We start from the raw sequence: 72,089 nt of genomic DNA, 5'->3' as shown, positions 1-72,089 counted from the left end.
TTAGGTTTGACTGGTTTGATCTCCTTGCAGTCCAAGGGACTCTCAAGAGTCTTCTCCAATACCACAATTTAAAAACATCAGTTCTTCAGCCCTCAGCTTTCTTTATGGCCCAACCCTCACATCCATACATGACTACTGGAAAAACCATAGCTTTGACCAAATAGACCTTTGTCAGCAAAGTAATGTCCCTGCTTTTTAATCTGCTGTCTCAGTTCGGTTCAGTTCAGTCACTCAGTCGTGTCCAACTCTTTGTGACCCCATGAATCACAGCATGCCAGGCCTCCCTGTCCATCACCAACTCCCGGAGTTCACTCAAACTCATGTCCATCAAGTCGGTGATGCCATCCAGCCATCTCATTCTCTGCCATCCCCGTCTCCTCCTACCCCCAATCCCTCCCAGCATCAGACTCTTTTCCAGTGGGTCAACTTGTCGCATGAGGTGGCCAAAGTATTGGAGTTTCAGCTTTAGCATCAGTCCTTCCAATGAACACCCAGAATTGATCTCCCTTAGAATGGACTGGTTGGATCGCCTTGCAGTCCAAGGGACTCTCAAGAGTCTTCTCCAGCACCACAGTTCAAAAGCATCAATATGCTGTCTAGGTTTGTCATTATTATTCAGTAATGAAAATATGAATATGACAGTGCTTTGCTCCTGTCGAACTGTACTTGAACCCATGCCAGAAACTTTAGTGTTCAACTTTGGCATACAGAAACAAAAAAGACATCATAGATAATGTGGGTGATGTTTTCCCACCTTGAAGGCAGATGCTTTCCTATTGTCTCTTCTTGTAATAACACTGAATCTAGCAAATAGCAAGCCCATCCCTTTCTTGAAGGCCAAAATTAGCTCTTTAAGTCAGAGATATTTGAATTCACTTTGGGTATTTTTATGTATTCTATAATTCTCTTTATTTAAAAATAAAAATCTAATCTTAATGTCTCTGTCTATAATCAGCTCCATTCAGATTTTTAAAAAATCTGTTTAGCCTGTAAGCTTAGTTTCCTCCATTGGAGGATTTCTAATTTCTTTTGGCAGCCTGCATTTGTATTTTGGACCTTAAGGAGAGCCTAAGGGCCATTATTTTCAAATGATATTTTTGAACTATATAATTATGTATGTATTCTTGGTGCTTCTGTACACAAAAGAGAGTATTCTGCTAAATTATTGGAATTGCTCTTTTTTATGCTAATTTGATCACAGAATTATTGGAATGGATTTATCAGCCCCTGAACACCCACTGTGGGTTATAACCGGCTGCTCCTGTAAATGATATGTTGCATCCCAATGAGGAAATAAATTTCAAAATGAAAAGGAAATCTATTTCAAGAATTTCCCTTACTTTATTAAAATATTCTGTAGTTTGTAACTAAATTTACTAATGTCTTAAGATGAAAAGTACCGTATGAAATTATATAAAAAATCATTTTTGTTTATTACATAGGTTGAATATTAAAACCACTAAAAATGTAATTGGTGTAACATTAGTCTGAATAGGATGAGGTAAAACAAGAGGTTAAGGTAACAGTCGTTTAGTGAAAAAAAATCTGCTTAAACAATTTAATGCAACAACTATAGTTCATATCATAGCAACTGATGTTTAAAAGATTTAAAGCCATTTTTAAAAGCAAGATGTTTACTCATTTACCCAGCAACAGCCTGGGAAATTTAATTGGAACAACTGATGCAATAACAGCAGACCTCAGTATAAATGTCAACAAGAGAAAAGAGGGTTGTTTGTTGGTATGCTGCTTTGTTTTTTTGAGAGATAAATTTGAACTTTTTGCCTGAACAGAAGAACCAGAAGGAATGATATTTCTCCAAAGACTATAAGGGGGCTAGACTGACAACTCTGATAAACAAGAAAGAAGGTTACTTTGAAATGCTGTGGCTCTTAATATAATAAACAGCAAAATTATGTGATAATATCATAATAAACAGCAAGATTATGTGATAATATCATAATAAACAGCAAGATTATGTAATAGTATCATTGAGACATTGGAACATTAATTTTTAAGTACCCAGTCTAAAATAAAGAAGATCAAAAGCAGAATTGCAATCAACTGTAACTGTACATCAAATATTTGGATACTTTTTCATAATGGTGCCTGAATTAAATTCCATAGACACAATTAGAAAAAAATACTCAAACTTTAAGAATATTCTATGAAGAAAGAGGAAATAAGACATATTAAATTTCTTATTAAAAGCACTGAATACTCAAAAAGTTACTTCTAGGTTCCAAAAAAATTATTTTAATCCAAAGATGGCCCATAAATGAGCTCAATCTTCTGGTACTTGAATCAGGCAAAAGTGATGTTGCATAACATTTGAGGCTACATTGAATTTCTGCCTTGAAACGTTTCTTGAAACATTCTTTCTAGGTGAAGCCAGCAGCTACATAGTAAGTGTGACTACACCAAGATGCTCATAATGTAAGGGAACCCAAGATAGCTATGTGAAGGGCACATGAAAAGAGAGCAATGATGATATCTTCAAGCAATTACAGTTAGCCCAGCCTCTAGACATGAAAATGAAGTGGCCACCTAGGACATTCCAACCCAGACATCAAGTGGAGAAAAACTGAGGCCCCAGTCAAGATATTTTAGAAGTCTATGGCCACTTAAGCAAGTTAGCTGAGTTGGCAAGCATTCTTTTTTTTCATGGTTAATATCTGAGAATATAAGTAGTAATATTGTTTCATTATTGAGGACATTTGCTATGAAACTTTTTGGTGACATCTGTATTAATAATACATACTTCTGTTCCTAGTCTATTAAGAATGTAGCAGTATGTTGAATTCATAGAATGTTCTTTCTTCATCCATCACGATACAAAATATTAGTTGTAAGATTATCTAAAGGAAATGGGGAATAGAAAAGATTGACTAACTTCTCTAGTTATTTTGAATTTACTCAAAGTTCTAATATAATATTCCGCACAGACTTAAAAAAAAACACAACTTATATCAAACAAGAGTTAAAGAAACAGTATCAAGAAACGTGTTAGAGCTGGAGGATTATTCTATGCATATTTTGCATATACAAAAGAGTAATGATTTAATTGACTAACTGCCTTAATATTTTAAAAGTAAGCTTTAATCCTCAGATATTTGAAGGCGTATTTTCTTCAGAGAGGCCTGGTTTATATTATAAGGGTTGTGTATTTAGCTCTTTGAGATGTTACATTAAACTTACAGGTTTCTTGTAACTTCTGAATACTTGAAAGACAAACTCATACTTAAAGCCAGTGACTCCCTCACTCCCTCTTCTTTCCTTTCATTCTCCCTATTTGGCAACTCATTACTATCCTGCATAGTTGCTGGTATGAGATTTGAATTAAAGAGTAATTCCATTTTGATTTCTCTTTGTCAAAAAGATAAGGAATGTATGAAATTTCATCCAGTATTTATTAGAAAATAGTATACCATCTTTAACTTTATTTTTATTGAGATTTACTTGACACATAACATCCTTCCCTGGTGGCTCAGTGGTAAAGAATCTGCCTGCCAATGCAGGACACACAGGTTCCATCCCTGGGTTGGGAAGATTCCCGAGAAGGAAATGGCAACCAACTCCAGTGTTCTTACCTGGGAAATCCCGTGGACAGAGGAGCCTGGCGGGCTACAGTCCATGGGGTCTCAAAGAGTCAGACACAACTTAGTGACTAAACAACAACAACAATAAATCGATACATAACATTGTATATGTTTAAGGTGTACAATATATTGAGAATGCATTTACATATTGCAGAAGGATTATCTCTATAGCACTAGCTAAGAGCTCTATCATGTCATATAGTTATAATTTTTGTGGTGAAAACAATATATACTTCATTAATGGCTTTGATGTTTATAAAATAGTATTGATTTTTGTCAACCAAAAATCACTATGCTAAACATCAGAGTTCTAAAACCTTTTATTGCCTAGTTACAAGCTTGTGCTCTTGAATAACAACTCCCCAACTCCCCCACCCCCAGTCACTAATGACTGCCATTCTACTCTGTTGTCTGAAACTTTTTAAATTCTGCCTACAAATTATAATTACACAGTATTTGATATTCTCAATCTGACTTATGTCTGACTTAGCATAATGCCCTCAAAATTCATCCTTATTTTCACAAATGGCATGGTTTCCTTTAACATGGCTGAATAATATTCCATTTTGTATGTATGTGATGTGTATGTATAAAAGATAAAATCATCTTTATCCACTCATCCATTGACAGACACTTATGTTTCCATATCTTGTCTATTGTGAATAGTGATGCATAAAACATGCTACAATAAACATACAGTAAGCATTGGCCTCCTTGGTGGCTCAGATGATTTAAAAAAAAAGCTGCCTGCAGTGTGGGAGACCTGGGTTTGATCCCTGGGTTGGGAAGATCCCCTGGAGGAGGGCATGGCAACCCACTCCAGTATTCTTGCCTGAAGAATCCCCATGGACAGAGGAGTCTGGTGGGCTACAGTCCACAGGGTCCAAAAAGAGTCGGACACAACTGAGTGGCTAAGCACAGCACAGCAAGCAAGGTAAAGCAGGTGTATTTTCAGTTTGCTATTTCCCTTTGGATATATATCCAGTAGAATTGCTGGATCATGTGAGAGTTTCTATTACTGTTTTTCTGAGGAAACGCTATACTATTTTCCACAGTGACTGCGCTGATTTTCATTCCCACTAACAGTGTACCAGGTTTCCCTTTTCTCTACATTCTTGCCAGTACTTGCTATCTCTTGTCTTCTGGAAGATAGCTGCTTTAACAGATTAGGCAGATATCTCACTGTGGCTTTAATTTGCATTTCCCTGATGATTAGCATTATTGACGTATCTTTTCTTATATACCTGTTGTTCATTTGGGATGTCCAACCAGTTCATCCTAAAGGAGACAGTCCTGAGTGTTCATTGGAAGGACTGATGTTGAAGCTGAAACTTCAATACTTTGGCCACCTGATGCAAAGAGCTGACTCATTTGATAAGACCATGATGCTGGGAAAGATTGAAGGCAGGAGGAGAAGGGGACCACAGAGGAGGAGATGGTTGGATGGCATCACCAACTCGATGGACATGGGTTTGGGTGGACTCCGGGAGTTGGTGATGGACAGGGAGACCTGGTGTGCTGTGATTCATGGGGTTGCAAAGAGTTGGTCACGACTGAGTGACTGAACTGAACTGAACTGATGACCTTTGAAACTTAATACTTATTTTAATTAGTGTTTGAGTATAGTCCTATCCCCACTCATCCTTTTACTTTGAATCTGTCTTTGTCCCTGTATTTAAAATATAATAAATAGCTGTAATTTTATTTAACCAGATTCTATATTTGCCTTTAATTGCAATATCTAATCTGTTTATATATAATATAATCACTGTCTAAATCTGCTATTTTGTTATCTGTTCTATAATTCGTTGCTCTCCTTTACTGACTTCTTTTGAATTAAATTAAGTGCTTTTTATTACATTATTTTCTATTAGACTATTAATCGTTTTAGTTTTTTGGCACAATAGAGATTACAACATGAATCATAATTTATTATGTTTAATTACCATTTCAATGCCAAAGTAAGGACCTTAGAAATATTAATTCCAACTACTTCCCTTTAAACTTTTGTGTCAAGATATTATTGGCTTTTATGAACATTTATTCAAATTCATCCATATACTTACATATATATATTTTCTTGATCTTTCCCATATGCTCGTAATAAGCACACAAATGTAGAGTCTTGTACGTATAGGTATTGGTTTTCTCTTTTCCTCTCTGTCTCTCTTACTCTCCCTCCCTCCCTCCTTGCTTATGTTTCTTCTTCATTTCCTTTTTCTGTTTTCTTAGAACTTCTTTTAGTATTTCCTTTTGTGTAGTTCTGCTGCTAAATAGCTTTTTTCTTTTAAAATAATTTTATATCTCACTCTTAAATAACTGGAATTTTCTTCACATAAAACTCTGAGTTCCCAGTTACTTTTTTAGCACTTTAAAATATCATTCAGCTCTCAACTGACTTTCATTATTTCTTTTTGGAAGATAGCTGCAACTATTAAGATCACTTTGGGAAAGCTATATCATTTGCCTCTGGCTACCTTTAGGCTTTTCTCTTTGGTTTTAGTTTTAAATAACTTTATTTTGATGTGTTTAAATGTTACCTTGTTTATTTGCTTTTGTATTGAGCTTCATTCATGTTTCTTCATGAATCTGTGACTTAGTATATTAGAAATCTATCTTACAGTATCTTACCTATTATTTCTTCCTTTCTCCTCATTATCTCCTTCAGGGATGTCAATTAAACCCTATAGATGTCTTTTTACTATTTCCCTCTTCTCTCTTAAGATCTTTGCTGAAGCATTTTTTCTTTATTAATATTTCGTATTTTGTTTTGACTTCCATGTCACTAGCCTTCTGCTTAGCTGCTATTAAGCTAACATATTGGACTCTTTATTTTAGTTAAATAATTTAGTCATAAAATTTCCTTTGTAGGTTCAAGATTCTTCTTTGTAGGTTCAAGTTTTCTATTGAATTCTCTAACTCATAAGATCTCTCAAATTTATATTTCTGCTTCATTGAAAATCTGAGTCTGATACCTCCAATACCCACTCAAATCTCCTAAGTTTTTCTATCTCCTGTTTTATTCTCTTGAAGAATGTTCCCTTCTCTTTGCTTTTCTGATTTTTTATTAAATGAAAGCCAGGGTTTTTATATAAAAGTTTTTTGAGAAAATTTGAGACTTTCTTTAATGTTATATTGTCTAAAGAGAATTTCTATTTTTGTATGAGGGTATTTAGGGAAGTAGAAAATCACTTTAATCCAAGTATTTCAAATCCAGATTTAATTTTTATGGGAGCTAATGTGTATCAATATGCTCTTGTTTCTATCACATAGCTCTTTGGACATCCCAGCTGAATGATTGTAGTTTAGAAAACTTTTCCTTCTTGGCATATCTAGATCTCCAGTTTTTATTTTTACAGTCTTGTGTGATTGTTAAATGATCTGTTCAATGTCTAAACATCTCAGGAGCAATTTTAGAACCAGTCTTTTGTTAAAGTTGATTCAAATGTTAATTTCAACTCCATGTTTTCCTTTCTTCTAGCTGTTCAGTTTCTCTAAACAGGTGTTTTACATCTTTTAGTCATATTTTTAGTTGTTTCGGTGGAAGGGTTGGGCTGATATAAACTTATCTATTGCAGTTATAAATAGGCATCTCATACTCAGTTTTCAATAAGAAGAAACCAGATTGCAATGTATCTCACTTTTTTATCAGCATGAAACTATATAACATCTTTGCTTTCCCTACATACAATTCCAAAAATTCTTAGAGCTTATTTTTGGGTTGATGCTCTTATCTTTCCTAATCAATTATGAACCATTTTTTGAAACATTATAAGATTACAGTGGTTTTCAAGACTTAACAAGGATATAAGTAGGCTTCATATATCCTAAATAGAATGTGTGAGCTATCTATTATTTCCTAAGCAGAGTGTAAAGCAAATTTACCATAATATTTTTATGCAGAAATGTGGTATGTATTCTTTAGGATTTTATCAAACTTTTTGCAAAAAAAAATTATATTTACTTTGAAAAAGATCTAAATAGTTTTTAACTGGAAAGACTACTCATGTATCAGATTCCTCCTATAGACTTAGCCTGCATTTCTTTTCTTTCCTAAATAAATTACTCAGTCTCAACAGAGTGATAAAGGTTTACCACTTTTGAAATGTTCTTTGTAAATTGAAACTGTGTCCATGTCTTGGCTAATACCATTACGACTACTTGAAGTCTATTCCATTTCTAATATCTCTCATCAAAATCACATATATTGAAAGAATCAGCTTAAATGCCATCAAACCTATTATGGCTGTTTCATCATTAAAGCCCACTTTGAAAGAAAGAAAATGGTCTATGATTCTACGTAATGTGTATAATTTTTACCTAATATATGTAATATGCATAATTTTTTGTAAAGAATGTTTAGTTTCATATTTATTGTCTCTCTGTTATTTCATATATTATAATAATCTTTTAAAAAACAGGAACTTTATCCTAAATAGTTTACATTCCCCATTACTTGCATGCTTTGCATATAGTAACTATTCATTTATAATGAAGTAAAAATGTGAGAGAGAAATTTAAAGTTAGATGCTGCAAGTAGTGTGATTACATTAATTTTTAAAAAATTTTGAATCTGACCCCCCCAATAGCTCAGCTGGTAAAGAATCCGCCTGCAATGCAGGACACCCTGGTTCAATTCCTGGGTCTGGAAGATCCCCTGGAGAAGGGAAAGGCTACCTACTCCAGTATTCTGGCTTGGAGAATTCCATGGACTCTATAGTCTATGGAGTTGCAAAGAGTCAGACAAGACAGTGATTTTCACTTTCAACACAGAATTATGCAAGTTTTTAGACATTCTTTTAAAGATTATGGAAATAACTCTACATCATAAAGCAAGTACAACTATTTTAAGTACAGGAAAACAAAAATCATGAACTGTTACTCATAAACTCTTGGATTACCAGCATTTTTATGAAAATATTATGATATTACCTCTCACCAGAATTTTGTTCAAAATTAAAAGCCATTTTCCTTATTTGGAATTTGTTTTTGTATTATTTCTCCTCTGTCCTCACTCACATCAATCATTTGAAAGGTAGAAATTAAAAACTTGACTAGAAATATCTAAATATTAGTAAAATTTTACTGGAGGAACTTCTCTGAAATTAACAATTTATTTGATATTTTATAAGAATAGTATTTTAAAGGTTCATACTGTTAACCTTGAAAATTTAACATATACACCAGGGCTAGAAGTAAACAAGTCTCTACAATATTATGAATTGACAATCATTTATTTTTTAATGACAGCCATTTTTAGTTTTAATAGTACTTCTTTTTGTAAACAGAACAATCATTCCTATCAAGGACATACGACCAAATGCAGAAGACCTGTTCTTATAAAACTAGAATACAGCATCTATGTCATGCAAGTCATTTTTGTTGATAGGATAACAGGTGACAGAGTCTTGCTAAATATCACAGATCTCTTACTTTTTACAAGTCCCCCCCCGCCCCCGTGAATACTCAGTCAACATGGTATTTGCTTAAACATTCTCTATTCTCTATTCTCTATCCAGAGATACTCAGGGGGAAGAAAATGTTGACCATGCAAGAAAGACTATTTTTATTGCATTTTTAACTATATACATTCTTAACTAAGGGTAAGGTAAACAGTTTGGGAAATCATTGGAACCACAAAATGCAGATGTATTCAAAACTGAGACCCCATACTAAAAGTAGCTTTAGGTACCCTAAAGGATAAATTTGCTCCTCTAGGTAATCTGGAAATCTTTTGAAAATTATTTTGTAAGGTAATTAATCTGATTTGTGTGTATCATTATGGTTAACATGTTTGATCTCAGTTTACATATACACTTTTGTTGTCATCTTTCTCTCGATATTATACAATTGTATTCCCGCATTAAATTTATAGTAATGTCTTTTAATTTCAGTTAATTCTTATAAGTCATTTATTTAAAGTGTACAGTTCAATGAGTTTTAAGGGCTGTAAACAGCTATTGAAGTCATGATCACAGTTAAGACAGAAAACATTTCAGCCATCCCAGACTGAATCTTTGTGCCCTTTTTCAGTCCATCATTTCTTCTGTCCTGGGCAACCCCACATCTGCTTGTGTCTTTTTAGACTAGTTTGTATCATCTAGGATTTTATATAAAAGTGATAATACAGTGTTTACTATTAATTTGACATTTTACTAGCATGAATACTTTGAAAGTCATCTGTATGCTTGTGTACATAAGTCATTCATTGGCTTTTATTGCTAATTATCATTCCATTGTATTGTTTTGTTTATTTAATCTCTTGCTAATGGATATTTTAGTTGTCTCTAATTTTTTATTAACATAAATGAGTCTCTTTGTGTATATGCACCTTTTTATGTCTGTTGCATAATATATAGATATAGAATGACTGAGTCATATACTAAGTGTATGTTTCAATTTTTACAGAACTGCCAAATAGTTTTCCAAATGGACTGCACCGTTTTCTGATTCCTCGAGCAGTGTATGCTGCTGCTACTGCTAAGTCGCTTCAGTCGTGTCCGACTCTGTGCGACCCCATAGACTGCAGCCCACCGGGCTTCCCCATCCCTGTGATTCTCCAGGCAAGAACACTGGAGTCGATTGTCATTTCCTTCTCCAATGCATGAAAGTGAAAAGTGAAAGTGAAGTCACTCAGTCGTGTCCGACTCTCAGCGACCCCATGGATTGCAGCCCACCAGGCTCCTCCATCCATGGGATTTTCCAGGCAAGAGTACTGGAGCGGGGTGCCATTGCCTTCTCTGGAGCAGTGATGAGAGTTCCAGTTTCTCCACACCTTGAATTTAGTATTGTGGATTTTTTTCAAAAATTAGTATTCTAGTGAATGTGTAGTATTTTCTCCTGCTTGCATGCTAAGTCACTTCAGTAGGATTCGACCCATTGTGAACCTACAGACTGTAGCCACCAGGTTCCTCTGTCCTTGGGATTCTCCAGGCAAGAATACTGGAGTGGGTTGCCATGCCCTCCTCTAGGGGATCTTCCCGACCCAGGGATCCAACATGTGTCTCTCTTTTGTCTCCTGCATTGGTAGGTGGGTTCCTTAACCACTAGTACCACCTGGGAAACACATGATAGTTTTAATGTGTGTTTTCCTGATCCTATAACACATGTCTTTTCATGTACTATTTTCTATCTGTAGATTTCACTTCTGTGAAATCTCAAATTTTTGCCCATCTTTATTGAGTTGTTTGTCTTATTGTTCAGTTCAGTCCAGTTGCTCAGTCATGTCTGACTCTTTGCAACCCCATGGACTGCAGCACGTCAGGCTTCCCTGTCCATCACAAACTCCCGGAGCTTACTCAGACTCATATCCATTGAGTCAGTGATGCCATCCAACCATCTCATCCTCCGTTGTCCCCTTATCCTCCTACCTTCAGTCTTTCCTAGCATCAGGGTCTCTTCCATTGATTCAGTTCTTTGCATCAGGTGGCCAAAGTATTGGAGTTTCAGCTTTAGCATCAGTCCTTCCAAAGAATATTCAGGACTGATTTCCTTTAGGATGGACTGGTTGGATCTCCTTGCAGTCCAAGGGACTCTCAAGAGTCTTCTCTAACACCACAGTACAAAAGCATAAATTCTTTGGCTCTCAGTTTTCTTTATTGTTAACTGGTGTTATTATTAACTGGTAAATTTTCTTTATATACTAGAGGCAAGCTTAATATCAGACTTAGATACTGTGAATGTTTCCTTCCAGTCTGACTTACATTTGAGTTTTCTAAGCATTTCAAAGACTAAATGTTTTTAGATTTGATTAAATCTTTTTTTTCCCTAAAATCATAGGCTTTTTCTGTTTGTACATTTATTGTCCTAATAATTTTTTTGCACCAAGGTCTCTAATTGGCCTGCTTTTGTTTACTTCTCAGTGTTCCTTTGTTGCTACTTTTTGCATTTTTTCTGGAACTTTTAGTGATAATTATTGGTAGACATAGGCTAAGTGGACTCACTCCATCCTGGGTGCTTATCATCTAATAGTATTTTTGAGACATCATAAACAAATGAAAGCTCTATCCACATAATTGAGATCATCCTGCTAGAGAAAATAACATTTAAAGATGTTTCGGATGTGTCTGAGATGATTTGATTATATGGGAAGCAGTACATAATGAAGGTACAGCTTTGGACTTTTTAAATAATGCCTCCCTTTTTCTTGTTGCTTGAATTATTTCCTGATAATATGTGATATTTAAATGGAGCTTATTTATTTCTGGTCACAATACTAGTATAAAATTCTATAGTCTACTTTGCATGTCATATTTCTTAAATATGACACATTTCTTGAACATGACATATTCTTTCTTTTATATTTCCTGCAAGAGATGAAACCATGGCCTCTTACATGAAACCATGGCTCTGAGATTTTTGGGAAAAGATGGATAATGCTTCTTTCATTTAGAGTAGAATTTCAGCACCAGGGATTGCCACACATTATAAACCAGAAGGAAGACAAGACCAGTACTTATCTCTTGCAATGGGAAATTGTTGCCATTTGGAATGAAGTTCAGGCATCAGTTCAAGAATCTATCTTGTTCCAGGGCACCTCAGACATTCCTACTTTTTCTAAGAATTTTCAGGAGAATTTTCTACTTTTTCAGGAGAATTTCATGTAGGTGAATGACAGTCTTTCAGTTCAGTTGCTCAGTCGTATCTGACTCTTTGCAACCCCGTGGACTTCAGCACACCAGATTTCCCTGTCCATCACTAACTCCCGGAGCTTGCTCAAACTCACGTTCATCAAGTCGGTGATGCCATCCAACCATCTCATTCTCTGTTGTCCCCGTCTCCTCCTGCCTTCAATCTTTCCCAGCATCAGGGTCTTTTCCAATGAGTCAGTTCTTCGCATCAGGTGGCCAAAGTCAGCTTCAGCATCAGTCCTTCCAGTGAATATTCAGGACAGCCTTTAGATACTCTATTACATGTTTCAGGGACTTCAGTCCATAAATAATCAGTGTCTTGATCATTACTTTTGGTGCTAGATGGATTTTTTTTTTTTTTGCAGTAAAAGTTAAAACAAATCTTCTCATTTTATTTATTTATTTATTTTTTATATCTAAAAAAGAATTTTATTAAAAATTCTAGATGCTAGATGGATTTTTATAAGAATGTCTTTGCAAGAAAACAACCTTTGGAGTCTTACTCAGTATTTACTCTGTGTGTGAGTATGTGAGTTTGTTACTGTGACACACAGTGAAGGTCTGGAAATGATAACAATGCCATTCTGATCAATTTACCAAGTACACAAAATGTTCACACATTTCTGGAAAACAAATTGTTGATCTCAGCCTATACCAGTTTGTACTGAAAGGGATTAGGTGCAAGTGTATTAAGCCCCTCCAGATGTTTAAAGTGTTAAAATTAAAAATGACTGCTTTTAAACTGTATTATTTAGAGTTTTAAATATATATACTGCAAGCATTACTCTTGTTTTAAGTCATTTTTAAACTAACGAGAATTCTATATGTGATAGTTACATAATTTCCAAATGAAGACATTTGAGTAAGTTTTTCTTGAAGGGTTTAGAGACTGAGAAAATAGATAAAAATATAAATCTCTTGATCATGAAAAATATGAGACTATTCTCTCCTGTCCATGCCTTTTATGAGTAATACTTTTCTTTCTTGGTGAAAGTCAGTGTAATAACCCAGACTGGCAGTCATGTATTTTATAATTGCTGATTTTTATCTTCACAAGTGAGAGAGACAGGTTATTTCACAGATGGCAGAGTTCCACAAATGAAGCAATATAGTATGTCTATATCATATATTATAGTATATTATATATTTGTAATTATTTTGCAGGAATGCCAATATTATTCCAAATAAGGCAGATATTTCATATACCTACATGGCAAGAAATTCTAGAAGAGTGATATTAAAAATGATTGCAAGCCACAAAAACACTTTTCTGCTAAGTTTTCATTTTTAAAGTGGCCAAGTTTCTCAGTGCCTCATATTATCTGTTTTTCAGTGCTATAGAAAATGTACCTTTCTGAACACTTGCTTTTTATATACTTCATTGTAATCTGTCATACCTGGCCCAGGTGGTAAGGGAAAGAAAGACTTCTGGAATGATATTGGCATGATCTCTGCTCTTCCTCTTCTAAAACTGCACAGGGAAATGCCCCATACAGAGGGCTTTACTGGTGAGTTAAACATCATTAAATAAAGAAATAATTCCAATATGTAAAACTTGTCTGGACAATAGGAAAAGAAAGTAGCTTGATAACAAAGGTAAAAAGAACAGTATGAGAAAGAAATATTACCAGTCTCAAGGGAGGAAGAGAGTCAAATTCCTCAACAAAATAACAAACATAGTCCAGCAGTATATTGATTATACCAATATAAAAATCCTGGCTTTATTCCAGGAAAACAAAGTTTGAATGTTTGTTTCACATTGAAAAATCAATTGTTATGATTCTTCACATTCATAGATTAAAGGAGAGTATCATGACATATTAATAGAGAGGGAAACACATCTAGTTTCATCACCATTCATTAAAGGAAAACTTCTTACACACTGATATTAAAAGGTATCCTTAGTCATGATGATGAAATCCTATCTTTGTGTTTGAAAACATCACTGGTAGCTTCTAGGAGGAAGTAGTATCTGATGAAAAGAGCTGGCTTCTCATAATTACTGGTGGGTGGGAAGCAGATTGCAGAAGAGCAACATTCATGTAATGGGATTTTTGTCTGTTCCCACCACTCTAACTTGCATTGAGAAGTGATTGACTCCAAGTGTAAAGCAGTGTTTCTCAAACCTTAGGAAGCCTTGGGATCACTGAGGTAGTTGTGAAAAAGAATGCTTTCCCATTCTGTGAGTGTTTGATCTAGTGCTTCTAGATTGAGGCCAATATTCATTTCTAACAAGTTCCCAGGTAATATTGACATTACCTTTGGGTATCCAATGTTGAAAGTCTCTGGGCTTCAGCAACAATGACAGTTGTTTGGATTAGAGAGGCAATACAATGACCATGGTAATTATTTTTATGTGCTTCCTCAAAAAAACTACTCAGAGCTTTAAAATTCTAGTCATTGTGATATTTCTGTGCCATTACCACACTGTTTTGATTACTGTACTTCATAGTATAGTCTGAAATGGGAAAGCCTGATTGCTCCAGTTTCATTTTCTCACCCAAGATTGTTTGACTATTGGGTCTTTTGTTTTTCCATACAAATTAAATTTTTTTCTAGTCCTATGAAAAAATGCTATTGGTAATTTGATAGGAATTACATTGAATCTGTACATTGTCTTGGGTAGTATGGTCATTTTAACAATACTGCTTCTTCCAATCCAAGAACACAGTATATTTTTCCATCTATTTGTATTCTTTAATTTCTTTCATTAGTGTCATAGTTTTTTAAGTACAGATCTTTTGCTTCCTTAGGTGGGTATTCTCCTAGGTATTTTATTCTTTTTGATGTGATGGTAAGTGGGATTGTTTCCTTAATTTTTCTTTCTGATCTTTCATTGTTAGTGGGTAGAAATTCAACAGGTTTTTGTATATTAATTATATATCCTGCAACTTTGCCAAATTCATTGATGAGCTCTGCTATTCATTGGTAGCATCTTTAGCATTTTCATTATTATCATTTCATCTGCAAACAGTGACACTTTCACTACTGTTTTCCAGCTTAGATTTCTTTTCTTTCTTTTTCTTCTCTGACTGCTGTGGCTAGGACTTTCAAAGCTATGTTGAATAAAAGTGGTGAGATTGAACATCCTCTTTGGTTCCTAATCTTAGAGGAAATTCTTTCAGCTTTCCACCACTGAGTATGAGGTTAGCTGTGTATTTGTCACACATGGACTTTTTTATTTTGAGGCCATGTCCCCTCTCTACTCACTTTCTGGAGAGGCTTTATCATAAATGGATGTTGAATTTTATTAAAAGCTTTCTCTGTATCTACTGAGACAATCATATGGCTTTTATTCTTCAGTTTGTTAAAGTGGTATATCACATTGATTTGCAGTCTATTGTTGATTCCATCTAGTTTATTTTTCATTTCAGTTGTTGTATTCTTCAGCTCTGTTTGGTTGTTCATTATATATTCTAACGCTTTGCTAAAAACTTATAACCTCAAGCTAGGTGTATCCAGTCTTCTCCCAGATTCTTTGATCATCCTTACAATCACTACCGTGAACTCCTTTTCTGGGATTTTATCTCCACTTCACTCAGTTCTTCTGCTGGTGTTTTCTTTTGTTCCTTTGTCTAGAACATGCTTCTCTGTCACCTCATTTTTCATAAGTTGCTATATTTATTTTTATGTTTCTAATAGGTTGGTTACATTCCCCGACTTTCAGGAGAAAGTCTTTTCTAGGAGACTTCCATATGTCCTGGCAGTGCACTCCCTTCTCACCACCCAAGCTGTGTGTTCTAGAGGTTTCCTAAGGGAGTTGTATAGGTCCTTCTGCTGGGGCTTGATGAATATGTGTGTAGTCTGGTAGGCTTGGTTGGCCCCAGTTCTAGTGTCTGCCTGTGTGGTGGCTGGAGTCAGGATCCAGAAGACTACCAGCAGACAGTCAGGTCCTGGAATCTGGTTACAGGGTCTAAGGTACCTTGTCATTGGTGGAGAAGGAGATTATTGAAACATACAGATACAGAGTCTGAGGTGTCTTAAAGTTTGTGTTGGCTTGCTAGTGGGTAGGGCCAGGGCCAGCTGGTCTCAGGGCATAGTCTGGTCTACTGCAGGCTGGTTGGGTATTCAGGTTGTGGCACTGTGGTTTTCTTGTTTCTTGTGTTTGCCCCCTACTGGATAAGGCTGGTTCAGAGGCTAGAGCAGGCTTTCCAGGGGGCAAGGTGGAGACCAGGGGATTCTAGAGCTGATGCCTGCCCACTGGGATGCAAAGTTGTGTCCCAGACCTCCTTGTGGGCAATCTAGAGGCAGCAGTAGGCTCAGGATGGCTGTAGGCAGCCTGTTTGCTGATGGGTGGGGCTACATCTCCACTCAGTTGCTTCACCTTAGGTATTCCAGCACTCATGCCTACAGGCTATTGGGTGGGGCAGGTCTCCCTACTTGAGAACTAAAGGATGGAGCCCACAATGGCACCTGTCAGCACCAGCATCCATGCGGTAGAAAGCTCCCATGAGTGGCTGTTGTCAGTGTATGTGATGTCCCCAGGGCAAACTGGAGCTGCCCCCCTCCTCCAACTCTGTGGGTCATTCTCCAAGGCCAGCAGCAGGTCTGCCCAGGATCCTATCCAATTACTGCTTCTGCCCTGGGTCCTAGTAAATGTGAGATTTTGTGTGTGCCCTTCAGGAGTGAAGTATCTATTTTCTCCAGTCCTGTGAGCCTCCCCAAATTAAGTTACACTAGCCTTCTAAGCCAAATATTCCGGGGGCTCATCTTCCCTGTGCAAGACCCTCAGGCAGGGGAGCCTAATGCGAGGGTCAGAGGTCTCAATCCTGTGGGAAAATGTCTTTAACATAATTATTTTCCTGTTTGTGGGCTGCCCACCAGGGGAATGTGACTTGACTACATCACAAGTCTTTTGTTCTTTCTTTATATCTTTAGTTGTACAATATCTTTTTTGGTAGGTTTAACTCTTTTTTCATTGATGGTTATTTTGCAGATAGTTGTAATGTTGGTGTGTTCGTGAGAGGGGGTGAGCTTTCTTTTCTGCCTTCTTGACTCCCACCCACCCTGTGTCTTATGATTGGAGCACTTAGTCCATTGACACTTAAATTGATTATTGATAGGTGTATGCTTATTTCCATTTTGTTACTTGTTGTCCAGCTATTTTTGTATTTCTGCTTTGTTCTTGTCTTCTCTTAGTTTCTTCCCATTTGAATTGATAACTTCCTCTAGTGGTTTGCTTGTTTTCAGGGTAGACAGGTGTGTATATGCTCTTCATAAACGTAGTCTAAATTTCTTTTATCCCTTCTAGTTACCTACTCATTTTCCAACCAGTGAAGGGGACTCATTTTCCCAGTGTCCGACCTCAGGGTCGGGGTGCCCAATATGTGGCTTGAAACTTCCCTCCTCAGGGAGGATTTCAGCTCCCTTGTGATGCTGCTTCTCTTCTTTGTCCTCTCCCTGGATCACAGGTCCCAGCCTGATTGCTTCTTTTCATTCCGTATCCAATTCCTCATGGATCTTTCATATACCTTTAGCTGTATGAGTGTCTTTCTGCCAGTTTCCAGTTAGTTTTCAGCGAGAATTGTTCCACATGCAAATGTGTCTTAGATGTGTTTATGAGGGGAAGTGAGTTCTGTATCTTCCTACTTCCCCATTTTTTATCTGAATCATATCTCTTCTCTTTTATTTCATTTTTAAATTATAGGATAATTACTTTACAATATTCTGATGGTTTTTGCCATATATCAACATTGAATCCACATTAGGTATTTACATAATATCTCTTATCTCTTATTTTTTGATGCTATATTTCTCCCTGATTATAAAATCTGGGAGAAATATTTTTGCTGTAATCAATAAAGTGTAAGCAGGTAAATCATCTCTATTTTTTAAAAAATAATATTTTGCATTATGTTTATTATGACATCAATGGCTTGGAGTATCACGTTAAAACTAATTTCTCAAATTTATAAAATTTTACTATCAATGAGAAAAAGATGAGAGAATTTTACAGTGAATAGCCAAATACCTAGTATAAAACCACCTGATTCTAAAACAATTACTAAACTTTCTTTATGATATATCTATCCAGCTATCCATATTTCTGTATAGATATAAGCAAGGTGTCTTACTTACATGATACCTTGTCATTTAATTTTTCTTTATTTGTTGCTCATATACTGAACTACAAGTTTGAGGATAATGACTATGCTTAGTTGATAGTTTTTAGCCATAAAACAGTCTTAGTAGTGTCCTAGTGTGAATTTACTGTATTTGAGCTCTTTAAAATGATGAATTTAGTACTCTTTTTGAAGAAATGTTAATGAACTCTTTAAATGCTACTTGGTAACATGACCTAGTAAAAACTTAGGCTTTAGCAGCAGAAAAATATGGTTTTAATCCTTTGTTACTCTGGCCAATGTACTTCATTTTCTGTGCCTTGGTTTTCTCATCTGTATTAGCCTATAAGAATCCTGTGAAGAGTAAGATTCACTAACAAAAGAAAAGTTGCAGGATACCAAGTTATTATACAAAGGTCTATCACTTTCCTATATACTAGCAACGAATGAATGGCATTTGAAATTAAGAACACAATACCGTTTACATTAGCACCAAACATGAAATTCTTAGGTATAAATCTAGGAAAATATGGATAATATCTATGTGGGTAAAACTACAAAATTCTGAAACATGAAATCAAAGCAGAAGTAAATAAATAGATATTCCAGATTCATGGATGGGAAAGCTCAGCATTGTCAAGATGTCAGTTTTTTCCAGCATGATGTATAAATTCAATCCTAGTCAAAATCCTATCAGGTTCTTTTGTGGCTATCAACAAACTGATTCTAAAGTTTATATGGGGTGGGAAAGGATCCAGAATAGCCAATACAATATTGAAAGAGGAAAATGTTGGTTATTGACATCACCCAAGTTTAAGACTTATTATTCAATGCTATAGTAATCAAGATGTTATGATATTGGTAGAACAGTAAAAAACTAGATCAATACAACAGAAAGAGAGCCAAGCAATCAGTTCAGTTCAGTTGCTCAGTCATGTCCGACTCTTTGCAACCCCATGGAATGCAGCACGCCAGGCCTCTCTGTCTATAACTAACTCCCAGAGTCCACCCAAACTCATATCCATTGAGCTGGTGATGCCATCCAACCATTTTATCTTCTGTCATCCCCTTCTCCTCCCACCTTCAATATTTCCCAGCATCAGGTTTTTTTCAAAAATCAGCCCTTTGCATCAGGTGGCCAAACTATTGGAGTTTCAGCTTCAACAGCAGTCCCTCCAATGAACACCCAGGACTAATCTCCTTTAGGATGGACTGGTTGGATCTCCTTGAATTCCAAGGGACTCTCAAGAGTCTTCTCCAACACCACAGTTCAAAAGCATCAATTCTTTGGTGCTCAGCTTTCTTCACAGTCCAACTCTCACATCCATACATGACCACTGGAAAAACCATAGCCTTGACTAGATGGACCTTTGTTGGCAAAATAATGTCTCTGCTTTTTAATATGCTGTAGGAATCAGTGAACTAAAATGGACTGGAATGGGTGAATTTAACTCATATGACCATTACATCTACTGCTGTGGGCAAGAATCCCTTAGAAGACATGGAGTAGCCATCATAGTCAAGCCAAGCAATAGATCTACATAAATATTGTCAGCTGATCTTTAAAAAGGAGCAAATTTATTCTTTGAAAGAAATAAACTATGCAAGAAAAGTTAACTCAGTTTTTCTTATTGTTGGAACGTAAGTCAACACAAAATCAGTAATAAAATTTAGAAGCCTGCAACAGATAGCAAGACTTATGCAACTCAATTCTGAAGCTGCTATCTCTCTCACTTAAATTAACTGGACTATTTGATGTGAATGAGGATATTGGTAACAATGTAACTTTACAGCCCAGGAGAGGAACAACATTCAGAATGACAGCTCTCCAAAGGACTTTAAAACTAATGGACTGCTTCTTAACACCTTTATAAATGTTTGCAAACTTTTCCCAGAGTGGATATTAAAGGTATAATGAGTAGATGAATAGGGAACTAAAGTAAGATAAATAGTGTAACAGTGAATCAATACGTGATTTCAAGGAGAAACATTGCAAATGCTGTATTCAGCCATGTTGGTAAATAGAGCAGCACATGTGATATTCTCATGTTGTAGGAGAAACTATTCAAGGAACAGTTTGAATTGGATTTAAAAATACATTTATTTCTTTTCTTTTGAAATTTTATTATTTTTTTTTAAATTTTATAGAAGCATAGTTGATTTACAATGTCGTATTAGGTTTATTTTCTATTCTTGGAAAATTACAATATATTTCTGTCACCTTCAGAGAATTGAACCGAAATTATCAAAGATGATTTAAATAACTATATTTGGTATGATAAAGAGCCATAACTGCCTCATTTGAGATCCTACCAACATAGTCTACATCTATTAGAGCACTCACCATCTTCTATGCCTGATAATTTTTGTATCTGTCTATTTTGTTACCCTTTAAATCCCTGAGATCAGGTTTTCTTTCTGATTATTCTTTTATTCTCTACTTCTACCACAGTGAGCAGCTCATTTTAAATGAACACACAAATTAATGGATACATCAGTTAATAAGTGTATGTATACATATCTAGCTCTCTTCAATTTCTTTCTCTGTGTGTCAAGTCTAGTTTCTCCCTGCTTTTCTCATTTCACATTTGCATTTCAAATCAATATTAATCCAGTACCTGTGTATTTGCACTCATTCTGTTTGTTTTAAAACTTTTAATGCTATTTCAGTCTCCATTAGGTAATTATTTCTTTGGATAGAGGAAGGAAAGCAAAACTTAAGTTATTTTTACACACATTTTTCTCATCTAACAAAACGTATGTCTGAAAAAATGCTTAAAGTTAGAATTTACTTTTACTTGAGCAATTTGCAATACCAGCATTACTATACTACAAATGAGAGGTGAAAAATGCCCACCAATAGGAATGTCTGTAAGTAATTAACATAGAAACAGGGTATAAATTACATCTCTTCAAGAAAATATAAAAGTAAGTCTATTCTGCCACTTGGGGAAATAAATTCTAAGTAGTACATGAAATGGGACAGTTTAATTTTGTGCATTATAGTTCTTGGCCATTGAACAAGCAGTGAATGAATGGGAACCTGTTAGTTCCTGCCAAATACTACTTACCTGAATCCAGGATTTGTTGGATGAGAAAGGCCATGGGGGTCAATCTAATTTGATCTTTTAATTCTTGTATGAAGTAAAGTCTCTCTGGGACAGGTAAGATGGAGCTCCCTGTTACTTGTGCTTTTGAGCACCACTCCAAGAATAATTTTCTTCTCAGTTCAGATCAAGACTCTGATTCAGGGGAGGATATGTCTTTATACCAGTTTTTCTCCAAGGATTGAAAGTTGTTTCAGCCTTTTTAGCCTTATACTTAGTGATTTCTGCCCCCATCCTATGGATCTGAGAACATGTTGTTGACGATCTTAAATTTCAACATGATAACGGAGTTGTAACTTTTCCATGAGCGTGTTCTTAGGTTTGGAAAGTTGGGTATCAGTGACATTGCTGCTGCTGCTGCTGCTGCTAAGTCACTTCAGTCGTGTCCAGCTCTGCGTGACCCCATAGACGGAAGCCCACCAGGCTCTCCCGTCCCTGGGATTCTCCAGGCAAGAACACTGGAGTGGGTTGCCATTTCCTTCTCCAATGTGTGAAAGTGAAAAGTGAAAGTGAAGTCGCTCAGCCACGTCAGACTCGTAGCGACCCCATGGACTGCAACCCACCAGGCTCCCCCGTCCATGGGATTTTCTAGGCAAGAGTACTGGAGTGGCTTGCCATTGCCTTCTCCGATCAGTGATATTACTGATGCTATTTTAAGCCTATATATACGTTTTGAAATAACTTTCAGAAATAACTGAAAGTACAAAAGTATGGTAGAAATAAATTCAAGCCATAGATCTATGAGGGGAGAAACAGTGAAGAGTCTTTTTGAAATATGTCAGGAGAAAGATGATAAGGGTCTGATCTAAAGCAGTATTAACAGGACAGTAAGGTATGGGTATAATGGTCTTTTCAAATAATTGGATCATGAAGATAGAGTTGAAGATTGTCTCTGAATTTTTGGTCATTAGTGATACCATTAATTGAACAGAGGAAGGTAGGTAAAGAAAGAATTGCAGAATTTTTTGTAGCATCTAAGGGAAAAGGATTTTGGTTTGGGGAAAGATTGACTTTGAATTCCTTTGAAAGAAGATACCATTGGGAGCTTAGAAATAGGAAAGTAGAGCTCAGAAAACAATTGTTGGCTAGATACAGATCCAGAAATCATTATAACAAGTTGTATCTAGGCTGAGAAAAATAAATCCTCTGTTCTACATGTATTGCTCCATATCATCTTCACAGCTGTCTTCTCTGGAAGATGGTGATATTATTCTTTGCTTTAAAGTGAGAAAAACTCTAGCAGAGAGATGTTAATTATTTTTTCTAAGAATACCATTAACATGGTGGATGTATTAATCTGATTGGGCTGACATGAAAAAATACCGTAAACAGGGTGGGTAGACATTTCTCACAGTTGTAGAAGCTTAAAGTCCAAGGTCAGGGTGTCAGTATGTTGGATTCTGGTGAGGGCTCCCTTCTTGGCTTACAGAAGGCCACCTTCTCACTGTGGGTTCATGTGGCCTTTCTCCAGTGGGTGCACATGGAGAGGGAAAGAGAGAGACTTCTTTTTCTCTCATGAAGTCACCAATGCTGTTGGATTAGGACTCTACCCTTTAGACCTCACTTTACCTTGACTGCCTCTTAAAAGCCCTATTTCCAAATACAGGTATTTTGGGGTGTTTGGGCTTCAACATATGACTTTTGTGGGGACACAATTCATTCTCTAGCTGATTTGAACCTGGATAGGTCACAGACACTGCACCCTTTACTGCTAGATGTGTGATGCAAGCCAGTAACTGGCTTTGGTTGCCAGAAGCCAATAATCAAAATCCCTTGTGAATGTGGAGAAAGCAGATAGATGTCATGGACTAGCATACACAAGGTGTGGTGGTACTAAATAGAATAAACCTTAAATTAATTAGGAATCCAAAAATTTGTGAGACATAATTTTGTCCTCAACAATTTTTCTATAATATATATATGCACATACACTTTATTTATATAATGTGTATAATTTGTTATATTATATACATGTACTTTATAAATAAAATATATATGCTTTATATTATATACATATAATATAGGTAGGCTTCCTAGGTGGCACTAGTGGTAAAGAACCCGCCTGCCAATTCAGGAGACATAAGAGACATGGCTTCAATCTCTGGGTTGGGAAAATCTCCTGAGGAGGGAGTGGCAACCCACTCCAATTTTGACTGGAGAATCCCATGGACAGGGGAACCTGGTGGGCTATAGTCCATGAGTTCGCAGAGTTGGACACAACTGTGATATATACTGATATAATCAGTATAAAAAGAAAGCTAAGTTTCTTTGAAGTATTTCTCCTTAAAGCCACAGAATGTTTCCAGGTACAAATTGTCATCAGTTCAGTTCAGTCGCTCAGTCGTGTCCGACTCCCCGAGACCCCATGAATCACAGCACACCAGGCCTCCCTGTCCATCACCAACTCCCGGAGTTCACTCAAACTCATGTCCATCGAGTCGGTGATGCCATCCAGCCATCTCATTCTCTGTCGTCCCCGTCTCCTCCCATCCCCAATCCTTCCTAGCATCAGACTCTTTTCCAGTGAGTCAACTCGACGCATGAGGTGGCCAAAGTATTGGAGTTTCAGCTTTAGCATCAGTCCTTCCAATGAACACCCAGGATTGATCTCCTTTAGAATGGACTGGTTGGATCTCCTTGCAGTCCAAGGGACTCTCAAGAGTCTTCTCCAGCACCACAGTTCAAAAGCATCAATTCTTCGGCGATCAGCTTCCTTCACAGTCCAACTCTCACATCCATACATGACCACGGGAAAAACCATAGCCTTGACTAGCCATCAGTGATACCTAAATACTTGTGTTTTGACTGTACAGTCATGTTTTTATTGTTTCTGGAGGTGGAGTGTATCATAGTATTTGGAATCAGTTCTCAATTCTTGCACAAAAGAAAAAGTACATCTTTGGAAATGCATCTATACTATATAGACAGAGATGAAGCTCTTCTTAAAGCCGTGTGACTTATACAAAGAGAATTACAGATACAATTACATACTGAGTGTTTATACTTTTACATGAGTTTTTCAAAGTTACCTTTTAAGTGCCTCAAACTACTTCAACTATTTCATTAGCCTCTAACATTTAAATGCAGTTTAAGAACCAGAAATATATATCCTAGAAATAGACAACATTCAAATTGATTTTTCTCTTGGAGATCAAAGAGGAAATTTTCTATGAAATGAAGATGATTGAATCGTAAGAGGAAAAAAATCATTTCACAATGTCTAGTCCCAGTTCTTTTGTTTCTGATCAAATAGCAATGTGCAATTAGAATGTCATGTTTGTGGATTTTTTATATATTCATTTATATTTGACCCTGAATCACTCTAATACATGACCTTGTATTTAGATTTCAGAAAAACAGTCATTAGACTAGTTCTAGGTTTCAGGTTGGCATTGAAGATAGGTTTCAAAAATCATTAGCCTGTCAAATATTTTGACAGGCCTGTAAAACATTTTGGCCCAGCTGACTGTTATCCATGTTATTGTATCAGCTGCTTCCTTGGCCCAGTGTTCTTCTACTGACCCCTATGTCATTAATATAAAAGGATGTATACTTTTCACCTTCACCTAGTAATTGGGACTCAAAATATATTACCCCAACATGTAACACAAGGAACATGAAGGAGAATGAATAGTAACCAATGGCTCTGTTGAACAAATAATATTTTCCAGTCACCTTCATGTGCTTTACCTTTGTGTCCCATAATCCAGTGAATTTGTTATGCTTAATACTTATACTTTAGAGCTGAGAAAACTGACATTAGTATAATAGTTAAGGATCTTGACTTACCCAACAGGATAAGCAGTTCTGAATCCCAGTTCTGTCCCTTAATAGCTCTATAGTCAGGTTTGTTTTTTTTTTTAAACATTTCAACACCTTATTTTCTTCTTGTATAAAATCTAAAAGTTAAAATTTTGGGCTGGCCAAAAAGTTCACTTGGATTTTTCTGTATCATCTTACTAATGAACTCCTTGGCCAACCCAATCTTATCTACCTCAATAGTTTAGAGACTAGAATAAGATTAGCATGTGGTAGAATAAAATGAGAATACCACTGACTAGCACTTTTCTAATGAAAAATTAGACTGTGGTAGTGTTTGTTAGAAAACAACAAATTGGAAAAGAAGTAAAGCTTTCACTGTTCGCTGATGACATGATCCTCTACACAGAAAACCCTAAAGACTCTACCAGAAAACTGCTAGAGCTAATCAATGATTACAGCAAAGTTGCAGGATATAAAATCAACACACAGAAATCCCTTGCATTCCTATACACTAATAATGAGAAAATAGAGAAATTAAGGAAACTATTCCATTCACTGTTGCAATGAAAACAATTAAATACTTAGGAATATATCTACCTAAGGAAACAAAAGACTTGTACATAGAAAACTATAAAACACTAGTGAAAGTAATCAAAGAGGACACGAATAGATGGAGAAATATACCGTGTTCGTGGATTGGAAGAATAAATATTGTAAAAATGAGTATACTACCCAAAGTAATTTATACATTCAATGCAATCCCTATCAAGCTACCAACAATATTTTTCACAGAACTAGAACAAATAATCTCACAATTTGTATGGAAATACAAAAAACCTCGAATAGCCAAAGCAATCTTGAGGAAGAAGAATGGAAGTGGGGGAATTAACCTGCCGGACTTCAGGCTCTATTACAAAGCCACAGTCATCAAGACAGTATGGTACTGGCATAAAGACAGAAATATAGATCAATGGAACAAAATAGAAAGCCCAGAGATAAACCCACGCTCCTATGGACACCTTATCTTCGACAAAGGAGGCAAGAATATAAAATGGAGAAAAGACAGTCTCTTTAACAAGTGGTGCTGGGAAAACTGGTCAGCCACTTGTAAAAGAATGAAACTAGAACACTTCCTAACACCATACACCAAAATAAACTCAAAATGGATTAAAGATCTAAATGTAAGACCAGAAAATATAAAACTCCTAGAGGAGAACGTAGGCAAAACACTCTCCGACATAAATCACAGCAGGATCCTCCAAGACCCACCTCCCAGAATATTGGAAATAAAAGCAAAAATAAACAAATGGGACCTAATTAAAATCAAAAGCTTCTGCACAGCAAAGGAAACTCTAAGCAAGGTGAGAAGACAACCTTCAGAATGGGAGACAATAATAGCAAATGAAGCAACTGATAAAGGATTAATCTCCAAATTATACAAGCAGCTCCTGCAGCTTAATTCCAGAAAACTAAGTGACCCAATCAAAAAATGGGCCAAAGAACTAAACAGACATTTCTCCAAAGAAGACATAAAGATGGCTAACAAACACATGAAAAAATGCTCAACATCCCTCATCATCAGAGAAATGCAAATCAAAACCACAATGAGATACCATTTCACACCAGTCAGAATGGCTGCTATCCAAAAGTCTACATGCAATAAGTGCTGGAGAGGGTGTGGAGAGAAGGGAACCTTCTTACACTGTTGGTGGGAATGCAAACTAGTACAGCCACTATGGAGAACAGTGTGGAGATTCCTCAGAAAACTGGAAATAGAACTGCCATATGATCCAGCGATCGCACTCCTGGGCATACACACCGAGGAAACCAGAATTGAAAGAGACACATGTACTTCAATGTTCATTGCAGCACTGTTTATAATAGCCAGGACATGGAAGCAACCTAGATGTCCATCTGCAGATGAATGGATAAGAAAGCTTTGGTACATATACACAATGGAGTATTTCTCAGCCATCAAAAAGAATGCATTTGAATCAGTTTTAATGAGGTGGATGAAATTGGAGCCAATTATACAGAGTGAAGTAAGCCAGAAAGAAGAACATCAATACCGTATATTAACGCATATATATGGAATTTAGAAAAATGGTAACCTGAACCCTGTATAAGAGACTGCAAAAGAGACATAGGCATTTAGAACAGTCTTTGGGACTCTGGGGGAGAGGGTGAAGGTGGAATGATTGGAGAGAATGGAATTGTAGCATGTATATTATCATAAGTGACCAGTCCAGGTTCGACGCATAAATTTTCCTCTGTTCATTTCTTTGCATTTGTGCTTTTTTAATAAAATTCTTTTTTAGAAATAAAAAAAAATAAAATAAAGTGAAAAAAAAAAAAGAATTATGAACATTAAGTATAATACTTTTATTTTACCAGTACTTTTATTTTACCTAGGTTTACTAAAAGTCAAACAAGTTTATATTATCTCTTATAAAATTTGTCTACAAGAAAAATAACTCGGTATGATGAATTATATAGGCAAATTAAATGTAAATGGATAAGAACTTTCAAATAAACTCTTTAACAACAACAACAAAAAAAAGAAAACTGTGACTTTTCCAAGGTAAAACAGCAGGTCAAAATTGGGGTCAGGACTCAGAGTGAGGTTTACTAAGATTTCAATGCTTTTCTTCATGAGATACTTTTGTGCTGAGAAATGTTTAAGCTATGCTGTCCTCTGTTTGTTAAGCCCAAACTGATTTTGTTGATGTGAACACATAGGTCAGTTTGTATTTTCATGATAATTTGGGATGTATACCTAAGTTAAAGGCACAGTTCCACTGGTGGCTCAGAGGTTAAAGCGTCTGCCTCCAATGCGGGAGACCTGGGTTCAATCCCTGGGTCGGGAAGATTCCCTGGAGAAGGAAATGGCAACCCACTCCAGTATTCTTGCCTGGAGAATCCCATGGTCAGAGGAGCCTGGTAGGCTACAGTCCACGGGGTCACAAAGAGTCAAACATGACAGTGCGACTTCACTTCACTTCACTTAAGTTAAAGGCAGACAGTTGGTATGAAATAGAGTGGGAGTGACTGAAACAGCTGTAGATTTGGTTACAAATAAAGACACTTGCTGTCCTGTAACAAGAGTCCAGAGGCATAGACGCAGGGAATCACAGCCACCTACAAAACTTCACCAGGCCTGCTTGTCTCTACCAAAGGAAATTTTCCTGCACCTGCACACATCCTATTACTATTTCCTACCTGAGCAGGAAGTGAATAGGTTTCTACCCTTTTAATTTTTGTATTGTTTACCCAGTTATATGAATGTCATTGTAATATAGTAATGTTTTACATTATAATCTAGGGAATACATTTTAATTGTTCACTTTCATTAAAGGTAAAACATGCCTTAATAAAAAACAGCAGCTTCTATATCCTTGCAATGTATTCCTCTTAACTGTTCAGAGAGTCTGGGCTAGTCGCATCAACATGTACCGGTTCTTTCATTGAGGAGCACCCAATCAAAGCATCTATACATGCGCAAGGTCTAGTTTTATATTCATCAAAAAACTATGGTCTACTTCCACAGAGCACTGAAATTCTCCATAGTGTCAGAGAGTGACTCTGTGCACTCTACCTGTTGACTAGGCTGTGTGTGTGTGTGTGCACGCGTGCGTGCATGTACTATAAACATACATTCTGTATGAGGTAGCCATGATTTCCAGGTATAATTCTAAATGGCAGAGACTGAGGTAATATGTACGGGTAAATATTAAGGAGCTACCCAAAAGTGGTGCTGTATTTACTAACATATTTTGGGAAGATAAGAACTCAGGGAGAAGTCAGTAAAGAGGGAATGTCATGTCAATCAAAATAAGAGGAAATCATCATTTTTTTAAAATCATTTTGTGAAGGCTTTATAGAGAAGAAAGGGTTATGGGAGCATCTTACATTTTCTGCACTAGATAAATTTCAGTAATGATTTGGCCTTTAGAAAGTGATATTTTCAAATTCCTTTACTGGGGCAATGTATTTGCTTTTGTGCCTTCTTTGTCTATGCAGGCAGGTGTTATCAGAAATGGTTAAAACTTCTTATTACATAGCACCTCATGCTTCCCTGGGCAATGAAACAGAAAAGTTAAAAATGAAGCTTAATATCACCCAACACTTTTATCTCTCTTGAAAATTACTTGATCAAACTCTTTGTCAGCACTCTTCTTGCTCTTTTTTGCTTACCTTCGGTTGTCTGCTTTAGAACTGTAAAAAAATAAAAGATCATGACACCATGAATCTTTGCTTTAACTCAGAGATGAGGGAGAATGAATTAGACTGTGAGATGAAACAACTTGTCAGTATTTGCATCCACATTTATTCCTGAATTAGCTGTTGGTTTTCACTGTATTCAACACTCTACCAGATTTTGTGCTAACATTCAGAAGACCATCTAGAGGGTCTATGAAATAATTGAGGCAAATAAGATAATTGAGGATAAAGAGTTATGAGTAAGACCAGTCACTTCCCACTAGTAGGGAGTGTGGGAAGGGTCAGGCGAGACTATGGAGCAAATGACAATTGATTGGAGCCTTTAATAACTGACAGAATATTGAGTCAGAATCAGATTTAAAGAATAGGTAAATTGATGACACTCCTGAAAGAGAACTGAGTCATGTAATAGTAGATGTAGTCCAGTTGGGCAGGAACAGTAGGAGAAAAGGATGCCCTAATATTAGCCATCACCAGAAGGTGATGAGTTATGATCCTATAGAGAGCTGTGAAGCATGCAGTGCTCTGAAGCTTCAGAACACTCACCATGATGGCACAGACATTTTATTGACATAATACTTGAAATGTTTTGAACTGCAAATGAAAATCAATGTTCCCCAATCCCCTTGTGGATTATAATAAGCAAGATGTGGTTTAGCATCTGTTCAACTCTATGTTGATTTTTCAGAAAGTTGAGACATGCTATGCATCTTTCTCCTGGCACAGGTTTTCTTTAGAGAAATATTTTCTTGATAATATATCAGAGTCTTTCAGGATTTGTGTCTTCAGTTGAAAAAAAAAGTGCCATTTTTTTTAACCCTGTATGTTTTTTGTTGAGTAAAAATTCAAACCTAACTTCCAGGGTTTTTTGTTTCTTTAAGAGGAACAATTAGAAAATAAATAGTTTTGATTATATGCCAAGTCAATTTGTTCTCTATCATTCTCTGGAAACAGGGAAACAAAGAATTATATTCCATTTATCAGAGAAAAAAGAGAAGGATATGCTTGTGATCCGTGCTGGAAGAGTGTAAGTCCCTGATCTGTATTTAGAGATTTGTTCTACTTTTAAGTAGAAAGGCTAGGGCTCATTGGAGATTTATCCATTTGTATATCATTTGCCCAGAGAGAGAAAGCAAGTTCTTGGATTTGTAAGACACTGATCTGGTTATCTTTAGGTGGAACATTTATACTGGCAAAAATAAATTTTCTTATTACTGACCCATATTATGTTGGCATTGAACACTATAGTAAGGCACCAAGGCAATAGTCACAAGTAAAATTTGTTGAAATCTGATCTCATTTCCCAGTGCAGATCTGGGAAGAAAATACTGTTAGCCAAATTCAGGCAGAGTTGATTGTAAAAAGAATAGTATTCATGATTTCAAAGCTGGTTATGAGTTTTACCTGAGGAACTTTTAAAATGTTAATAACTTCCAATTTTCCCCACCGACTTAACTCCCTCCCTATGAGTCTTCCTTCTTTGCTCCAGACTATAAGCAATTAGGAAGGGTTGAATGAGGACAGCAGCAGCCTCAGAGGATCTAGACAGGTTTCAGGAGACTGAGACAAAGTAAACATACTGAGGACAGCAGAGCTAAATTTCTCACTGTCAGAAAAGGAAATTACAAATATGGAATGAGAGAAAGTTGAAATGAGCACTGTGATCTTGGATTGGAATTAGTAAAATGTATGGGAACGCATCGGAGAAGGCAATGGCAAGCCACTCCAGTACTCTTGCCTAGAAAGTCCCATGGATGGAGGAGCCTCGTAGGCTGCAGTCCGTGGGGTCGCTAAGAGTCAGACGCGACTGAGCAACTTCACTTTCACTTTTCACTTTCACACATTGGAGAAGGAAATGGCAACCCACTCCAGTGTTCTTGCCTGGAGAATCCCAGGGACGGGGGAGCCTGGTGGGCTGCCGTCTATGGGGTTACACAGATTCGGACACGACTGAAGTGACTTAGCAGCAGCTTAAAAGCAGCAGCAGCATGTGAACGCACCGCTTGTTATATCTCAGTGTAGACGGACAGAGGCTTCCCTGGTGGCTCAGAGGGTAAAGAATCCACCTGCAATGCAGGAGACCTGGTTCAATCCCTGGGTTGGGAAGATCCCTTGAGAAGGGCATGGCAACCCACTCCAGTATTCTTGCCTGGAGAATCCCTATGTACAGAGGAGTCTGGTGAGTTACAGTCCATGGGGTCATAAAGAGTCAGACATGACTGAGCAACTAAGCACAGATAAAAAATTGAATACAAAAATAAAAGATGTATATATTCCATATCTCTAGTCATTTGCTGTGATTGAAATGAGGAAGTGTTCAAAAAATAATGGAGTCATGTCAAAAAATATAGATGTCAGTTTGAAGGGGTTCCACTACAAAATCTAGAACAATTTGGGCATCTAAATAAATACTGATAATGATGGATAGTGTTGAATCAATCTATGGTGAAATAACTGAGCATATCACCTTGGAGAAGAGAAAGCTTTTACTTAGAGAATGCCAAACAATAAATGTAAAACCCTGCTTATTTAACTTATATGCAGAGTACATCATGAGGAACGCTGGGCTGGAAGAAGCACAAGCTTGCTGGGAGAAATATCAATAACCTCAGATATGCAGATGACACCACCCTTATGGCAGAAAGTGAAGAGGAACTCAAAAGCCTCTTTAGGAAAGTGAAAGAGGAGAGTGAAAAAGTTGGCTTGAAGCTCAGTATTCAGTAAACGAAGATCATGGCATCTGGTCCCATCACTTCATGGGAAATAGATGGGGAAACAGTGCAAACAGTGTCAGACTTTATTTTTTGGGGCTCCAAAATCACTGCAGATGCTGATTGCAGCCATGAAATTAAAAGATGCTTACTCCTTGGAAGTAAAGTTATGACCACCCTAGATAGCATATTAAAAAGCAGAGACATTACTTTGCCAACCAAGGTCTGTCTAGTCAAGGCTATGGTTTTTCCCGTGGTCATGTATGGATGTGCGAGTTGGACTGTGAAGAAAGCTGATAGCCAAAGAATTGATGCTTTTGAACTGTGGTACTGGAGAAGACTCTTGAGAGTCCCTTGGACTGCAAGGAGATCCAACCAGACCATTCTAAAGGAGATCAATCCTGGGTGTTCATTGGAAGGACTGATGCTAAAGCTGAAACTCCAATACTGTGGCCACCTTATGTGAAGAGTTGACTCACTGGAAAAGACTCTGATGCTGGGAGGGATTGGGGGCAGGAGGACAAGGGGACGACAGAGAATGAGATGGCTGGATGGCATCACCAACTCGATAGACATGAGTTTGAGTGAACTCCGGGCCTGGCATGCTGTGATTCATGGGGTCGCAAAGAGTCATACACGACTGAGTGAGTGAACGGAACTGAATGGTAGAACTGGAAAAAAATCACAATTTAGAAACTAATGTAATAATAATTTGGCCAACAAAGAACATCCATGGATGTAGAACAGATGGGTGAAAGTTTAATGACAAAGAGGATATTTACATAGCCTCAGAGTTTCTCCCCACATAATTATACATACAGTGGAGAAACAGCACCTTTAGTAGACTCTGATCAAAACCCCCAACAAGTTATCAAAGTTATCACCAGTGATGGGACACACTGACATTATGTATCATGGTGATGGGACACAGTGAGAAGAGACAGTCTTTGTGATTTTTCTGCCAAATTGTATAGCCTGAATCTAGTCATAAGGAAACAGACAAATCCAACCTGAAAAGTATTCTACAGAGCAACTGTCATAGATTCAAAAATATTAAGGTTAGTAAGGGCACAGAGAATTGGGTAACTCTTCCAGACTTCAGGAAACTAAAGAAATGAAACAGTCCATTGCAACACTTAATCCTGGTTTGGATCATTCTGCTATGAAGGACATTATTGGGATGATTGGCAAAAATCTAAATGGGAAGAAGGGTATATGAGATTTCTTTATATTTCTAGCACTTTTATCTTGTAAGTTTGAAACTCCTTCAAAATAAAAAAGTGCAAAATAATGTCTATGTTCCCACTCACACAACATTACAACAGGATGCCTGAGAATGGAAACATTTTTCAAAGAACCTAAGATGACTCTAACAAGCAGCCAGGAATGAGAACTGCTGGGCAAGGAGCAACAGTGTTCATTAAGACCATTGCTTGCAACTAGAAGAATTCTAATTATGTGCCGATCTTTGTTTCATTCAGCAGGGATTCTGATGATGGATATATGCCTAGCATTTACTTGGTGAATGGATGCAAATGCTATGTTCTTTTAGAGTTGCTTGTAGCGAGCTATACTATAGCTGTTCTTGGCTTATAGTACATTGCAGTACCCACTTGTGATGTTCCAATTGGGTATGTTTATTTTTTAATGGAAAATGGAATAGAAACATACCTTATTTTGAGATTTAGTAATCTTCCATGATGTAGTTAGAGACACATGGGTTTCTAAAACAAGAGTTGTCATTAGTTTGGGTTGATGCTTAATGTTTTACTTTTAAATCGTACATTTCTTTAAATGTTTTTGAGCATTACATTAGACAGTAATTCACCTGGTATTCTATTATATCAGTGTATCAGATAACACATTAAGATCCATTCCTTTCTTTGCATTTGCAATATCACAAAGTGGAGAAGAGTGTCTGCTGGTTTTCCATGCACCTCCCTCTCGTCTTTATCTTGTTGTCTTTGGCTGTGGTGAGGGATGTCACAGGTGTTTGGATTCTGCAGATAGTCCAAGATGTAAGATCTTCAGATGTGGATATATTTAGAGTGAGCCAGAGATAAAAAGTGAAGAAAATTTTAAAGGTGTTGTCAAAGCTTGCCTCAAGCAAATTTGTGAAATATGCCAAGATTCTCACTGGAACCTACCAATCTCTGCAGTACCCTAATCTATCTTTGCTTCCCAGAAGACGGAGTAGTAAAGAATCTGTCTGCCAATGCAAGAGATATGGGTTCAATCCCTGAGTTGAGAATATCCCCTGGAGTAGGAAATGACAACCCACTTAAGTATTCTTGCCTGAGAAATCACATGCACAAGGGAGCCTGACAGATTACAGTCCATAGGGCTGCAAAGAGTCAGACACAACTGAGCATGCACACATGCATCTATCTTCTCTGTGGCTGTTTGCTAGGTATCTTTCAGATGCACAGTTTGCACAATCTCAGCTTTCAGAGCATCTCCCAAATTGTTGCTAAATAAAGTCTTATATGGGAAGGGCTTTAACAGTGACTCCTCCCAAGGATGTTTAATGTTTAAAATTGGTATTTATCAAAATTGATTTATTATAGATGGAGAGAAAGAATATTTTTAAAAAAGTAGCCATTATTTATGAACTCATCTGTCTGTAAAAGCATTTTGCTATATACTGTATTCATTATCACATTTAATCCTCCTAAGTGTTCTATAAGGTAGAGTATAACTTATATCCACTATATAGATGAGAACTTGAAGCTTTGAGCCCTGAAACAATTTGACTCAAATCAGAAAACTGGTGAGTTACAGACTTCAGATTTGAACCCAGATCTATCTGATTTCTAAGTCCATGTGCTTATCCATCAGGCTCTATTGGCTCTCATGTTTTGGGTTGGGGGTCACCTAGACAATCTATTCCTAACTTTAGAGAAATTAATGTAGTACGAGTCTTAAGAAAACTACCTCATGATCCTATCTTCCTAGCAGACTGGTCCACACTACATTATAGAGCATATGATTCAGAAGAGTATACTCTAGTAATAACACTAAGGTATTACTCCTCTAGTCATATTCTTGCTCAGACAGCAGCTTTATGCTGAAACAGTTTTGCAGTTTGAATAGTAGGTGTTGAAATACACAGAGCTATGTTGGGTATTTCTCAAAAAGCTTTTAAAATCCTCTCTTAGGTTCATTTGGTAACTCAGAGATAATTCGGTAGAATGTGGCTCTTTAATGTATCTCTAAATACTTTTATCAAGCTATTGAGGTACTGGCCACAAATATATTACATATAGCTTCTTAGCTCACTTCTTGAGGGAGATATTTAGTCTGCCTTTTTTATAGCTTACATAAAGCTCTATGTTCCAAAAAATTTATGTTGTAATGAAGAAAGAATAAGAGCAAGAATAATATATGATATGCAGTGTATTTTTTTAAATAATCTGGTTAATCATTTTCTTGTTGAAGTAAAGACATTTCAGTTCAAGCCCTTTTAACTGAGGCATTCAAGCACTGAGAAAAGACTATGAAAGCATACTTATTTTTGTTATTACTTACATAAATTTGTAACATGTCAACAGTCATTTTAATATTTTATCCCAATATACATTTGCCATTTTAGCTGGATAAGTTCCAAATTATTTAAAAAGTATATGCTGCTGTTTCCAAATACTAAGTTACTGACAAAACATATGAATTAGTAATATAAGAAAAATACCTAAGTGATATTCTTCTGTTATATGGCTGGAAAAAGCAATGTGTTTCCCTAAATAGTCAAACTAAGAAAATAATTAATATTTACTCAATATCAGGCACTTTGTTGAGCAATTCATTACTATGTTAAATCCTTAGAGCAACATTGGGATGAGATTAGGGTAAATGTTAAGGATTATTATTACTGAAGAGATAAAATAACTGAAGGTCTTTGGGACTAAGCAACTTGCCTACTAAGTCATATAACTAGAAATGAGCATATTGAAATAGAAAGTTATCTAACTTTAAAATTTATTCTCTTGTCCAGTAAGTTATATAACTAAGGCAAAATAGAATCTTTAAGACTAATGTTCACATTAAAAGGATCCCGCTGGAATTAGCATTACCATATATACATAATACCATTACAAAACCATATTGCCTTTAGAGCTAAAAGTGCTTAGTTAGCCCAAATTTTCATTTGAAAAATGAGGGAAATGAAGACCAGAAAAGATACGTGATATTCCTAATGCTAATCTATAAATGTTTCAAGAAACAAAATGGTGACCGATATTAAATGATTAAATATTATTCCTTATCAGTTCAGTTCAGTCGCTCAGTTGTGTCCGACTCTTTGCGACCCCATGAATCACAGCACGCCAGGCCTCCCTGTCCATCACCAACTCCCAGGGTTCACTCAAACTCATGTCCATCGAGTCGGTGATGCCATCCAGCCATCTCATTCTCTGTCGTCCTCGTCTCCTCCCACCCCCAATTCTTCCTAGCATCAGACTCTTTTCCAGTGAGTCAACCCTTCGCATGAGGTGGCCAAAGTATTGCAGTTTCAGCTTTAGCATCAGTCCTTCCAATGAACACCCAGGATTGATCTCCTTTAGAATGGACTGGTTGGATCTCCTTGCAGTCCAAGGGACTCTCAAGAGTCTTCTTCAGCACCACAGTTCAAAAGCATCAATTCTTTGGTGATCAGCTTTCTTCACAGTCCAACTCTCACATCCATACATGACCACTGGAAAAACCATAGCCTTGACTAGACGGACCTTGGTTGGCAAAGTAATGTCTCTGCTTTTTAATATGCTATCTAGGGTGGTCATAACTTTCCTTCCAAGGAGTAAGCGTCTTTTAATTTCCTGGCTGCAGTCAGCATCTGCAGTGATTTTGGAGCCCCCAAAAATAAAGTCTGACACTGTTTGCACTGTTTCCCCATCTATTTCCCATGAAATGATGGGACCAGATGCCATGATCTTTGTTTTCTGAATGTTGAGCTTCAAGCCAACCTTTTCACTCTCCTCTTTCACTTTCATCAAGAGGCTTTTGAGTTCCTCTTCACTTTCTGCCATAAGGGTGGTGTCATCTGCATATCTGAGGTTATTGATATTTCTCCCGGCAATCTTGATTCCAGCTTGTGCTTCTTCCAGCCCAGCGTTCCTCATGATGTACTCTGCATATGAGTTAAATAAGCAGGGTGACAATATACAGCCTTGACGTACTCCTTTTCCTATTTGGAACCAGTCTGTTGTTCCATGTCCAGTTCTAACTGTTGCTTCCTGACCTGCATACAGGTTTCTCAAGAGGCAGGTCAGATGGTCTGGGATTCCCATCTCTTTCAGAATGTTCCACAGTTTATTGTGATCCACACAAAGACTTTGGCATAGTCAATGAAGCAGAAATAGATGTTTTTCTGGAACTCTCTGGCTTTCTTCATGATCCAGTGGATGTTGGCAATTTGATCTCTGGTGCCTCTGCCTTTTTTAAAACCTGTTGGAACATCTGGAAGTTCACGGTTCACATACTGCTGAAGCCTGGCTTGGAGAATTTTGAGCATGACTTTACTAGCGTGTGAGATGAGTGCAATTGTGCGGTAGTTTGAGCATTCTTTGGCATTCCCTTTCTTTGGGATTGGAATGAAGACTGACCTTTTCCAGTCCTGTGGCCACTGCTGAGTTTTCCAAATTTGCTGGCATATTGAGTGCAGCACTTTCACAGCATCATTTTTCAGGATTTGAAATAGCTCAATCGGAATTCCATCACCTCCACTAGCTTTGCTCGTAGTGATGCTCTCTAAGGCCCACTTGACTTCACATTCTAAGATGTCTGGCTCCAGGTGAGTGATCACGCCATCGTGATTATCTTCGTCGTGAAGCTCTTTTTTGTACAGTTCTTCTGTGTATTCCCTATAGATTCCTCTTAACTCTTTTAATAAAAGATAGAATTGTCAAAGTTGATGGTTCAGGCATGAGCTCTCTTGGAGACAGTATATGAACTCTAGTAGCCTATTGTTTAAGGAGAAGGCAATGGCACCCCATTCCAGTACTCTTACCTGGAAAATCCCATGGACAGAGGAGCCTGGAAGGCTGCAGTCTATGGGGTTGTTGAGGGTCGGACACGACTGAGCGACTTCACTTTCACTTTTCACTTTCATTCATTGGAGAAGGCAATGTCAACCCTTCTTGCCTGGACAATCCTAGGGACGGTGGAGCCTGGTGGGCTGCCATCTGTGGGGTTGCACAGTCGGACACGACTGAAGTGACTTAGAGTCATGTCCAACTATGTGTGACCCCATAGGCGGCAGCCCACCAGGCTCCCCAGTCCCTGGGATTTTCCAGGCAGGAACACTGGAGTGGGTTGCCATTTCCTTCTCCAATGCATAAAAGTGAAAAGTGAAAGTGAAGTTGCTCAGTCGTGTCCGACCCTCAACAACCCCATGGACTGCAGCCTTCCAGGCTCTTTCACCCATGGGATTTTCCAGGCAAGAGTACTGGAGTGGGGTGCCATCGCCTTCTCCAACTTAGCAGCAGAAACAGCCTATTGTTTAAGTTTCCTAGCTCTCCCAGATGTAAAGTAGAGATATGACATCTAACTGCTGGATTATGCTGACTAACACGGAATATATCTTGAGGCCCTGGCACATAATAGTACTTAGATAAGTGATGGATTTTATTATTGTACTACTCTATTAGACTCTTCACACATGGTGTCAGGGTCTCAGTTTTACAGATCCCAGGAACTCAGTTATTTTAGTGTCCTCAGAAATTATCAGCAGGTACAGAAACCTAGCATGTTTTATCTTAGAAGTAGTATGCTGACAAATGTGTAATAATTGGTTTTTGCAGAGGGTAGAGGGAAAGAACTTATTTGTAGCATTAACTGATTTTTATGTGTAAATTACTTCAATCAGAACAGATTTCAACCTACCAACATGTCAGCTGACTTGAAAATTTTTAAAATTTAACAATAGACCCTGCTAAGCAGGTATTAGCTAACTCCAGCAAGCACTGATTTTCTCCTGCGTATGTGCATGTGTAGTGTGTGTGTGTGTGTATTTATATATTTATATTTATGCAAAAACACATATGCCTATATAAAGTGAAAGTGAAAGTCACTCAATCATGTCTGACTCTTTGTAACCCCATGGGGTATGACCTGCCAGGTTCCTCTGTCCATGGAATTCTCCAGGACAGAATACTGGAGTAGGAAGCCAGCCGTTCCCTTCTCCAGGGGATCTTCCCAACCCAGGGTCTGAACCCAGGTCTCCCGCAATGCAGGCAGGTTCTTTACCTTCTGAGCTACCAGGGAAGCCCAAGAATACTAAAGTGGGTAGCCTATCACTTTTCCAGGGGATCTTCCCAACCCAGGAATTGAACTGGAGTCTCCTGCATTACAGGCAGATTCTTTACCAGGTGAGCCACCAGAGAAGCCCATGCCTATATAAATGAAGGCCAAATGATAATTACATAGTTATTTTATAAGCATAGGGTCAGAACCAGGGTGGTGGTGATTTAGTTGTGAAGCTGTATCCAACTCTTGTGACCCCATGGACTGTGCCTTCCAGGTTCCTCCATCCATGGGGTTCTCCAAGCAAGAATACTGGAAAGGGTTGCCATTTCCTTCTCCAGGGGATCTTCCCAACCCTATCATTAAAGTTGGGTCTTCTGAATTGCAGGTGGATTCTTTACTGACTGAGCCACCAGGGAATCCAGTACAAGGGTTCAGTTTAGCTCAGTTCAGTCGCTCAGTTGTGTCCGACTCTTTGAGACCCCATGAATCACAGCATGCCAGGCCTCCCTGTCCATCACCAACTCCCGGAGTTCACTCAAACTCATGTCCATCGAGTTGGTGATGCCATCCGGCCATCTCATTCTCTGTCGTCCCCTTCTCCTAAGGGTAGTTAATTTCATAATAGTCACTGTCACTGAGCTCTGATGCCGCATCTCAGGTCTAAGACAGTCTCCTCCTTAAATAATGTTGGAAACACAGGACAAGTTGTGTCCTTGGAATATATGTTATTCTAGGCTGCCTTCACAACCTTGAATTTCCTGCTGTCACACACAGACCATTGCTGGTGCACACGGTTTCCCTGGAGAATACTTTCTTCCTTAGAATATATTTGATCATTGCCCAATTAAATTGAGTATTTTACTCTTAGGCAGTGATCTTCTGGGCACAACACTATATTGATTATACTACTAAAGAAATTAGTAATTGAATGCTAGTAATAAATTCACATAGAGTCAAAGTTGGGAAGTGTTCTTGCAGAGCTGCTGATTTAATTACCTATTTTTTCATAGATAGAGAAAACACATCAAACAAAGAAGGGGAAAAATAAGTTTAAATTGTTCAGTGCTTTCTGACAATTCATAGCAAAAACCCATGTCTTATAATTTTTAACTTTATTATAAAAACTTAATTCATGAATTTACTTTTATCGGAAAGGGAGTAAAAATGTTTGTACTATAAATCCACAATGATTCCAGAAATGCAAGGGTGATTCAAAATATGAAAATCAATCAGTATTATATACCACATTATAGAATGAAAAAACAAAAACATGATAATCTAGGGTGCAGAAAAAATATTTGACAAAATTCAATACCTTTTCATAACAAAAATACATAAAACCACTCAACAAACTAGGAATATAAAGAAGCTTCCTTAACATGATAAAACGTATGTGAAAACTCAGCAGAAAACATCATACTCATTGGTGAAAGACGAAGTTTTTCTCCTCGTGATCAGTTACCACAACAAACAAGCCAAAAATCCCACAGTGGGATCCTTTTTTTTTTTTTTTTTTAACCAAGAATTTGAATGCAAAGGAAAAGAAAGAAAGGGAGAAACAATCCATAGAATTGTTTTAGTGTGAATGGATAAGCTACAATTTCTCAAAACCACAGTATTTGGCAGAGAGAGTTTGATGGAGATAAAGGGAGAACTTGAAAGCCAGAGTTCAAAATACACGATTGTTCACAAGCACCCAAGTTTCCAAATGAGTATATTCAATTTCAGTCCTGGCAACTAGATTAGCCATCTATATTTTTAAATGATTTTCTGAGGTTTTAATAGTGCCTTTATGTCATTCTTGTTCCACATTGAAGCTACAGACTGAGCAGTATATCCTGTGAATTACTACCTCTCCCTTAGACATCTTTGGACTTAAACATTATTTAGGGTGTGAATATAGCAATAAATAGGGCAAAAAAGCGATAAAAAATTCTCAGTAAATCATTTGTTTGGGATTGAACCAGTGGTTTCTCCCTTACGCTTGTTTGATATTTAGTTGTTAATCATATACCTCTCAGGAGAAGGCAATGGCAAGCCACTCCAGTACTCTTGCCTAGAAAATCCCATGGATGGAGGAGCCTGGTAGGCTGCAGTCCGTGGGGTCGCTAAGGGTCGGACACGACTGAGCGACTTCACGTTCACTTTTCACTTTCACACATTGGAGAAGAAAATGGCAACCCACTCCAGTGTTCTTGCCTGGAGAATCCCAGGGACGGGGGAGCCTGGTGGGCTTCCGTCTATGGGGTCACACAGAGTCGGACATGACTGGAGTGACTTAGCAGCAGCAGCATATACCTCTCTGAAAGTGAAAGTGTTAGTCACTCAGTTGCGTCTGAGTCTTTGTAACCCCATGGACTATATAGCCCACCAGTTTCCTCTGTGCATGGAATTCTCCAGGCAAGAATCCTGGAGTGGTTAGTCATTCCCTTCTCCAGGGGATCTTCCCAACCCAGGAATCAAACTCAGGTCTCTTGCATTAAAGGCAGATTCTTTACCATCTGAGCCACTAGGGAAGCCCATATACCTGACCACCACAGAGTCATTCTTCCTTATTTGATCATTTATTATCTATATATTTTTGAACTTCCCCTATCTTAGTCCCAATGTTAAGTGCAGTGGGAGGTATAACACTAATCAAAATATAACACTTTTCAAGATGTTTGCAGTTTCTTTAAGGGTATCAGTCTTGTTCAAAAATATAATGCAATATAGATTGCATGCGTGCATGCTCAGTCGTTAAGTTGTCTCCAACTCTTTGTGACTCCATGAACTACAGCCTACCAGGATCCTTTATCCATGGGATTTCCAGGGCAAGAAATATTGGAGTAGGTTATCATTTCCTCCATGAAGGGATCCTCCTGACCCAGGGATCAAATCTGCATCTCCTGTGTCTCCTGCATTGGTAGGCAGATTCTTTACCACTGCAGATTCTTTACTAACTAGAAAGAATGACCCTGGGAAGCCAATACAGATTGGGATCCTTTTAAACAAAGTTTAAAGAATCCAGAAAATTCTAAAGAAGAAAGAGTTTACATTTGCTGAAGTGATCAGGGGAGACTTCATGGAAACAAAGTAGCATATAAGAAAGGTTTCATAGAATGGGGCAGAATGCATATACTTAGAGAAAGTATAATGAAACAGGGAGCATCATTTAAGGCAGTTGTAGTCAATTGTTATACATAGAACATATTTTCAAATGCTCAAATTTTGGCAGCAGAGTTGTAAGGTTTACACTGATCCACAGGTATTGTACCCATGATTCATCCTTCAAATCAGTACTTTGGCACTACTGAGTAGAATTTTCTGTTTTCCTGAATGTTCTCTCATATGGAAATGTTTTTACATGATCTAGTAAGATCTTGTGGTGATGCCATTTTTTTTCCTTCTTACTCTCAGCTTTCTACACTGAAGAGCACCAGATGTCCTAACAGATTTTCTGAAAAGCACTTATCCTCATTTGAGAAAAAAATAAAATTTTGTGCATTCGTCACCATCTTACGGCACTCATTTGAAGATCTTTGGGTACCCAGTTCACAGTAGTATAATGATAGACTGGCATTAGAGATGGCAAAGAGAGAAGGAAACCATGGGTAAGTTTTGGTAATACTATTTTTCCCGATGGAGGATCCATGACATGAACTACTGTAAAATCACATTTGAAAGGAAAAATGTGGCCATCTTGCCAAAGTAAACCTTTGTTATTCTGTAGGTCAAGTTAAACTTGATAAAGCCAATGGATTCCACCGCAGTACTTTAGAAATTGCTAGTTGAGGGAGAGGGAGCAAGTGATTAAGACACTCACGCCCTTCAAAAAGAGTATCTCGTTTTTTAATTTTTCAAGAAACAATGCCTTTGGTATGAAAAAATTTTTTAAATAATTGAGTGGGTGATGAAAAAAACCAGTGACGGTTTTCAGGGAGGTGGCATAATATCAGTTCTGAAAGGCTATTCTGGTATCGGGATGTATCAGGAGTGGAGAAGCAAGGAATAGAGGCTAACTGGGAGACTTTTACATCGTTCAAGAAGAAATCAAAGAAGCTTGTACAGCATGGTGGTAGTGAGACCAGAAAGGAAGAAAAGGCCAAAGAACCATTCTAGAAGTAGAATCAAAGACCCTCACAATCTTTGGTTCAGTGGGTAAAAGAAAAAAAATGTTTATTGCAAGTATTTATGGTTTTCTTGCTCTAGTAGGTAGTATCATCAGTATACCACCTACTGGAGAGGCCAAATGAGTTTTACTGTGAATTGGTGCATTTGAAGTATAAGTGCCAAATGTCTTGTTAGATATAACTATTGCTGCTGCTGCTGCTAAGTCGCTTCAGTCGTGTCCGACTCTGTGCGACCCCATAAAGGGCAGCCCACCAGGCTCCCCCATCCCTGGGATTCTCCAGGCAAGAACACTGGAGTGGGCTGCCATTTCCTTCTCCAATGCATGAAAGTAAAAAGTGAAAGTGAAGTCATTCAGTCGTGTCCGACTCTTAGCAACCCCATGGACTGCAGCCCACCAGGCTCCTCCGTCCATGGGATTTTCCAGGCAAGAGTACTGGAGTGGGGTGCCATTGCCTTCTCCAGATATAACTATTAGGCCACTTAAAATGCACCTCCATAGCTTTGTAGGCTTTATCTACTAATACAGAACATGTATTTACATAGATGGTAAGTTATAAAGGAGAGTAGCCAAAAATTACGTAAAGGGAAAATAGACACAAAAGTTGAGTAAAGGAAATATAGTCAGCTTATGGAGGGAGTTCTCCTACTAGAGACTTTAAAAAATGTTTTATAAGGCATATTTGCAGATGTATTTGAAACCAAATAGCAAGAATTTGTAATGGAATCAAAAATAAAGACATAATGGGGTTCTGTAAAGAGGAGGGGGGTAAGTTCCAGGGAGTTTAGCTCTTTACACTTCTCCACAACCAAACCTGTTTATTATCATTTATGTCCCACCTTACCATCCTAAAGGCGGCATGCTGAATAAAGTTCTGTCACTGCTGAACTCATCCTGAGGGTGGTCACAGATCACAAAGGGATAGAAACTATGTGAGCAGGTTATGGACAAACCTGATCCTGTAACAACTTCTGTGGGATTTCAGATATGGGATTAATAATCATGCCTGTGTCCTGAAATTTCATTGCACCACTAAGGATGTAGAAAGTTGCTCAGTCATGTCCAACTCTTTGCAACCCTGTGGACCATACAGTTCAAGGAATTCTCTAGGCCAGAATACTGGAATGGGTAGCCTTTCCCTTTTCCAGGGGATCTTCCCAACCCAGGGATCAAACCCAAGTTTCCTGCATTGCAGGTGGGTTCTCTATCAGCTGAGCCAAAAGGGAATCACCATTAAGGATGTGGGCTCTAATTATTGTATTTACTTAATGGTCTATAATTTTCTATTAAAAAGTTATATGAATTAAAATCTGAGAGAGTTTTCCTGTGAAACAGTTGGATATTATGCTGGCTTATAAATACCTTGCTCTTTCTCAAAGGCATCTCATAAATTTATTGGCACAGCTTTTCAATTGCTCTGTCTTTAATCTATTTCTGGATTTGTAATATATCCATGCTGCTGAGTTGCAGGTACTTTGGAAAGTTAACCATCTTCTGGATGAATGGAGCTTGGCACAATTATTTTTTCAGATTGGCACAATATCTATTATCTCTATCTAGAGCTTGAATTTGTCTCTTTTTTTGGGGGAGCAAGTTTCTTTAAAAAAAATCCACATTTCTGAAAAATGATGTAGATCTCTAAGTAGTAAAGTATTTCTTATAAAACTTCACTATTTCAATCTGTAGTTAAAATTCTTCTCAGAGAGAGATTTCCAGGGCATGAATGTGCTGCTAACATGGATATTTTCTGAAAAGATTTGTACAATGTAGTTTCCTTTTTACTGTTTCTTTATTGTTGTGGTTGTCATTTTAAGAAGTAAGTGACTTTGCTAATGGTGGAGTGTGCAAATATTGAGACCAAATACATAGTTGTTGCTTTAATGTGTTCATTGTTTCTCTAGAAATTGTTACTTAAAAATTCTTCCTGCACAGTTATTAATAATCTATTCAGTCTGAGCTGAGCAAGTAGTTCTGCCCTAATCTCCTCTTCTCAGGTGAAGTGGGACTGGCTATAGTGCTCTCTTTTTTTTTTTTTCTGCTTAGGTCTTTACAGCTCTTTCTTTCCCTGCAGATTCCCGTTTGGTACCTTTAGTCTCCTTGCATTAGCTCCTCCCTTGACCTAACCTTTGTCCACATTGTTGCCCGTTCTCTCTTTGCAGAATCCTATTCTGACTTTGCTTTTTATGTTTACCTTATCCTCTGTTGCACACAGGACCTGTAACACATCCCTGGCCTCCTTTAGACAGAAATGTGTTTGTATATATTTAGACAATAGGAAAGGAAGCCATTGATGATGCGTTTGAGCAGTTTACCTTATACTGGAGTTCTCAATATAAAACCAGTTTGGCCAATTCTATTCAAGGTCCAGATCTTCAGCCCTCCCTGTACTAATGCCATGTGACTTAGTGACTTGATATTTGCTTTAAGCCTTAGTGTTTGCTTGTCATATTGAGCTGCTGTTATCACAGAGAGAAGGATATGTCCAGAATAGTCCACTAGTTGCAGGAGGAATATAAAAGACACATGAAACAGAGCCACCACAGATAAGGTTCACCAGCCAAACCCAGCCAATCCATCTGCAGATGCACAACTGCACCAAACAGACCAGCTGAACTCAGTCTAGATCAGCTGACCCCCAGCCGATGCACAGATCAGAGAACTATAAGAATACATTATCACTGTTACAAGTTACAGTTTGAGTTGGTCTTTATGTAGCAAATAACTGATATCAACAGCACGTGAAAATTCCAAAGCATGATGGGAGACATGCTGTCCAAAGGAATAGTTTTGTTTAACAGGGCCTTTGTCATGAGAGACTGTGGTGATAAGAGTGGAGGCTATCAGTTCAGTTCAGTCGCTCAGTTGTGTCCGACTCTTTACAACCCCGAGAATCACAGCACGCCAGGCCTCCCTGTCCATCACCAACTCCTGGAGTTCACTCAAACTCATGTCCATCAAGTCAGTGATGTCATCCAGCCATCTCATTCTCTATCGTCCACTTCTCCTCCCTCCCCCAATCCTTCCCAGCATCAGAGTCTTTTCCAGTGAGTCAACTCATCGCATATGAGGTGGTCAAAGTATTGGAGTTTCAGCTTTAGCATCAGTCCTTCCAATGAACACCCAGGATCGATCTCCTTCAGAATGGACTGGTTGGATCTCCTTGCAGTCCAAGGGACTCTCAAGAGTCTTCTCCAACACCACAGTTCAAAAGCATCAATTCTTCGGCACTCAGCTTTCTTCACAGTCCAACTCTCACATCCATACATGACCACTGGAAAAACCATAGCCTTGACTAGAGGGACCTTTGTTGGCAAAGTAATGTCTCTGCTTTTTAATATGCTATCTAGGTTGGTCATAACTTTCCTTCCAAGGAGTAAGCGTCTTTTAATTTCATGGCTGCAATCAGCATCCGCAGTGATTTTGGAGCCGAAAAAAATAAAGTCTGACACTGTTTCCACTGTTGAAGCTACAGCGGTATGTTAACATCAGTTCAGTAAAGGCCTCAGTATGTATCTCTGGACATTTTCATCAAAACAATTTTTCATCTAATACCAGAATGGATTAGGCAAAAGAAAAATCAGAGAAATAGGATTTACTACTTTGTTCATCCTTCTCTCCAAAAAAGTCTCCCTAACTTAACTTCTGTAAGAATTTATGTTTTTGTCCAAATTTGATAAATAATGTATGCCAACACTCTTTTTTCATTCCATGGCAGATCATTAGTTAATCAGGCACCCTTCTTAGATGAGTCAAGAAGCCTTCTCAACAGAAAGTCCTTCATTCTCTCTCCTTGAAATCACCTTCTCTTCTATCTCAGAGTTCCAACTTCAGTCCATCAAGGACCAGCTGAAATGTTAGCTCCTCAATGAGCTTTCCATGATTTCTTCCACCAGATATGCTCTTTTTCTTTAATCAGCTATAATACTTTATTAATTCTTGAAATATAATATAACATTTACGTATCTTTTTTGTTTCCCCTACTAAACCTAAGGATGCTGAAGCTGGAGATTCATCTTGTTTTTCGAAACCCCTGCAGCATCTAGATTAGTACTTTGAATATATTATGTAACTTGTAAATATTTGGTGGAAGCATGAATTACAACCCGAAAGTGTTACAACTCTTCCTTAACTCTTGCTTTGGGGCAAGATTTTAAGGTACTTTCTGATTGATATACAAATGTAGGATTCTGCTTATGTTTAGATGCTTTATTAATTAATTTCTAAAATGTACCCAACAAGAATATACTAGGAGGAAAGAAAAACATGGGAAAATTCTCTATTTGCAGCATGTAAAAGCAGATGTAATTTTTTGCAGGTGGATAGTTTTCTTCCATTTTTGGCCCAAGAAAATGAAGTAAATGATTTCCCCTCCAGATTTTGGGATCCATCTCTTTTTATTTAGGGCCCTAAAGATGCATTAGCCTAGAATTTTGAATGTGAGTCTTCTGTGAATTTATCACTCTTATTTGTTGAGCTAAGAATGAAGACCTCCTTCTTTCACAATAACTCAGACTATTTTGAGTCAGAAAAGAAGAAAAAAATCAACATCATAATTCTAACCCAGCATACTTTACACAATGCATTAGATAGAAATCCTTTCTGAGTAATTAATTTATTACTTGAATTTACCATATATGCAAACAATAAGATTAATTTTACATTAAAGGAGGCAAGGTAGAAAGGAAGAAGGTGAGAGGGAAGGAACTGAGGAGGGGAAACAGGGAGAGAGAGAGAAAGAAGGGAAGTTTCCTGTTCATGAGTGTTTGTATTTGAATGGGAGTGCCCAGGTCGCTCAGTAATAAAGAATCTGCCTGCCAATGCAGGAGTCAAGGATTCAGTCACTGGGTCAGGAAGATGCCCTGGAGAAGCAATTGGCAACTCATTCCAATATTCTTGCTCACAAACCCTGTGGACAGAGGAGCCTGGCAGGCTAGAATCTGAGAGGTTGCAAAAGGTTCAGACATGACTAAAAGACCAAACAACAAAAATTTGAATGAGTCCTGACTCAAAACCTTTAAAAGATTTGTATTTGATTTTGAGATTCCTGCATAGAATTTTTAAAATTCTGTAGGCATCTGAATTTCTTATAATCAAGTCAGCCCTGAGAGTAATTGTGGGCTCTAGTGAGAAATGTGATAAACAGTACTCTCCTAAGTACCATATGTTTCACTGATCATGCATACCCATGAGACACAATGTTCTCCTGTGACTTTTTCAGGAATGTATTTTGAATAAATCATATCATAACACATGGGTGTTAACAAGGGATCTTCATAATTTAGAAATACTGTAAGTCACATTAACTGTTTAAATGTTGTTTATATTTAAGTTTCTCTCACTGTCAATTCTTTTTGGGAGGCAGCTGGGATTACCTCATTGTTGAGTAAACTGTTGAAACATTGACCAGAATTTTGTTACTAATTTTTCATCATATGATTCTTTAAGACATCTCACAGAGAGGATAGATTTGGAACTTGTCTTTGATTAGAAAATTCATTTTGAATTTTCTCTATTGTTATAGCCAAACACTCCGGGAAACAAACTCACTCAGAAGGACAGCGTGGATAGTGGAGTGCAGTTTATTACACCGGCAGGTCCAAGGCAGAATTTCCTCTTTAGCCAGGGACCTCGACTGACTTTTGTGGAAACCTTATATACCTTAAGTGTTACATGTTCAAGCCCATATCCCCAAATTCCTTAAACCTAGCCTGGACAATGTTTAAGGGAGATACAGTCAGGTTACAGCTGTGATTCATAATCAGAGGAGTCAGCCGGTTATACATTGCAACCTACACCAATGGGTGCCATAAAGATTACAAAGGTGATTGACTACATAGGGGCTTGTTACATTCTTTCTGGCCAAGGGAAACCTCGGTATGGAATCTGGTGTCTATCAGTCCTGGAGGCCTCTTCAGCCATAAGTATGTGATCTCCTTGGCTACCAGGCACATAGTCCAAAGTTCACTGGGAATGTAAGATGGAGTTTCCTTCTTTTTCAAGATGGAGTCAGCTCGGCCTGTTTGTTTCCTCCTTCACCTAATTTCCAACCTGACTTCTTAGTTGATTTGGGCATTTCCAATTTTGCATGCCAAAATTTTTATGTAAAGAATAAATGATCCTTTCTATATACTGAGAACTCTGATACTCTAAACTATTTCCCTGTGTAGGAAAATAGCTGGTAGTTTATAAAAAGAGGACAGAAATATTTGAGTAAGTGCTGAAGCAATTAAAGAAATTGGAAATTTCACATATTATTGAAAAACTAGTTTTCAAAATGTTCATAAGAGATTTCTATTAAGTAGATCCTGGGACACCTATTACCAACTAAACTATTTCTAACAAGATCTCTGATTCCAAAGAAATCTTCTTGTCTCCTAAACACATCTGTAATATTTTTTGTTTGTTTTGGGATAATATTAGTCAAGTCTGTGCCTATCTTCCTAAAGTAAGAGCTCCAGATATGGAGAAAGGAGTTAGTATGCTGTGTACAGCAACAAGAATGCTTTTAGCCCTGAATAAACACAACCGTAATTCTTTATAATGAAATGATATACTTCAGAATATTTGAGCAATGCCAATATAGCATCCCCGAGGCCAGCAGGTAGAGACACTGTTTGCCTAAGGCTGCTAAAACATGTGGGATTGGAGGGGGTGAACCATCACCAACGGATATGAACTCTCTTCAATATATATGCCAGAGGAAAACCTGTTTCCATCAGATCTAAACCAAAGGAAAAAACAGAGCTACCACTGACCTAAATATAGATGTTTTTTCACATCCCCTCTCACTGCCTTGGCAACAACATCCTTTTATCCTGATTTGGATTTCTTGCCTATTGCTTCTCTCTAGGTTTATTTCTTCCACATTATTTCTGTTTATTTTCTAAGTTATTTCTAAATTCTTATTTTGATTGTTGCCACAATTCTTTCTATTTTCTACTCATTTAGTCTAAATCTCTGAATTGTTTTTCTTGCAGATTGTTTTTATGTTCTTTTTGTGGCCTCACTTATGGATTTGCAACTTTTTTTGTCTCAGAGCACCACGATTTTTTTTTTTCCTAGTAAAACAAAGGAACTACCTAAAATGGTATACTGTGGCTCTGAGTGAAAGTCACTCAGTTGTGTCTGCCTCTTTGTGACCCCACGGACTATACAGTCCGTGGAATAGTCCAGGCCACAATGCTGGAGTGGGTAGTCTTTCCCTTCCCCAGGGGATCTTCCCAACCCAGGGATCAAACCCAGGTCTCCCACAGTGCAGGCGGACTCTTTACCAGCTGAGCCACAAGAAAAGCTAGGTGGCTCTGAGGAAAGGATCACTTTAAGGACCTTCCCTAAAGAGTGAATGATTCATTACAGGTTAAAGAACAACTGAAGAGGGAATAGCTAGCACAATAGCTTAGGGGAAGACAGAGGATCGGGTGCCTTCATGGGCTGGAGAAGAGGAGCAGAAGAGCAAGAACAGAGTAAATATTTTAAGCATGGTATAAGTTTAATGCAAAATAAAACTTAATAGAATTAAAATGTCAAATAGATTAATTTTAAAACTGTTCAAAGCAGTCAGTTCAGTCACTCAGTCACATTTGATTCTTTGCAACCCCATGGATTGCAGCATGCCAGGCTTCCCTCTCCATCACCAACTCCCAGAGCTTGCTCAAACTCATGTCCATTGAGTCGGGGATGCCATCCAACCATCTCATCCTCTGTCATCCCCTTCTCCTGCTTTCAATCTTTCCCAGCATCAGGGTCTTTTCCAATGAGTCAGTTCTTCGCATCAGGTGGCCAAAGTATTGGAGTTTCAACTTCAACATCAGTCCTTTCAATGAATATTCAGGACTGATTTCCTTTAGAGTTGACTGGTTTGATCTCCTTGCAGTCTAAGGGACCTCAAGAGTCTTCTCCAACACCATAGTTCAAAAGCATCAATTCTTTGGCACTCAGCTTTCTTCATAGTCCAACTCTCACATCCATACATGACTCCTGGAAAAACCATAGCCTTGACTAGATGGACCTTTGTTGGCAAAGTAATATCTCTGCTTTTTAATATGCTGTCTACATTGGTCATTGCTTTTCTTCCAAGGAGCAAGCATCTTTTAATTTTATGGCTGCAGTCACCATCTACCAGAGAAGGCAATTGCAAACCACTCCAGTACTCTTGCCTAGAAAATCCCATGGATGGAGGAGCCTGGTAGGCTGCAGTCCGTGGGGTCGCTAAGGGTCCAACACGACTAAGCGACTTCACTTTCACTTTTCACTTTCATGCATTGGAGAAGGAAATGGCAACCCACTCCAGTGTTCTTGCCTGGAGAATCCCAGGGACAGGGGAGCCTGGTGGGCTTCCGTCTATGGGGTCACACAGAGTTGGATACGACTGAAGTGACGCAGCAGCAGCAGCAGCACCATCTGCAGTGATTTTGGAACCCAAAAAAATAAAGTCTCTCCCTGTTTGCATTGTTTCCCCATCTATTTGCATGAACTGATGGGACCAGATGCTGTGATCTTCATTTTTTGAATGTTGAGTCTTAAGTCAACTTTTTCACTCTCCCCTTTCACTTTCAAGAGGCTCTTTAGTTCTTCGCTTTCTGCCATAAGGATGGTGTCATCTGCATATCTGAGGTTATTGATATTTCTCCCAGCAATCTTGATCCCAGCTTGTGCTTCATTCAGCCCAGCATTTCACATGATGTACTCTGCATATAAGCTAAATAAGCAGGGTAACAACATACAGCCTTGACATACTCCTTTCTCAATTTGGAACCAGCCCCTTGTTCTAGAACCAGTCCCGGTTCTAACTGTTGCTTCTTGACCTGCATACAGATTTCTCAGGAGGCAGTTAAGGTGCAAAGTAGACAAAGATTTAAAGTATAAAACAGTCAAGAGGAAAATAACAGCCTTCACTTTAATAATGGCATTATAACAATGGATTAAAGTCTTATTAAGGATAGTTTGGCTTCAATTTTTGAAAATACATACAGATATATAAACATACATATCTGTCTCTCTCTACATATACATATGTATGTGTATTTAAATACACAGAGTAGAAGACTTTAGAGGGGCAATTACATCAAGGGAGAGGGACAGGTGGTGGGAAATTAAAACAATATGGGACCTTCCCTCTCCACCCTTCCCCATCCCATTCTGTCTACTGAGAAGCAACTAGTTTTGAAACAGTTGAGAGGACATATGAGAGATGTGCTATAGTCAGTAGTCTTCAGTTTTAGTTTGTAATGAGAAAGTCTTTATTTCTCTTTGACTTTTAAAGAATGGTCTTACTGGATGCAGAATTTTAGGTGGGTGCATCTTTCTTTCAACACATTCATTATTTGACTATTCTCTTCTTGCTTGCACGGTTTTGGACAGAAGGTTAATGAAAGTCTTATGCTTGTTCCTTTATAGATAAGGTGTTAATTTTTCCTCTTTTTCAAGATTTTTCTCTTTGTCTTAGTTCTTTTGCAGTTTGAATATGACATGCTTAGCCGCAGGCTTTTGGTAGTTATCCTGCTTGATGCTCTTTAAGTTTCTGGATCTGGGGTTTGGTGTCTGTAATTTATTTGGAAAAAATTCTCAGCCATTATTACTTTAAGTATTTCTTCTGATTTGTTTCCTTCTTTTCTTCCCCTGGAGTACCAGCCAGGCACTATGTCACATCTTTTAAAATCTTTCCCCAGTTGTTAGACATTGTGATTTTTCTTCTTCTTTTTTAAAACTATCTTTGTATTTCAGTTGGGAAGTTTCTGTTGATGTATCCTCAAGCTCACTGATCCTTTTCTATGCCAAGTCCATTCTATCAATGAACCCATAAAAGACATTCTTCAGTTCTGTCATAGAACTTTTAATTTGTCATTTCTTTTTAAAAGTTTCTTAGAATTTCCTTCTCTCTATTTACATTATTTATCTGTTTCTGCCTGTTATTTACATTTGCAATTAGAGCCCTTAAACTATTAAACACATATTTTAAGTTCCTTGTCTGATAATTTTAAAATCTATATGACATTTGAGTCAGGTTGATGTGTGTTTTATCTATTCAGACTTTGTTTTTTCTTGCCTTTTATCATGGCTTATATATTTTTCTTGTTGAGGCTGGACCTCGTGTATTTGATAGCTAAAATTGAGGTGAATAAGCTCTCAGCAAGAGATTTTAAGTTAATCTAGCTAGGCGATGGGCTGTGGCTATTATTTGCTATAGCCAGTGGGTTGCAAAGAGTTGGACTATGAGCACATACACACATAGCCTTAGATTCTACTCTCCAGATTCCTTTAGAGTCCTTGCTTTTGTCACCTTTTTTTTTTTTTTTCAAATTGGAGTATAGTTGCTTTACAATGTTGTGTTAGTTTCTTCTGTATAATGAAGTCCAGCTATAAGTATACATATGTCCCCTCCATCTGGAGCCTCCCTCCCAGTAACCCCATCCTACCCATCTAGGTCATCGCAGAACACCTAACTGAGCCCCCTATGCTTTACAGCAGATTCCTACTAGCTATCTACTTTACACTCAGGTTTCCCCGGTGGCTTAGTGGCTCTGGCCTGCCAGTGCTGGAGACATGGGTTTGATCCCAGGGTCAGGAAGATCCTCTGGAGAAGGAAATGGCAACCCACCCAGTATTCTTACTTGGGAAATCTCATGGACAGAGGAGCCTGGCAGGCTATAGTCCAAGGGGTTGCAAAAGAGTTGGACACGATTTACAACTAAACAGCAGAGTATATACATGTCAGTCCTACTCTCCCAATCCATCTCACCCTCCCCTTCCCCCACTGTGTCCACATGTCTGTTCCCTGTGTCTACATCTGTATTCCTGCCCTGCAAACAGGCTTATCTGTAACATCTTTCTAGATTCCATATATATGTGTTAATACATAATATTCATGTTTTTTTTTTTCTTTTTCTGACTAGTCTCTCTTCTCGACTGTTCCATAAGTACTTCTCCTCAGAGAGGGTTGACATCTAATACCTATTTCATCTTCATACACTTTTATTATACTGGAGCTCTCTTGTGGTGGTGGTAGAGTGTAAGGGAAGGTAGTTATCTATAATCTTATGGCTAATTCATATTTAATAAGCCTGTGTTCGTGGGTTACGAATTCACAAGTGTTCCTTCAGTTCAGTTCAGCTCAGTCACTCAGTCATGTCCGACTCTTTGCGACCCCATGAATCACAGCCAGTCCTCCCTGTCCATCACCAACTTCCGGAGTTCACTCAAACTCATGTCCACAGAGTCGGTGATGCCATCCAGCCATCTCATTCTCTGTCATCCCCTTCTCCTCCTGCCCTCAATCCCTCCCAGCATCAGAGTCTTTTCCAGTGAGTCAACTCGACGCATGCGGTAGCCAAAGTATTGGAGTTTCAGCTTTAGCATCAGTCCTTCCAATGAACACCCAGGATTGGTCTCCTTCAGAATGGACTGGTTGGATCTCCTTGCAGTCCAAGGGACTCTCAAGAGTCTTCTCCAGCACCACAGTTCAAAAGCATCAATTCTTCAGCGATCAGCTTTCTTCACAATCCAACTCTCACATCCATACATGACCACTGAAAAACCATAGCCTTGATTAGACGGACCTTGGTTGGCAAAGTAATGTCTCTACTTTTTAATATGCTATCTAGGTTGGTCAAACTTTCCTTCCAAGGAGTTAGAGTCTTTTAATTTCATGGCTGCAATCAGCATCCACAGTGATTTTGGAGCCCCAAAAAATAAAGTCTGACACTGTTTCCACTGTTTCCCTATCTATTTCCCATGAAGTGATGGGACCAGATGCCATGATCTTTGTTTTCTGAATGTTGAGCTCAAGCCAACATTTTCACTCTCCTCTTTCACTTTCATCAAGAGGCTTTTGAGTTCCTCTTCACTTTCTGCCATAAGGGTGGTGTCATCTGCAAATCTGAGGTTATTGATTTTCTCCCAGCAATCTTGATTCCAGCTTATGCTTCTTCCAGCCCAGCGTTCCTCATGATGTACTCTGCATGTAAGTTAAATAAGCAGGGTGACAATATACAAGCTTGACGTACTCCTTTTCTTATTTGGAACAAGTCTGTTGTTCCATGTCCAATTCTAACTGTTGCTTCCTGACCTGCATACAGGTTTCTCAAGTGTTCCTTACTCTCTGTCTTATGATAGCAAGGCTAGAGGTGCTGTAGTTATGTAATCACCCTCTCCACTTGTGGGATAAGGCTCTGATAATATATTTCCTCTTCAGTGTAGATCTTTGTTAGGAGCACACTCTGGATATACTTCAAACTGGTTCTTCCTTCTTCCTCTTCCCCTTATGGAGTTACATGGAGATTTTTCATGGTTCCTCACTTTAACCCTTTATGGTGTTATTGAAGATGAAATCCATGAAAGTGTGGGCAGCTCCCTAAGACTGTGGTGCCTACAGTGGGTTGGTTTCTCAATGTATGCTCATTTACATGTAGCCATGTAATTCATCAAAATTGCCATTTATGAGTCCCTGCCCCTTTATGGTTTCAGTGGCTTTTTTTTTGGGTAAGCTGATCTCAGCTGCTGCAGTTCTGTGTTTGCCTCTCTCCAAATTGCAGTCTGAAAGTTTGCTCTGTGACCTCAATTCTCTGTTGGTTCTGAGAGACAACCATGTTTTTCCGATTTTTTTATTGTCAGGCTAGGAGTAGTGGCTTCTGAGATGTTTAGATGTCAAATTGAAGCCAAATCATTTATGGTTTTAACTTGTATCTCACTAATGATTAATGATACTGAGAATATTTTCATAAGCATATTTGCCATCTTATTTGGATCTGTTAAAATCTTTTGTCTGTTCAAATCTTTTGTTCATTTTTTGTGTTGTTTTGTGGGTTTCCTCTATACCTTTGTTTCACATTCTTTGTCAGAAATAAGATTTGTAAAATCTGTGACATCTGTTGGTATTGTTTCCAAGTGCCTTTTCAAAGAGCAAATGATCTAATTTTACTAAAATCCAATTTAAATATAGAAGATCCCCTAGAGAAGGAAATGGTAACTCATACCAGTATTCTTGCCTGGGAAATCCTGTGGACGGAGGAACCTGGTGGGCTAGTCCATGCGCTTCCAAAGAATTGGCCACAACTTAGCAACTAAACAGCAACATACACATGCACACACACATATATAAAGAGAGAGAGAGGAATAAAAATATGGTTTTGTGTCTATCAAAATCTTTCTCCCTAACCCAAGGTCATTCAGGTTTTTCTATTTTCTTATAGAACATAATAGTTTTCGATTATACACTTAGATCCATAACCTGTGATGAGCTTTTTGTGAAAATAAGGTATGAATTATAGACCCAGGTATATATATTTTAATAGTGATGTTCAATTGTTCTAGCACCATTTGTAAAAAAGACTAATTTTTTTCCCTTTGAATTGCTTGCATATCTGGGTTTAAAATAATTTGATCTGTATTTGTGAGAGTTGATTGAGGGTGCTATATGCTGTTCCTTGATCAGTGTTCTGTCTTTTCAAAGTTACCACATTGTCATGATTATTATAACTTTGTAGTGGGTAGAGTGAGCTTCCAATTCTGTTTTTCCTTTACAAAATAGTTTTGCCTCATCAATATCTAAAAAAGGCATCTAGGTTTTATTCCATAAGGATTATTTTGAATTTATAAATTATGCTGAGAAAATCTTTATTGAATTCTAATACATGAACACCTTCTAATTCTCTGTATTTTAGGTCTAGTTTATTTCATAATTGTTTTTAGATTTTGGGAATATAGTTCCTGCACATATTTTGTTTCATTAAATGTTCCTTTTTTTTAACAAAAGAAATTTCAAACTCTAGTTCATCATTATTAGTATTTAGAATGCAATTGATTTTGTTGACTTTAGTCTTGTGACTTTGAAGACATATTTATTAGTTTTAGGAGCTCTGGGTAGGTTATTTTTGGTTCTCTACATAGATGACAATGCTATCTGAGAAGTGAAACGGCTTTATTTCATCTTTTCTAATATGTATTCCTTTTATTTAACCACTTGTGTAAACTCCAGATCTCACAAAATAGGGTACAATGTATTATCCCAATATGCTGTTGTGTTATAAAAAATAGCTGACAAATATTATTTAGATATCCTTTTAGAGAATAATATATCTTTCATTTACCTTGATTTCCTGCTTTGACAATATCCTATAATATGCAGAGGCTCCTAACTAAAAAGTGTATATTTATGTGTAGAATTTATACAATAGATAGAGTAGCAAAATAACTGTGTTCTGGAAAAAAAGATGCTTCAGGAAAGTAAATAAATGTATCTTATAAAGTTGACTTCTGAAGTCAATAATAGAAAACTTGGTTAATTTAATGTATTTTACTGCAATAGACTATAGCATAATTACAGTATATGCTGCTATTCTTAAAAATAAAAGAAGGCAATTATGACAGGGTGTAACATTAAAAATTATCTTTATATCCATGGAGGAAAAGGCCCAAACTAACTTGGAATTTAATTGTTGCAAGTGATACACAGCTAATCACATGGTCATGTTGGACTGGAAAAGGCAATCCTACCATGTCATGCAAAGTGGGAAGACCTGGAGTACTTGTGTGACTCACCAATGACCCCCAAATTTACCTCAACACAGCTGTTGCTTTCCTTAGCCTCGGTTTGCTATTTAGCTAAGTCATAAAAACATCAGTCTTCTGATCAAATTCACATTCAGGAAAATAACAACAGACTCCATCTCATTTGACAATAATTTTGACAAGAACATAAGATTACATGTATAACTCCTGAAATGGACTGGATTGTGTCCCTCACATTTATATGTTGAAGTCCTAACGCTCAGAATCTCAGAAGGCAATTGTGTTTGGACCCCAGACAGGATCTTTCAAGAGATAATTAAGTTAAAGTGAGGTCATGAGGGCAGATCTTAATCTAATCTGACTCCTTTAGTAATAGTCTGAGCAAACCAGCAAAACTCCCTCTTCCCACCTTGACCCTTTCTATAGTTAGAATGATGAATGCCAGGAATATAATTTATATTGTAATAGTTTCTGATGTACTAAGTAATCTCTCTTTTAAACTGAAGGGCTTGGAAAAAGAGTCACTACTCTTCGTGCTTTTGCTTGAGTTGGCTGACTCAAAGTTTAGTCAGGTGGCAATAAGTCTACATTACAAAACTTAGGGTTCAATTCCTGGGTTGGGAAGATCCCCTAGAGAAGGGAAAGGCTACTCACTCCAGTATTCTGGCCTGGAGAATTCCATGGACTGTATTCCACATGGACTGTATGGTCCAAGGGGTCACAAACAGTTGGACATGACTGAGCAACTTTCACTTTCAACACTATGGGATTCAGTTGTGGCTATATATATAAGCCAGTAGGAAACTAGCATTTGTATCTGTAGAGAATGAAAAAAAAAGTTATCTTTATAGTCAACAAGATAATTCCACTTAGGAAGGAAACCACCTTTGTTTAGAAGATAATTTTGAATGTTGCTTTTACTGGAGAGTGAGACCTTGTGGGAAGAGGCTAGCAGAATATTAAAAAAAATTAAAAAATAAAAGCAAATAAGAATTTGGGAGTTCAAAGTTAGGGATAACCATGGTCTATGACTTAAAGATTTTTAAAAAAAGAAGTTAATTTCTAAGTTTAGGTCACTTGCTGCAGTGCCACATTATCTGTCCCTTTATACTGGTCTCCTTCACAAAACATGCTATATTTATGCACGTAGGTTATCTAAATACTACATGTGTAAATGTGTTCAGGAGAGGAAACTAAAGTGCACATTGAGACCAACGCTAGGTGAGGCATAAATAGACTTGCAAACCCGTCTTCTTCTGTGATTCAGAGAAGTAATAAAAGTGGGTGAAGCCTGTGTAGATAGGATAAGAGAGGCAGTGGTGACTTAGAAGACGCTTCACTGGAAAAGAGCTTTATCCACTCTAGCAGATTCTTGCCTTGGAAGATAAGGGTTCAGTGAAGACTCTTATTATGAGTTTTCAAAATAATTTCAAAATGATGGTATTTATGTCAGCTTTCCTGATTTTTATTTATTTTTTTAAGTAATTTATTTTTTATTGGAGGCAAATTATTTTGCAATATTATATTCGTTGGTTTTGCCATACATTGACATGAATTCACCCCGGATTTACATAAGTTCCCCCTCCTGAACGCCTCTCCCACCTCCCTCCTCCCTTTATCCTCCCTCTGGGTCATCCCCGCACACCAGCCCCAAGCATCCTATAACATGCATCAACCCTGAACTAGTGATTCGTTTCACATATGACAACATACGTGTTTCAATGCCATTCTCCCAAATCATCCCACCCTCACCCTCTCCCACAGAGTCCCAAAGACTGTTCTATACATCTGTGTCTCTTTTGCTGTCTCGTATACAGGGTTATAATTTGCATCTTTCTAAATTCCATATATATGCATTAGTATACTGTATTGGTGTTTTTCTTTCTGGCTTACTTCACTCTGTATAATAGGCTCCAGTTTCATCCACCTCATTAGAGCTTTCCTGATTTTTAAATGTGGACAACTAATTTAAGCAGAGTGCATAGACCATGTCTAGAGACTGAATTCCAAATTCAAGTTTTGATTTTGCAAGACAGATCAGAGAAGGAGAATTCAGTGAAGACCAGAATTTGAGACAAAAAATGATCATAAGACCTTCAGACTCTAGATAGTTTTATTAAAAAAAAAAGATGGTATTAGTCATTTTACAGGGTATGCAACATGGGATTTGAAGATAATCTTACCTTGATCATAAGTAAAAGAAGGAGCCCAAGAGACATCTGGATTCACATTTAATGGTGCCCATCTCATCACCTCTTTTTGTTCAATAATCCTTATTTAAGCAATTTTGTGTGAGGCACTTACATGAGGATCGCGTAAGCAACAGTTTCTCATTTCCATAAGGTCTGGGTGTATAACTGGACTTTGTGGCAAATATTTGATGGATGGATAGATTAATGGAAGCATCATAAAGGTGCATAGTTTTTCAGTGAACAAGGATTTTAAAATCTCAAAAAGATAAACATTAATTTTAGCTCATAAGGGTAACTTGTAAATAGTTTTTTGACTTCAAATGTTTTATGTTGGAAATAATATAGTAGTAAGTAACCACTTTGCACAATAACTGACGGAAAATGTGAGGTTTAGATTTTCAGCTTTAATACAGTCAAATGCATCAAGCAAATGGCTTCAGCTTCCCAGAAAGCAAGATGTCTTGCAAGTCATCATTCTTCAGAAACCATTGACAACAGAGGTGGAGGAGAGTCTAAAATGAATGCTTTTATAAGGTCCTCGTTTTTAGAAATAATTTCTAATGTAAAATTTACTCCTAAATTATAGAAAGATTTTAAAGACTTTCAGATAATAGCCTTTTAATAGTTTAAAACTTTTCACGTGCAAAAGGGTTTCAAATAAGCAGGCTCACCATTCCACCAGCATTTGTAAACACACAAAAATCAAGGATATTTTGTTTAGTTTTCTTGAGAGTCCTGGCTTATATTCCTTCAGGATAATCTGAGAAGAATTAAAATTTGATCAAACATATTTATTTTCCTTCAGATATATGAGATTTGAATATGACCAACCTGATTATTAACCTTCATTGGAAGGACTGATGTTGAAGCTGAAACTCCAATACTCTGGCCACTTGATGCGAAGAACTGACTCATTTGAAAAGACCCTGATGCTGGGAAAGATTGAAGCGGGAGGAGAAGGGGATGACAGAGATGAGGTGGTTGGATGATATCACTGACTCAATGGACATGAGTTTGAGTAAACTCCAGGAGTTGGTGATGCACCGGGAGGCCTGGCATGCTGCAGTCTATGGGGTCACAAAGAGTCGGACACAGCTGAGCAACTGAACTGAACTGAACCTGATTATTTGTCCCTGTTACTAAACTTTGCAATGCAGGAGACTCAGGTCTGATTCCTTGGTTGGGAGGATCCCCTAGAAAAGGAAATGGCTACCCCCTCCAGTATTCTTGCCTGGTGTGCCTGGAGAATTCCATGGACAGAAGACACTGGCAGGCTACATTCATGAGGTTGCAAAGAGTCAGACATGACTGAGCGACTAACACACACAAAACTACTAATAACAAGTTTGCTTTAATCAATCTGTGACTCTTCAATATCCATTCATTCAGTCCGCAGATTATGCATCTTCTTCACTGTCTTCTTTTTCTGTTCTAGTCTGCCTCTAAGGATATGCGTTCCTAGTAACTGAAGGTTGAAGAGTAGAAATTCATATGACAAATGTCATTATTAAAACTGTGGTAGAGAGTTGCAATTAAAGGAAAAAACCACAATGAATAGTCATGTTTATACAACTATGTAGCAAACAGAATTATAAGATGAGAGTTGGACTGTGAAGAAAGCTGATCGCCGAAGAATCGATGCTTTTGAACTGTGGTGTTGGAGAAGACTCTTGAGAGTCCCTTGTACTGCAAGGAGATCCAACCAGTCCATTCTAAAGGAGATCAATCCTTGGTGTTCATTGGAGGGACTGATGCTAAAGCTGAAACTGCAATACTTTGGCCACCTCATGCGACGAGTTGACTCACTGGAAAAGACTCTGATGCTGGGAAAGGTTGGGGGCGGGAGGAGAAGGGGATGACGGAGAATGAGATGGCTGGATGGCGTCACCGACTCTGTGGACATGAGTTTGAGTGTACTCCAGGGGTTGGTGATGGACAGGGAGGCCTGGCGTGCTGTGATTCATGGGGTCGCGGAGAGTCGGACACGACTGAGCGACTGAACAGAACTGAACTGAAACTATAATATGCTTCTGCATACATGTATATCAAATTTATTTGCTGGTTAGGAAAGCAAAGTCTTTTACTGCATATTTGTGATAAGATTTGTACTTCTTCTGGGTAAATATCTGAGGTTTAATTGCAGATTTGGCTTCTGCATAAGGTATAGGAATACATATAATAAATAGCTAAAGACATTCAGAGAAACATATGCTGTAGCTTTTATTTAATTTCTAATAATAGGTTTTATTCAAGTAATGTTTTTAAATATGAAAAATCAGTTTCTGGTGTTAGGAATTCCTTGATATTATTATCAAGTTACTTGTGGTTTTAATCAATATTGGCTTAAAATGTACAATCCTAGGACACACACACACACACAAGGTTGAATGTGAAGCTGCCAATATTCAACTGTTTTTGACCTGAAAAGGAGCACTTCCATAATGTTCAACCTGATATGAAAGTATCCGTTAAATGAAGATTAAATGTTCTGACAGAACAAAAGATCTGCTCTTTAGAAAGTCAGCCACTTCTGAAACAGGGAATGGGTCAATTGAAATCTAAACTCTCTAGGAAAAAAAAAAAACTTCCAGTAATTTATTGAAATACAATAATTATAGAATGTACTTTAGAAAAAAATGGAAGTGATTGTGAGGAGAAATTTTTTTAAAGTGATGTTGGAATATTGTATACTTGACTTTGAAATCCTTGGGAGCATTTATCCTTTGAGGGTTGCTTTTAAAATGATGCTCCATGGAAACAACTGACTATTATGTTTCTGCATCCCAGTTCAACACTGAATTGAAGACAAGATCTTACTACTGAAAACTTTTCAAAACCTTCTTGTGAAGTTTTTTCTACTAAATGGTATTAAAGATTCAGCACACAAATCATCTCATTTGTCCCAAATGTGGCATGTGCATCTGCAATTCTGAATAAACTATAGTATGATAGTTCTTCAAAAAGCAAATGTGAAAAACTTAGGACCAATTGGTCAATCTAAAAATTTCAGCTTTGGTTTAAGGAGATAAGAAAAAAGAAATGCCTTTCTTCCTTCAAGTAATTCATTTTCAGATGGTGGCAATATATACAGAGTATTTGCAAATAGAAAGAGGCATGAAAGCATCCATCAGTAAATCCTTTTTCTCTTTTCAAAAGCAGTTTCTCATTCTTTATCTGGCCTTTTTTACTAAGTTGATTTTGATAATTCCTATGTGTCCTTCTGGAATGCAGTGATGAACATATGAATGCTTCCTCATAAAATTATGAAAAAAATAGGGAATTGGAAATTAAACATGAAACAGGAAAAAAACCCACAGGGAAATGGGGATAAGGAGGAAAGGCTAAACATACAGGAAACAAAAAAACAAATCCCTTCTTAGCTGGTGGTGTTAAAAACCACCCTTTAATTTGAAAATCAGTACAATATATACTGATGAAAAAGCTTTAGTTTGTGCAAAATAACTGCTGTGTTTGTCAAAGAACATTTTGTTTAGTACATCAAATGGAACACTTTGGAGCTCTTATGTGAAATATAGCCCAACATATTCCAGAATCAGCCATAATAGGTAGTCCTGCTTAGGCTAAATACTATGAAGAAGCAGTGATTTAGTAGGAAAAATGAAAGAGCTTGATGATAAGCATTATATTGAAGAAAGAGAAAACAAAAATTTTAGTGGATCTTATTTCAGTTTTTTCTAATTTGCGGGTCTATCCTGTGAACTTCACCAAAGGTAGAATTTAGTAAACATTCATTGTGGTCATATTATACAGTACGCATAGCATTGCTTGCTAGTTTCCACTGTTAAGAACCACACCAAAAAAAGAGACCAAGTTAAAAATCATTAAAATATACTGCAATAAGCATAATGTATAAATCTGAAGTACTAGACAATAAAAAAAAAAGGGGGGGGGGGACAAAACCAAAGCTACTGGGAGGGTGAGCCAGGGCTGGTTCTTGGAGTGGTCACGTTGAAACTGAATCTTGCAATGTACAATGTATAATGGAAGTAGCCAAGTGGCAAATGGGATGGAAAAAGGCAACGAAAAACTATGTTCAAAGCCATGAAATGAAAGAGCAGGGATTGTTTGGTAAATTACATGTAGTCTCTATAACTATACTGAAGGTATGAACGAAAGAATGGAAGGGAAACTCTTCCAGCTACCAACTGTTACACAAACACCTCCTGAAATTAGAAAGTCAGTCCAGAACCTCGTCTCTTCTCCTTCTCTAAAGATGCCTGAACAGCCTCATTTCCTTTTAAACTACTGAGCTCTGGGTACCTGACATAAAAAGGAACACACCTGCCCCACTTAGCATGCAGAAGACTGACAAGTAGACTTTTATGAACCTTTTATTCCTTCATCTAAAGCATCTTCCTGTCTTTCTAGAAGAAGAAACTAGGAAAATCAAATCCATCGTGGTCTCATTATGATTAATTTTCCTCTTGCACCACCAAGAACTTCATTGAACATAGATGCAGAGGGGAGGGTGGTGAAAGAAATGGTGTGTGGAGCCAACACAACTTGTGGAGTTATTTACTCAGGGTAAGAAGTATTTCAGAATTAATTGAATTCTAAGGGTTGACTTAAATCATTATTTGAATTCTAAAAATAAATGCAGCTACTAGAAAATTACATTAGATGGACTATGATTATTAGATTTAGGTGAACATGAAGTGAAGTGAAATGAAAGTGGCTCAGTCAAGTCCAACTCTTTGTGACCCATGGACTATACAGTCCATGGAATTCTTCAGGCAAGAATACTGGAGTGGGTAGTAGATGAACATAGGTATATGGGAATACTTATGGAAAAACTATATGCAACAGTTTTGACTGATAACTGTTACTGTAACAAATTTCTAGTTAATTGAAATTTTATGTTATTGCTATAACCAAAGCTTAAAATTAATGAATGTTACTACCCTGACAACCAGTCAACTTGAATCCTTGATAAACTGTCAGTTCTGCATTCTTTCATAAACAAGAGGTGAAAAAAGTAAAACAAGCTCTTATCAGAGAATTATTGGAAAGATCAGAGTGTTTGTGTAGTCAATTGTATTGCCTAATCCCTAAGACTGTGTATATGTGTATTTACAGAGGGAAATAAATTATTGTTGCTAATGATGGCTTTGAACTATTATAAATTTTAGTAATGAAATGTTATATTTTATTTAGTGTGCTATAATTTTTATGTTGGGGAGATAAAGTAGGATGCTGTAGAAAATTAGACTGTGTGGGTACATCCTTATTTTTGAGGTGACCCAGTCAAGAGTAACTCTTTCATTAAAGTTACTATTGAATCATTATTTTTCTATTTATGTTGCTGTTGTTCAGTCACTAAGTCATGTCTGACTCTGAGACGCCATGGATGGCAGCACACCAGATTTCCCCATACTTCACTATCTCCCAGAGTTTGATCAAATTCATGTCCATTGATTCAGTGATGCCATCCAACCATTTCATCCTCTGTCACTCCCTTCTCATGCCCTCAATCTTTCCCAGGATCAGAGTCTTTTCCAATGAGTCAGCTCTTCCCATCAGGTGGCCAAAAATTGGAGCTTCAGCATCAGTCTTTCCAATAAATATTCAGGATTGATTTCCTTTGGATTGCTTTGTTTGATCTCCTTGCTGTCCAATGGACTCTCAAGGGTCTTACGAGTCTTAAGCCTGTTTATGTAGTACTTACAATATGCCAGATAAATATTACAAATATTAGCACATTCGGTGTACATAATGACAATGAGATAGGTCCCATTGAAAGTGAAAAGTGAAAGTGTTAGTTGTGTTTGACTGTTTACTGCATGGACTGCTTTCTGCCTGTGAAATTTTCCAGGCAAAAATATTGGAGTCAGTAGCCAGTCTCTTCTCCAGGGTATCTTCCTGACCCAGGGTTTGGAACCTGGGTCTCCAGCATTGCAGGAAGATTCTTTACTATCTGAGACACCAGGGATGCCCATAGATCCCATTAGTATACCTGTTTTGCAAATGGGGCAAGTGAGAGCCATATAGTTTGGGTAACTTGCCAGGTGACATACAGTTGGCTAGAGAATGGTGAGGCTGGGAAACGAACCCATCCAGCCAGGTTAGAATCAGCTCTCACTACTCTGGAACATATTATGCAATAAAAGGGATAGATTTTATACTATATACACTTCAAAATACATTTTCAGGAAAATATACCAGGAGGACAGTTTCTTGAGTTTCTCAGGTCTTCTCTAAGGAGACATTTGTAGACATAGATGGTAGTCTGCGTGAATAGTGTGAAGCTTTCCCAGGTTGGCAAATCTATAGTTGAGGTTTTACCAAACCATTAACCCGGTAAAACTTCACCTAAAATCTCTTCACATGATTGCTAAACTTGCCATTTGAAAACTTGAATCCTGGCTCTAATACTTGCACTTCACATACAATTTTATTTTATATTCCCAGTGCCATTTTGCATTATACACTTTTTCCATGGACTCTAAAATTATATTTGTTGTTACATATTTTATTTTTTAATTTAATTTTTATTTTATGTTGTGATATAGTTGATTTATAGTCTTGTGTTAGTTTCAAGTGTACAGCAAAGTGGTTCAGCTATATATGTATAAATATATGTGTGTATATATAAATATTTGTGAATATATACACATTCTTTTTCAGGTTCTTTTCCCATTTAGGTTATTATAGAATATTGAGTAAAGTTCCCAGTGTTATACAGTAGGTCCTTGTTTGTTATCCATTTCATATATAGTAGTGTGTATCTGTTAATCCTAAATTCCTAAATTATCCTTCCCCCCACCATGCCAGTGTTCTTGCCTGGAGAATCCCAGGGACGGGGGAGCCTGGTGGGCTGCCGTCTATGGGGTTGCACAGAGTTGGACACGACTGAAGTGACTTAGCAGCAGCAACAGCAGCAACCACCACCTTTCCCCTTTAGTAATCATAAGTTTGTTTTCAAATTCTGTAAATCTGTTTCTGTTTTATAAATAAGTTCATTTTATCATCTTTATAGATTCCACATATAAGTGGAATCATATGATAATTCTCTGACTTCATTTAGTATGACAATGTCTAGGTCCATCCATATTGCTGCAAGTGGCATTATCTCATTCTTTTAAATGAGTAATTTTCTGTTGTATACATGTACCACATGCTTCTTTATCCATTCCTCTGTCGATGGATATTTAGGTTGTTTCCAAGTCTTGGCTACTGTAAGTGCTGCTAAGTTGAACATTGGGGTGTATGTATACACACACACACACACACACACTCACACACACACACACACACACAGGAATAGGTTTGCTGAAGCATATGGTAGTTTTAGTTTTTAAGGGCTTCAGTACTGCTCTCCATAATGGTTGTATGAATTTACATAACAGCAGGAGGGTTCTTTTTTCTCCACACACTCTAAAGATTTATTGTCTGTAGACTTTTTGATGATGTCCATTCTGATGGATGTGAGGTGATAACTCATTGTTGCTTTGATTTGCATTTCCCTAATAGGCTTCCAATCCCAAAGAAAGGCAATGCCAAAGAATGCTCAAACTACCACACAATTGCACTCATTTCACACGCTAGTAAAGTCATGCTCAAAATTCTCCAAGCCAGGCTTCAGCAATACGTGAACCGTGAACTTCCAGATGTTCAAGCAGATTTTAGAAAAGGCAGAGGTACCAGAGATCGAATTGCCAACATCCGCTGGATCATGGAGAAAGCAAGAGAGTTCCAGAAAAACATCTATTTCTGCTTCATTGACTATGCCAAAGCCTTTGACTGTGTGGATCACTATAAGCTGTGGAAAATTCTGAAAGAGATGGGAATCCCAGACCACCTGACCTGCCTCTTCAGAAACCTGTATGCAGGTCAGGAAGCAACAGTTAGAACTGGACATGGAACAACAGACTGGTTCCAAATAGGAAAAGGAGTATGTCAAGGTTGTATATTGCCACCCTGCTTATTTAACTTATTTGCAGAGTACATCATGAGGAACGCTGGGCTGGAAAAAGCACAAGCTGGAATCAAGATTGCCAGGAGAAATATTAATAACCTCAGATATGCAGATGACACCACCCTTATGGCAGAAAGTGAAGAGGAACTCAAATGCCTCTTGAGGAAAGTGAAAGAGGAGAGTGAAAAGGTTGGCTTGAAGCTCAACATTCAGAAAACAAAGATCATGGCATCTGGTCCCATCACTTCATGGGAAATAGATGGGGAAACAGTGGAAACTGTCAGACTTTATTATTTTGGGTTCCAGAATCACTTCAGATGCTGATTGCAGCCATGAAATTAAAACACGCTTACTCCTTGGAAGGAAAGTTATGACCAAGCTACATAGCATATGAAAAAGCAGAGACATTACTTTGCCAACCAAGGTCCGTCTAGTCAAGGCTACGGTTTTTCCAGTGGTCATGTATGGATGTGAGAGTTGGACTGTGAAGAAAGCTGATCACTGAAGAATTGATGCTTTTGAACTGTGGTGCTGGAGAAGACTCTTGAGAGTCCCTTGGACTACAAGGAGATCCAACCAGTCCATTCTAAAGGAGACCAATCCTGGGTGTTCATTGGAAGGACTGATGCTAAAGCTGAAACTCCAATACTTTGGCCACCTCATGCGTTGAGTTGACTCACTGGAAAAGACTCTGATGTTGGGAGGGATTGTGAGCGGGAGGAGACAGGGACAACAGAGAATGAGATGGCTTGATGGCATCACCGACTCTGTGGACATGAGTTTGAGTGAACTCTGGGAGTTGGTGATGGACAGGGAAGCCTGGCCTGCTGTGATATATGGGGTCGCAAAGAGTCAGACATGACTGAGCAACTGACCTGACTGACTGAACCAATAGGCTTCCCAGGTGGTGCAGTGGTAAAGAATCCTCCTGCCAATGCATGAGATGCAAGTTTGATCCTTGGGTCGGGAAGATCCCCTGGAGTAGGAAGTATCAACCCATTCCAGTATTCTTGCCTGCAAAATTCCATGGACAGAGTACCTAGCAGCCTACAGTCCATGGGACTGCAAAGAGTCAGACACAACTGAGTGAGCGTGTGCACACACACTCACAATAATTAGTGATGTTGAACATCTTATCATGAGTTTGTTTGCTATCAATATGTCTTCTTAAGTGAAATGTACATTTAATTCTTCCACCCATTTTTTATTGGGTTGTTTAGTTTTTTTGATATTGACCTATACAAGCTGTTTGTATATTTTGGAAATTAATCCCTTGTCAGTTGCTTAACTTGCAAATATTTTTTCCCATTCTGAGTGTTGTCCCCTCATTTTGTTTATAGTTCCCTTTGCTGTGCAAAAGCTTTTAAGTAAGTTTCATTAGTTTATTATTTTTTTTAATTTTCATTACTAAAATTGTAAAATTTGTATGGAAACACCAAAGAGCTTGAATATCCAAAGCAATCCTAAGAAAGAAAACTGGAGTATCACATTCCCAGATTTCAAACTATGCTACAAAGCTACAGTAATCAAAACATTGTGACATCGAAACAAACCAGAAATATTGATCAATGGAAAAGGATAGAAAGCCCAGAAATAAACCCACATACCTACAATCAATTAATCTACGACAAAGGAAGCAAGACTACACAATGGAGAAAAGACAGATTCTTCAGTAAGTGGTGCTGGGAAAACTAGACATGTAAAAGAATGAAACTGGATCTTTGTCTAACACCATATTTAAAAAATAAACTAAAAAGGGATTGAAGGGATTAATGTAAGATGAAAAACCATAAAACTCCTAGAGAAAACTTAGGCAGAACACTCTTTGACATAAATCAAAGCAATGTCTTTTTGGATCCACTCTCTATGGTAATGAAAATAAAAGCAAAAACAAATAAATGTTGATACATATTTTAAAAACTACTAATTAAGAAATGCCAGTTAAATCATAATAGATTACTGTCTTTTTTTTTTTTTTTTTTTGAACAGAGGAAAATTTATGCGTCGAACCTGGACTGGTCACTTATGATAATATACATGCTACAATTCCATTCTCCCCAATCATTCCACCTTCACCCTCTCCCACAGAGTCCCAAAGACTGTTCTAAATGCCTATGTCTCTTTTGCAGTCTCTTATACAGGGTTCAGGTTACCATTTTTCTAAATTCCATATATATGCGTTAATATACAGTATTGATGTTCTTCTTTCTGGCTTACTTCACTCTGTATAATTGGCTCCAATTTCATCCACCTCATTAAAACTGATTCAAATGCATTCTTTTTGATGGCTGAGAAATACTCCATTGTGTATATGTACCAAAGCAGATTACTGTCTAATTTAGAATTTTTTCATTATACTTATGGAAAAATACTTAAAAGGAGAGTTTAATGATATTCCACTCTTGTGCATGTAGAAAATACTATACTCTGATTAAGTTATTTCTAAAAACTTTTCTACATTTTGAATTTTAATCCTTTGAGTCATTTTTCAGTTCAAAGTCAATGATGCCATAGTTCTTGCTTACAGGATCATCCTCTGTGCCATCAAGAACACTGGGGGATTAGCAATTTTAAAAAGTATCCCACTTAATTGTTGCCTGGCTATTAAAAATACAGCAATTTTAAGATATGTCCCAACTTCGGAGATACTAAAATGTGGAGTAAAATGTGTATCTTGGAATTGATGATATACATAATGTAATAGTGACTGAGCATAACACAAGAGTAGTCACATAAAAACTTTGCAAAGATGAGCAGTCTGTGGGCATGCCCATCTGTATATGAGACTAGAAGGAATGCAATACAGCCACCACAGCCAGAGTCTACCCAGAAGAAAAACACTGACTGGCATAAAGTAGGTGCTGAAATAAACAGCTTTTGAATGGAGTCTCAGTGTTAGAGCAGAAATAATCATCATCTCATACTCATTTATTGGTATGAGTAGTTATTCAACAACTCATGTATTAACTAGAAAAAAATTTGAATTCTCTGGATATATTATTAAATTCTGCATTTTACATAAGCAATATCCTTGGCATTTGTTTTCACAAATACTACAAGTTAGGGGGGGAAGAAAGAAAAAGTTTGAATACAAAGAAATTATTTTGATGGCCAAGTGAGTTTCTGCAATGTTCACAGGGCATGTGATAAAACAGATGCCTCTGTGTGCTTGGCTAAAAAGCTAGACTAATTTAAAAAGGGAAATTAATAGGAGCCTACTTTTCAGTTCAGTTCAGTCACTCAGTCGTGTCCAACTCTTTGCAACCCCATGAACCACAGCACGCCAGGCCTTCCTGTCCATCACCAACTCCCGGAGTTCACTCAAACTCATGCCCATCGAGTCGGTGATGACATCCAGCCATCTCATTCTCTGTCGTCCCCGTCTCCTCCTACCCCCAATCCCTTCCAGCATCAGAGTCTTTTCCAGTGAGTCAACTCATTGCATGAGGTGGCCAAAGTATTGCAGTTTCAGCTCTAGCATAAGTCCTTCCAATGAACACCCAGGATTGATCTCCTTTACAATGGACTGGTTGGATCTCCTTGCAGTCCAAGGGACTCTCGAGTCTTCTCCAGCACCACAGTTCAAAAGCATCAATTATTTGGCGATCAGATTTCTTCACAGTCCAACTCTCACATCCATACATGACCACGGGAAAAACCATAGCCTTGACTAGACGGACCTTGGTTGGCAAAGTAATGTCTCTGCTTTTTAATATGCAGACATGAGTTTGAGTGAACTCCGGGAGTTGGTGATGGACAGGAAGGCCTGGCATGCTGTGGTTCATGGGGTGGCTAAGAGTCGGACACGACTGAGTGACTGAACTGAACTGAACTGAACTGAGGCTGGTCATAACTTTCCTTCCAAGGAGTAAGCGTCTTTTAATTTCGGCTGCAATCAGCATCTGCAGTGATTTTGGAGCCCAAAAAAATAAACTCTGACACTGTTTCCACTGTTTCCCCATCTATTTCCCATGAAGTGATGGGACCAGATGCCATGATCTTTGTTTTCTGAAT

This window comes from Moschus berezovskii, chromosome 18 (assembly GCF_049115385.1).
Source record: "Moschus berezovskii isolate FMDL1 chromosome 18, NW_MosBer_1.0, whole genome shotgun sequence".
Classification (NCBI taxonomy): Eukaryota; Metazoa; Chordata; class Mammalia; order Artiodactyla; family Moschidae; genus Moschus; species Moschus berezovskii.
The sequence above is the reverse complement of the archived record's forward strand: the minus strand, read 5'-3'. Positions refer to the sequence as shown.